The 60948-nt window shown below is 45.3% G+C and overlaps 2 protein-coding genes across 5 annotated transcripts; one reads left to right on the forward strand and one right to left on the reverse strand.

Moving 5' to 3' along the window:
- Positions 1 to 22589: 22589 nt before the first annotated feature.
- CETN2 (centrin 2) lies at positions 22590 to 25644 on the reverse strand. The gene is made up of 6 exons (XM_008160927.3): positions 25605 to 25644; positions 25333 to 25479; positions 24574 to 24741; positions 24186 to 24314; positions 23539 to 23676; positions 22590 to 23141 (listed from the first exon to the last, which is right to left on the reverse strand). Exons 1-6 carry the CDS (start codon positions 25605 to 25607, stop codon positions 23052 to 23054), a joined length of 675 nt encoding a protein of 224 aa, XP_008159149.3. The 5' UTR covers positions 25608 to 25644; the 3' UTR covers positions 22590 to 23051.
- Positions 25645 to 25862: 218 nt separating this feature from the next.
- NSDHL (NAD(P) dependent steroid dehydrogenase-like) lies at positions 25863 to 49476 on the forward strand. Of its 4 annotated transcripts, none has more exons than XM_028138208.2 (10): positions 25863 to 26016; positions 27420 to 27534; positions 29313 to 29450; positions 31219 to 31333; positions 35640 to 35798; positions 38740 to 38886; positions 41726 to 41854; positions 44377 to 44519; positions 46261 to 46363; positions 48105 to 49476. In XM_028138208.2, exons 4-10 carry the CDS (start codon positions 31262 to 31264, stop codon positions 48435 to 48437), a joined length of 1086 nt encoding a protein of 361 aa, XP_027994009.2. In that variant the 5' UTR covers positions 25863 to 26016; positions 27420 to 27534; positions 29313 to 29450; positions 31219 to 31261; the 3' UTR covers positions 48438 to 49476. The 4 variants fall into 4 exon arrangements, with proteins under 4 accessions (XP_027994009.2, XP_054566923.1, XP_054566953.1 ...); XM_054710948.1 differs by having other exon boundaries at positions 27423 to 27534; XM_054710978.1 differs by having other exon boundaries at positions 27467 to 27534.
- The last annotated feature ends 11472 nt before the right edge of the window (positions 49477 to 60948 follow it).

Consider the following 60948-nt stretch of genomic DNA (forward strand, 5'->3'; position numbering starts at 1 on the left):
CATTCAGTTGATTTGCATATTAGGCTTTTATTATATAGGATAAAAATTATTATATTTATTTTTATTTATATATATAAAACAGTAAGAACAATGATGATGATGATGATCATGATGAAGAAAATGCTTAATTTTAGGAGAATAGAAACAAAGCAAAATAATTGGAGAACAAAAACACATAAGGGGGGAAAAAACAGAAAGAATGTCTTTAAGAATGTTCTAAGATCCTGTGCAGTGTAAGAGGAGTATAGAGATGATGATTCATTTTATATTTTGTTTAGTCAATTGTAAATGTTGAATACTCAAGGGTAAACCACTTTAAAAATAGAATGTATAAACGTCCAAACCATTAGAAGGAATTAGAATGTTTGAAAAACTTGTTTTATCTAATAGATAGCAGGAAAGGAGAAAAAAGAAGCATAGAAACAGAAAATACAAAAGAAGATGGTAGAAACAAATCCAAATATATGATTCCTACCTTATAATAGAGAAACATGCAAATTGACTGCACCTCCGCTATGCCCATGATTGGGCCTGCGAGAGGCTGGGGGGCGGGACTCCGGGTGGCCTATCCAGCCTTTGAGAAGATCAAGATGGTGGTGCCCAATCCTCTTAGTTCCGGGGGTCCCCGGGGAGATCGCCAACCTGGGGGGGGGTGGCCGGGCCCAGCCAGCCGCTCCCTGGGGTCCCCGGGGAGATCGGCACCCCGGGGAGGTGAGGCAGGACTCACCCAGCTGCTCCCAGGGTCCCTGGGAACATTGCAGGCATGTGGTTGCTGAGACCCAGACCAGGCCTCTGGCCACAGATTCATAGCTTTGCAGAGACCTAGGGCAGGGATCTGCCTCATCTGCAGAGAGACAGAGGTTCTGCAGTGCCCCCAAGACGTGGGTGGGCCCAGCCAGGGATCAAGGGGCATGGAAGGACTCCTGGCAGAGGGGCAAGGACCCTCACCCCTGAGGCGGGGGTTGAGGGGTGGTGTCACCTCAGTGGAGGGGTGCTGCACTGCAGGGTACTGGACTGACTGATGTGATTCAGAGAAGCTCCCAGTGCTAATGGGTCTCGCTCAGGCGGCCTTCACACTTCAGAGGCAGTGACTCCTGCTCCTGCCTTGACCCAAAAGCAAGCTCGCAACACCCTGCCCCATGGCAGAGCATGCCTAGGCAGTGAGTGGGAAGCCTTCCACCTGCTTTGGAGAAGGGGGGGCAGTAAAGAATGGGGGGAGAGGAAAGAATGTGGAGCATCCGCAATGAAGAGGTGCTTGAGAAAGAGGCTCGGAAGCCTGACTGGAAGGTTTGTTCTGTTTGCTGGGCTGCTGCCCCTTAGGAAGCGCAAAGAGCATGGCTCTGAGGGCTTCCTGTGTGCTGAGTCAAGTTCCACAGCCAACTGGAATTGGCCTCAGTTTCCTGGTCTGTAAAATGGATGAAGTGTGTCCCAGTGCCTTCACTGAGCTTTGATGGCCAATTGAGATACTATATAAAGAAAATGAGGGAAGAAGTGAGAAAGAAAAAGAAGGACGAGCAACACAAAAGAAAGACTGAAAGGAACCTGTAAACCCATTGTCACTTAAATAGGGAATATAGTCAATAGTGTTGTAATGATGGTATGATGCCAGGTGGGTACTAGAAATATCGGGGAACACTTTGTAAAGTACATGATTGTCTAACCACTATTCTGTAACTAATATAAAACCTGAAACCAATACAAAATAATGTTGAATGTAAAGAAATGAAAATTGGAGTGAAATTTTTATAAATTTCAAAGTTTAAATAAAAGCTGTAAAGGAAGGAAGGGGAGAATAAAAAGTGTTTTTCATTTTGCCACTTCGTTAAAAAGACAGTTGTCTTTATATGGTGCTTTTGTACTTTTCTAAGTCATTATCTCATTTTAATTTCCAGGCAACTTAAAGACAAGATAAGTATTCCCTCCACTATTCAAAGAAAGGAAATCTTGGTGTCTGGTCCTAATGATTCAATTATCAAGCCCTTATTGTACAGCAGGGTTAGTAAAATTTTCTGTGCAGGGTCATATCTATACTAATAAAAGCCTTGGGGTGATCAGGCCAGCAGAGGAGGGTATTTGGGGGCAATCAGGCCCGCAGAGGAGCAGTTAGGGGGCAATCAGGCCAGCAAGGGAGCAGTAGGGGGCAATCAGGCAGGTAGGTGAGCGGTTAGGAGCCAGTGGTTTCGGATTGTGAGAGGGATGTCCAACTGCAGGTTTAGGCCCGATTCCACAGGGATCGGGCCTAAACCTGCAGTTGGACATCCCCTGAGGGGTCCCATATTAGAGAGGGTGCAAGCTGGACTGAGGGACACCCTCCCCAGTGCACGAATTTCATGCACCGGGCCTCTAGTAATTATAATAAATGGAAATATAAGGCAGAGAACAGTGGGTTCTCCCTGGGCAAAGCCCATGCCACTCCCACCAGCAGGAGGCCATAGGAGAATAGTTCTCTCCCCATCTCTGTGTTCAGCCTGCTTGGGCCTATGCTCTTGAAGGATTCTGCCACCTTGCCAGCCATACCTGTGAAAAGGAGAGTAGCTTGGGTCATAAGGACCCATTGGTAGAGCTCATAGCTGCCAAAATCTCTCAGGAATTGAAGGAACAGAGGGACAAAAGTTTGGCACTGGACTTCTTCCTTTCTTTGAAGCCTGGCTCTCTCCTTGTTCTTATTGTTCTTTATTTTCTGTTTTCTTTAACACTGTGCCTGTCACATAGAAGATGTTCAATACATTTTAGTTAAACAGATGAATGTAATCTTATCTCTGCTGTCTCTGTTGCTAAATACAATGGATAGTTTTCAGTCCTTTCATTATTGGATAACTGCAGAATGTGACAATGATGATGGCAGATGGTGTCCCTAGAAATGCATGATTTGCACAGTATTTGAGCCCACAGTGCTGGAGGTACGAAGCAGAGTTTCTGGTAGTGGAGCCTGAGAAGATACATGAAACAAAGGTCCTAGGAACAGTGTGCATATTCTTGAGTATGAGACCAGTTTAGCAGATAGAAGTGGCAACATGTGTATCTGTCCCTGCAGCCTCTCTACTTTTAGTTGCCTGGTTGCCTCTCTGCAGAGAGCCTGACCTCACTCACACTGCCCACCAGCACCCTGCCCTAGGGCAGTCAGGCCATGGAGGGAATCCTAAGTAGGAGCTCCTATCCACTGCTTTCCCCACCAACCCTCTCGGCTGCCCCTGCTTTCCTAAGCCCACTGGGGGGGCCCTTGCCTTCACTAACTTGAATAGTTTGCAGCTGATGCCTGGACCCAGAGCCCCAACTTACAAGTCCAGGAGCTCTAGCCAACATGGGAAGGGGACAGCAGGCCCCAGACTCTGACCACTGTGCCTCAGCAGGTTCCATGAAAGTCCACTTGTGGGGAGCACTGTGTGAGAACCCCACACCTGCAGCCTGCATCTTTTGACTATCTATATAGTCATCAGATGTATCTTATCTTAAAAAAAATTAGATCATATTTCTCCCCTGATTAAACCTTCCAGTGGCTCCCTACTTTTCCTCAAGTAAAATCCAAACCTCTCTCCATGGCCCACAAGGTCCTGTACAACAAGGACATTGGTCCCCCTATCCAGCTTTGCCTCCTGCCTCACTTGACTACAATCTGAGGCTCAAGGCTTCCCCATCCTTCAAGTGAAACTCTTACCCCATCTTACTGGGGGCTCCTATGCACACTGCCTTTGTGCCCTTGAACTTCTGTGGCCTGTGAGTGCCAGCCTGTGCAAGGGTTCAGGCTTACCAAGGCCCCCAATTCTCTGATGACCCAATCATGGGATTGTGGGTTAACACCTCCTCTGGCTTCACTTCCCCAGGTGCTTGGCTAAGAAGCCACCTCAGCCCAACCTGCAGGACTTGAGAAGCTAGAAAGTGAGAAGTCTGGAGGCCTGGGAGCTGAGAGCTGTTGTCAGATCCCTCAGGGCCCTCCAAAGAGTTCCTTGTAGCAAGATTCCTTGTCGTGGGCATTCTTCTATGATATGCGATGAGGCAATTGGGTTATGCAGTTCATTGGTCCCAAATACTGGCTCACTCACCCTCAGGTGGTGTGACCATACAGTAAGGTTCTTGATTCCTGGCTGGTCCTCTGCCAGGATTCATGGGCAGCTTTTTCCCTGACAAAGCATTTTCAAGCAAAGAGTCTGCCTCTTCCTTTCTCTCAGATATTTTTAATTGCTGTAAAACACACATAAAAACTTTGCTATCTAAATCATATTAAGGGTACAGTTCAGTGGTATTAAGCACATTCGCATTGTTTTGAGACCATCACCAATACTTATCTCCAGAACTCTTTTCAACTTGCAAAACTGAAACTCTGTTCCCATTAAATACTAACTTACCATCCCCCCATCCTCCAGCCCATTGCAAAAAACATTCTACTTCCTTTTCCTATGAATCTGACTCCTCGAGGGACCTCATACAAGTGGCATCATACAGTAGTTGTCCTGTGTTTGGGTTCTTTCAATTAGCATAATGTCCTTAAAGGTCCATATAGCATGGGTCAGAATTTCCTTCCTTTTTAAGGCTGACTTATCTATAATAATAAAAGCATAATATGCTAATTAGACTGGACGACCTTCCTGAGGAAGTCGGGGCTGCAAGGGGAGCCCGGTGGCACAGCTGGAGGGAAGCCCAGGTCCCAGGTGTCAGAGGAAAGCGGGTGCAGGCAGCCGAGGGAAGGAAGGCCTACTCTTGCACGAATTTCGTCCATTGGACCTCTAGTATTCCATAATATGTAGATACTGCGTTTTGTTTATCCACTCATCCATTGATGGGCATTTGGGTGTTACCACCTTTTAGTTATTGTGAACAATGCTGCTATGAGCATTGGTGAACAGATATCTGTTCAAGACCCTTTCAATTCCTTTGGGTATATACCCAGAAGTGGAATTTTCTGGGTCAATACTATAGTTCTGAGCATTCTTGCCAACAGTTGTAATTTTCTGCTTCATTCTTTCTATCTTTTTTTAATAGTAGCTATCCTACTGGGTGTGATGTGGTATCTCATTGTGGTTTTGATTTGCATTTCCCTAAGAATTTGTGATGTTGAGTATTTTTTCATGTGTTTATTGGGCATTTCTATATCTTCTTTGGAGAAATGTCTATTCAAACTCCTACCCATTTTTTTAAATCAGGTTGCTTGTTTTGTTGGTGCTCAGATATAAAAGTTCTTTCTTTAAAAAAAAATTTATTGTTGAAAGCATTACATATGTCCCCTTCTCTTCCCATTGACCTCTTCGAGCCCACCCCACACCCCCTACCCCAGGCCTTTATCACCCTATTATCCATGTCCATGGCTTATGCATATATGCATAAAAGTTCATGATTTGATATCTTCCTGCCCACCCAACCTCCCCTGCCTTCCCTCTGAGGTTTGACAGTCTGTTTGATGCTTCTATGTCTCTGAATCTATTTTTGTTCATCAGTTTATGTTGTCCATTAGATTCCACAAATGAGTGAGATCATGTGTTATTTATCTTTCTCTAGCTGGCTTATTTCACTTAGCATAGTGCTCTCCAGGTCCATCCATGCTGTGGCAAATGGTAAGAGGCCTTTCTTTTTTTACAGCTGTGTAGTATTCCATTGTGTAGATGTACCACAGGTTTTTTTATATATTCTGGATATTAGCCCATTTTGAGATACAATGTTTGCAAATATTTTCTCCCATTCTATAGGTTGGCTTTTTAGTCTATTGGTTGTTTCCTTTGATGCATAGATGTTTTTAATTTTGATATCGCCCAATTTATCTATTGGTCATTTTATTGCCTGTGCTTTTGGTGTCTTTTAATAAATTATTGCTATGTCCAATGTTATGAAGTTTCTCCCTTATGTTTTCCTCTAAGAATTTTATACTTATAACACTTACATTTAGGTCTTTGATCCATTTTAAGTTAATTTTTGTACATGGTATAAGATGAGGGTCCAACTTCACTCTTTTGCATACAGGTAGATAGCCAGTTATTCCAAGACCATTTATTGAAATTCCTCAGTTCTTAAAGGAATAAATGACAAGGAACACTTGACTGAAGGTAACTGGATGACTGTGAACAAGGCCCTTACCCTTCCTGAGCCACTCACTTTCTTAACACAATCTGAATAGGTGACTCAGCTCTTACTCTTTCATCATTTTTTATTCTTCATTTGCCATTCATTCATTCATACAGCATGCAATGTCCAAACTCAGAACTCACAACCTACATAGAATTTAGAGAGTCTTTGGAATTATATGGGGAAAGAATATACTTTATATTCACTAACCTCTAACTGAAATTTAGCATAATGAATGCAAGCAAGCAACTACAGGAAGATTAGCAGTAACTGACTTTTTCACCAAGAGAAAAACCCTGACATTTTCATATCGTGTTACCATGGCAGCAGCTCCCTCAAAATATCCTTTACACTTGTTACTACTTACAAATTACAGTAGTCATTAGACCTGCCATTCTTATTTAATGCATCAATGAAAACACACACAGTTTTGATCACTGTATTTCAGTAAAATGTTTTCCTTTGTAATCCTACCTATTTTCTTTCACACCTTGAAAAATATTATTCTGAGAAGGACTCCACAGACTTTCCCAGATTATCAAGGAAAGGTTAAGAAGCCATGCCCTATGTTGGTTGCTGTGGACACAGCCTTGGTAAGATCCCAGCTGCAGGGAGTGAGAAGGAATACAGATGCATTGAGACAATATAGTATGGTGATTTCTGTGCCAGGGTACCAGGTACTATGGGAGCCCAGCAGACTATGCAACTCCAAGTTGACCAGTCATTTCTTGGAGATCTATGTATGAGGAGAGACCATTCACTCATAAGCCTTGAGGAGTGGTCCTGCTCCCAGTGACCTGCCTCTCTTTGTGCAGGTAATGAGATTCAGAGGATATAGACCTCTCCCCTTGGCAGCCAAACATCAGCTTCCATTTCCTCTCTATTACTGACACCAGATATATTCAGCTGCAGTTGGGAGATACTCACTGTACTCTGGTAGCTATGGAAATCCCAGAGTTTCCCCAGCAACAGCTCTGGTTCAGCCTTGTTGCTAGGGAACTGAGATTTCTGAGGCTGCTGCATGAGCAAGACTGCTCTAGCCCTTGGGCAGAGGCTTGAGCACAGTTGTAGGCCTGAGCCTCCAAGAAATGGATGGTCTCCTTTGGACCCTGATCCTTTCAGGGCACCCTAGCTCATAGCCAAGTGAAAGTGGGATGCACAATGTATGAGAAGTCTTGAGAGGGGGATGAAGAGGGGGTGCTGTGGAGTAAGAAAACTAATTAGAAAAGTCCAAATGAACCCAGCAGATGTCAGGAAGTGGAAGTCACTGGGTTTCAGGAAGCTTTTCAATCTTCAAGCCTGTTTTCACAAGAATTTCACATAGCACACACCTGATTGGTTTCAAGAGAAGGCCCAAGGTTATAACTAAGGCCAGCTTCATGGCTGGGAAAACTAGGCAGTCCCACAGGGCCTCCTGTTTAGTATGGCTCTGCATGTTTGATATAATGCTCTGCTATCACCATCTTGAAATTCAATTTTTAAACAAGAAGCCCTGCATTTTTATATTGTATTGGGCTCTGCAAATCATGTAGCCAGTCTTAGCTACAACCCTCATTTCACAAAGGAGAAAACTGACCCAGAGGGAGCAGATATAATTAGCCCAAGTTCACATGTCAGAAAACATACTTTAGGGGTCACTGTATTTGCCCTTAGCTTCTTTCAGACACCAGCAGCTGGAGGAGCTTGACCCAAACATGCCTTCAGCATGGGAAGGCACTCCTTGGATCCCCATGGCAGGAAGATAGGGATGGCCAGAGTCATGGTCCTCTCATTTGTTCTAGGGGTTGAACAAAGAACTAAAGAAAGTAAGGCTTTGGGGAACTCCAAGTCTAGTAGAGGAAACTGCCAACATTAAGTATATACAATTGGAATTAGGGCTGAGGCAGCAGTGAGTCCATGACAGGTGGTAGCAGCTCTGGTTCTACTCATGTCTTAGAAAACCCTGAAGAGGATGCCTGCTTCCTATTTCCCTGGAGCCTTTAGAAAGTAGATATTTCCCATTTCTTTGTGCCCTGGGTACTAATTCTATGGAAACAGAAAAAGCTCCATGCCATATTATATTTATTGAGATTTCCTGCATGCCAGAACCTGGCATGGGCTGGATTGTGCTCCCCTCACTCCCCAAAAAACTCATATGCTTAAGTACCAAACACCAGTACATTAGCACGTGACTGTATTTGGAGATAGGGTCTTTAAGAAGGTAATTAAAGTTAAATGGGGTCCTTAGGGTAGCCTCAAATCCAATATGACTGGTGTCCTTATAAGAAGTAAAGATTAACCATGTTCATGGATTGGTAGAATCAACATCATTAAAATGTCCATACTACCCAAAGCAATCTACAGATTCAATGCAATCCCCATTAAAATATTGTGCCAAGCCAGCACAGCCAAGGGTTCGGCGAGCCTGAGGGAGGGCCAGTGAAGGATGAAGAAAAGACAGACAGAGAATAAGCTGAGTCTAGGTGGATCTTCTGTGCCTTGCTGAGGCCACAGAACAGATCTAGACTGCAAAGCTGATGCTTTATTTATAGTCAGGGCTAAACAAGGTAATTTACAATGTTCTTGTGAGTTTCACTTGTTTTGGCAGCACTTGCTTCACCTCCCACAGCCCATTAGCTACCCAGGAAAGATATCTAATTATGATCAAGCTTAATTATGCTTAGAGGGCTGTGCCCTCTAAGCTGGGACTTGTTTGCAACTTTGCCAGCAGGTCAGTCTGAGGCTTAACCCTATAACCGCTCCCTACAAAATATCAACGGCATATTTCAAAGATCTAGAACAAACTCTCCAAAAATTCATCTGGAATAAAAAAAAATACCCTGAATAAGTTGGAGGGATCACAATACCAGATATCAAGCTATATTACTAAGTCATGGTTCTCAAAACTGCCTGGTACTGGCACAAGAACAGACATATAGACCAATGGAACAGAACAGAGAACCCAGAAATAAACCCAAGCTATTCTGCTCAATTAATATTTGCCAAAGAGGCAAGAGCATACAATGGAGTCAAGAGAGTCTCTTCAATAAATGGTGCTGGGAAATTTGGTCAGATACATGCAAAAAATAAATAAATAAATGAAACTAGATCACCACTTACATCACACACAAAACAAACTCAAAATGGCTAAAGGACTTAAATGTAAGATGGGAAACCATAAAAATTCTACAAGACTCCATAGGCAGCAAAATTGCAGACATAAGTCATAGCAATATCTTTACCAACACAGCTCTTAGGGCAATGGAGACTAAGGAGAAAATAAACAAATGGACTACATTAAAATAAAAAGCTTCTGCACAGCAAAAGAAACTATCAACAAAACAACAAGAAAGCCCACTGCATGGGAGAACATATTTGCCAATAATATTTCAGATAAGGGTTCAATCTCCAAAATTTACAGAGAACTCACACAACTTAACAAAAGAAGATAAACAATCCAATCAAAAAATGGGCAAAGGACCTAAATATACACTTTTCAAAATAGGACATAAAGAAGGCTAAGAGACATATGAAAACATGCTCCAAGTCACTAATCATCTGAGAGATGCAAATCACAACAACGATTCACCTGTCAGAATGGCTATCTTCAATAAAGCAAACGACAAGTGCTGGTGAGGATGCGGAGAAAGAGGAACCCTCCTTTACTGCTGGTGGGAATGCAGACTGGTGCAGCCACTGTGGAGAACAGCATGGAGTTTCCTCAAAAAGTTAAAAATCGAACTCCCATTTAAGCCAGTAATCCCACTTCTAGGAATACATCCCAAGAAACCAGAAACACCACTCAGAAAGGATATATGCACCCCTATGTTCATAGCAGCACAATTCACTATAGCTAAGATTTGGAAACAGCCTAAGTGCCCGTCAGCAGATGACTGGATCAGAAAACTGAGGTACATCTACACAAGGGAACACTACACCACTATATAAAAGAAGGAACTTTTACCATTTGCAGCAGCATGGATGGAACTGGAGAGCATTATGCTGAGTGAAATAAGCCAGTCAGAGAAAGATAAATATCACATGATCTCACTCATATGTGGGATATAATGATCAACATAATTTGATGAACAAGAATAGATCCAGAGACAAATGGTAGGGGAGGGGGGGGTTAGAGAGCAACCAAAGGACTTATATGCATGCATATTAGCATAACCAATGGACACAGACACTGGGAAGGAGGGAGCTTGCCCAGGGTGGGAATGGCTGGGTCAAATTGGGGGGAAAGGAGACATATAAAACTTTAGACAATAATAATAAAAAAAGAAGTAAAGATTAGAGCACACCAACACACATAGAGGGAAAACTCTGTGAGGACACAGGGAGAAGACAGCCATCTGCAAGCCACAGAGGGAGGCCTCAGGAGAAACCAACCCTGCCAACACCTTTGTTAGGTAGAGGCAGGGAGGAAGTCCAGAGCCCATGCATGCATCTGCAAGGTAGATGGTGACAGAGATAACTGGCATCTTCCTAGACCCCTGGCCTGAGGCAGAAATTCCACACCTCTCATGCCCTCCGCCCTCCCCCCCACTAAACAGCTGTATAAAAGAAGTACCTATGCCCCCTTTTGGCGCAAACTTCCCTGGCCCACCCTCGGACCAGCAAATTTCGCCTGCCCGGGAGCACAAGATTAAAACCTCCCCCCCTTTTAATTGCCTGGACTCTGTGTTTTCTCTCCTGCATCGCAAACCTCTCAACCTTGATCTCAGATTCCGCAGCATTCCGATATATTTCTGTTGTTTAAGCCCCTACCCCAGTGTGTGTCATATAACCGCTTGGTATGTGTTATGGCAGCTCCAGTTGTGTTATGGAAGCTCCAGCAGACTAGTATAATATCCTTTTCTGCTCTCACTCCTATGGAATAGACTATGACTATCTCACAGAGGAAAGACCTGAGACTATGAGGGTTAGGTATCCTGCTTAGAGCCACACACGCTACCACATAGCGAAGCCAGGACACAGACTCAGCTTAGTTTGACCCCCAGGCCTGTGTTTACAACTCAGCCATCCTGGGTGGGTTGCACCCCAGCTCACCCGACTTAGAACAACCAGAGGCCTTTCCCGGGGTAAGCCTGTACCTCTGCTGTCCTGTGGGCTCAGGTACTTCTGGCACAGCTCACTTGCCCCCAAGGCCCATGACCAGCACATTTCTTCTGGGATTCCAGGCCTCAAAGCCTTCTGGTGTTTGGCACCTGTGCCCCAGGCTGAGATCATGGCCCTGGCTGTATTCTTTCACTGAAGGACTCAGGCCATGTTGACATGTTTTGTCCCAAAGACAGAACAAAAGAGTAGATATGAAAAGAACTTTGAAAAATGTCACACAGCAAAATGGCAGCTGCATGGGGTCCCTAAACCTTTTAGCACTAGGGGGACACTGTCTTTTAAGGTTAAAATGGCTGCCCCAGGAAATACCAGATTCTGCTCTCTTCATGTGAAGGAGTAATTTAGCACTCTCTCTAACCCTTGTTTTATCCCTGAGGCAGCCAACTATCTCCCTAAGCTTACTTTGACAAGAGCTATTTAGCCAAAGAAAACCATGTCACTCCCCCCTGGAAAGCAAAAGAAACTACAGGTACTTAAGGGGGAACTTGCTTCTTTTTTTTTTTTTTCAAATTTAAGTTAACAGTTGTTGTTGTTTTGAGGTATAATACACATATAATAAGCTGCACAGATCCTAAATGTAAAGCTTGATGTGAAATTTAACAAATGTATACTTCCATGTAATCATCCAGGTCAAAATAGTAGTTGTAGTTTTAAATAGAAACCCCCACAACTCTGCTGGAAGGTTTCCGCAGAATTAAGGCAGAAGGTCAGTGGAGTAGATGGCCTTGCTAACCCAGCAGCACCAGAGCTGTGATGGAAAGGACAGGGACTGAGGCATAAGAATGAATATGGTAGGGAGAGAGGAAACATAAGGGGACATTGTGGACATAAGGATGTGCAAAGGTTCAGGGGTATCATATAGCATAGGAAAAAGATTTCAGAGTAAATACAGCATAAGATGGCTCACAGGGTGTCATTGGGGTCAGGGACAAGATATGATTACAGAGAAATGAAATTGAACTTCCTCTCTGACTTAGAAGCTGTCTCTGAGGCCAGGACAGTCTGTGCCTATCTAATGAGCATGTCAGGCTTTATTGCTTGTGGTCAAAGGCTACTGTTGCACAATACATGGGACAAAGGGCAGGGATAGCATGATTCTCATAGCAACATCAGGAGTTAATGCAAGTCTCTGCCTGAAAAGTGACATTGCAGAGCAAGTTACATAGACAGATTTATCTTCTATTTCCTTGGGTTTCCTGCTGTCGCTTTCCTTATTTTCATTTTCCATGCTTTGCCTCTTCTCCTTTCCCATTTCTTAAACACTGAGGCTCCTGGGACTTCAGTCCTGGATGGCCTTCTTTTAGCAAGCCCATAGTTACCCTAGGAATTCTCCCCACACATTTGACAGATCCCAGTACAAATTGATCCAAGTACCTATGACCAGCATAGCACTGATGTTTAAACTACTGAATATCAAGGAGATGAAATATTTGTTTTATTTTGTCACCAGATTGTATCTTTTTAAGCTGCCTTAAATCCTTTGGGGAATAAAAGCAAAATATACACATAGATTACTACGTACAAATATGCATGTGAAACAGTCCATCATTTTACACCATCCCCGAAATAATCCAAATTGCTATATATACCTAAGTCTGTTTCAAGATAATTTCTTCAGTTCCAATAGTCATTTGTTTCTGATCTATTCCACATTGTTTTTATTTGCTCTGGTTTCTTCCCTTTAAACATTCATTCTGAAGTCCCTCCTATTTAAAAAATTCTCCCCCATGCCACTTTCACATGACCACTAGCTACTATCTTTCTCTTCTTACACTTCTACAGTCAAATTTCTCAAAATGTTTTACATATAATCCTCTACTTCCTCACCCACATTTTACCCCTAAGTACCACACAATCTGATTTCCACAGAAATTGCTCTTGCTAGGGTCTGTCTCTTGACACATTCTCCCCTTGCTTCTGTGACGTTCTATTTCCTTGGGTTTCCTGCTGTCGCTTTCCTTATTTTCATTTTCCATGCTTTGCCTCTTCTCCTTTCCCATTTCTTAAACACTGAGGCTCCTGGGACTTCAGTCCTGGATGGCCTTCGTTTAGCAAGCCCATAGTTACCCTAGGAATTCTCCCCACACATATCATATTTATAACATAAGCAACAGTACATATTCATCAAACACCATTTCCCTTTCCCCTTTTACTTGAAGCTATACCACATTTCCCAGAATCCCTTGTGATTCAGTGTAGTCATGTGACTGGGTTCTGGTCAATGGGGGGTGGGGTGGGGGACAATGACACTTGCAGGTCTGGCCACTCAAATTTCACTGATGGTTCTTCAAGATATCTCTCTTCACTCATCTGCCAGCCAGTGGAGAGAGAGATACAAAGAAGACAGTGCAGACCTCTGAGTGCTTAGAGGCCTCTGGAAAGAAAGAAGCTGGGTCCCTAATAAACTGTGTGGAGCAGAGATCAACCCCCACTCCAACCTATCCCCACTGACTTTGAACTGTAACATAAGTGAAAAATAACTTTATTAAGTCAACTCACTAAGATACAGAGATTGGAGGAGAAACCAAGATGGCGGCATAGGTAAACACCTAAACTGCTGCCTCACACAACAATTTCAAAACTACAACTAAAAGACAGAATGGACATCATCCAGAACCACAGGAAAGCTGGCTGAGAGGAAATTCTACAACTAGAAGGAAAGAGGAAAGCACACGGAGAATCAGAGGAGCTGCAAAGGACTGAGGTACAGAGACACACATGCAGAGAGGAAGGGAAGCTGAGTGCCTGGCTGGCTTTCTCTGGCAAGAGAGGGAAGGAAGCCCCCGACTGCACTGAACCCCAGTTCTGTGCGAAACCCCGTGGACCCAGGCTCATACGGGGGGAGTCTGGACTGTCAGGTAGAGAGAAAGGCACACAGAGGCTCGGAGACTCCGGAGACTCGGGGAAGCTGTGGCAGGCAGGGGTCTGGAGGCGCGCACACACGAGTGCGTGCAGAAAAGACTGACTGCGGAGGTTGCTGCTAGCTCTCCCGAGCAGAAGGGAGTCGGAAGCTCCTGACTGCACTGAACCCCAGTTCCGGGCGAGCCTGGGGCTAATCTGGACTGTCAGGTGGAAACTCAGGGGAGCCGCCGAGGCAGAGATATGGAGACGCAAGTGCAAGGGCAGGGCAGACGGGAAGCCAAGACTGTCTGCTCAGCCCTGAGACTCTGCCCCATCCAAGCTCAGCACAGAGGCTTTTGCAATTTTGCAAGTCTGGTCCTATAAAGCTGCCTCTAGCACAGGTCTCCCGGCATAGACACAGCTGATACACATAGCCTATTGGCCTGGAGGTCAATTCCTCCCAGTGATACCAACAACAATCAAGACTTAACTACAACAAGGCTGTACACACAGACCACAAAGGGGTGCACCAAGAGAGTCCACCTCAGATAACTGGGGAGGCCGACCCACTGGGCCATATAGACATCTAGCACACAAAGCTACCCTACCAGCTCAGGGAAGCAGTGAAAATGTGGAGATGAAGTAACAGATCACAAAAGAAAGAAATGGAGGAAAACACACGACTGGATATAGAATTCAAAACCACAGTTATAAGGTTTTTCAAGAATTTCCTAGAAAAGGCCAATAAATTCAGCCAGACGCTTGAGGATATGAAAAAGGACCAATTTGAAATTAAACATACACTGATTGAAATAAAAAATATACAGAGACCCAACAGCAGGCTAGAGGAACGCAAGAATCAAGTCAAAGATTTGAAATACAAAGAAACAAAAAACACTCAACCGGAAAAGCAGAAAGCAAAAAGAATCCAAAAGTTGAAGATAGTGTAAGGAGCCTCTGGGACAACTTCAAGTGTACCAACATCAGAATTATGGGGGTGCCAGAAGAAGAGAGAGAGCAAGATGCTGAAAACCTATTTGAAGAAATAATGACAGAAAACTTCCCCCACCTGATGAAAGAAATAGACTTACAAGTCCAGGAAGCACACAGAACCCCAAACAAAAGGAATCCAAAGAGGACCACACCAAGACACATCATAATTAAAATGCCAAGAGCAAAAGACAAAGAGAGAATATTAAAAGCAGCAAGACAAAAACAGTTAGTTACCTACAAGGGAGCACCCATACGATTGTCAGCTGATTTCTCAACAGAAACTATGCAGGCCAGATGGGAGTGGCAAGAAATATTCAAAGTGATGAATAGCAAGAACCTACAACCAAGATTACTCTACCCAGCAAAGTTATCATTCAGAATGAAAGGTCAGATAAAGAGCTTCACAGATAAGAAAAAGCTAAAGGAGTTCATCACCACCAAACCAGTATTATATGAAATGGTGAAAGGTATTCTTTAAGAAGAGGAAGAAGAAAAAAGTAAAGATAAAAATTATGAACAACAAATACATATTTATTAACAAGTGAATCTAAAAATCAAGTGAGTTAAAAATCTGAGGGACAGAATAAACTGGTGAATATAATAGAATCAGGGGCATAGAAAGGGAGTGGACTGATAATTCTCATGGGGAAAGGGGTATGGGGGGTGCAGGAAGAGACTAGACAAAATCGTACACCTATGGATGAGGACAGTGGGGGGGGTAAGGGCAGAGGATGGGGTGAGAACTGGGTGGAGGGGAGCTATGGAGGGAAAAAGGAGAAACTATTGTAATAATCTGAACAATAAAGATTTATTAAATTTTAAAAAAAGATAGAGATTGTTTGATATAGCAGTTAGCCCATTCCAACTAATACACTATCTCTATGCTAATGATAATAAAATATATGAATTCTAGGCCTTTATTTATTGTGTATTAAATCATTGATAATAGTTCCCAAAATGATAAACTAGGGAATGTTTTTTACCTGCAAGTAACAAACATTCATCAATTCATTCAATAAATATTTGAGTGCCTACTGTGCACCAGACTCTGTTCTAGGCTCTAAGGTTGCAATGATGAGCAAAGATAGATCCAGTTCTCATTCTGACAGAGTTTAGTGTGAACCTGGATGACAGCAGATCCTCAAATCTCCTTATGATATTCCAACTGTCAGAAACTTTCTCAGCACTTGCTTACTTCACACAAACACACTATGCATAAAATTGAAGCTGCACCTCTATAGTCCTTAGAAGCCACTCTTTAGCCCTTTATAAAAGGGTACAACTGGATCTAATACTACAACAGCTCTTTCTGAAGAATTCTTCAAGTATTTTTTACTTTTGATAAAATATACATAATATTTATTATTTTAATGATTCATACCTGTAAAATTCAGTGGCATTAAATATATTCACAATGTTGAATAACCATCACCATTATCTAGGCTCAAAACTTTTTTATTATACTTAGCAAAAGTTCTGTACAAATTAAATAATAGCACCCCTTTCCCCCTTCCACCAACCTCTGGTAAACTCTATTCTACTTTCTGTCTATATGTATTTGCCTATTCTAGGTACATCATATAAGTAGACTCATACAATACTTGTCATTTGATTTAGCATATATTAAAATTTAAAAATTTAATTCCTTTTTATAGCTGAATAATATGCCATTATATATATATGTCACATTTTGTTCATTCATCTGTCAATAGACACTTGAGTTTTCACCTTTTGGCTATCATGGATAATGTTACAAACATGGTTACATAAATATCCTTTCAAGTCCTTACTTTCAATTTTTGGTTAAAATATACCTAAAAGTGGAATTGTTGGGTCATATGGCAGTTCAATGCTTAACCTTCTGAGAAACCATCAAACTGTTTCCCAAAGTGGCTGTGCACCATTTTATATTCCTACCAGCAATGTATCAATATTCCTATGTCTTCACATCCTTGCCAATATTTGTTATTTTCTGGGGTTTTAAAAATTATAACCATTCTACTTTGTGTGAAATGTTATTTAATAATTATATATATCCTATATAATAGAGCTAATATGCAAATGGTCCTCATGCTCTCACACTCTCATGCCATCATGCTGTAACAGCTCAGACACTCAACAATGGGGAGAGAGGAATGGGGACCAGCCAGGCTGCGGCCTAGTAGAGAGATAAGCCATCTGCCTGTGGTCTTGGGAGCCAGCGGCTATGCCTGTGCCTGCAGCCTGGCCTGGGAGAGGGACAAGCCGCATACCCCATTGTCCTGGGCACTAGTAGCTGCGCCTGTGGCCTGGGAGAAGGACAAGCTGCCTGCCCTGCGGTCCTGGGTGCCAGCGGCTGAGGCTGTGGCCCGGGAGAGGAACATGCAACCCGCCCCGCAGTCCCAGGCACCAGCAGCTGGGGTTGTGGCCCAGGAGAGGAACAAGCTGCCCGCCCTGCAGTCCCAGGCACCTGCGGCTGTGGTCCCGGCAAAGCCGCCCACCCATGGTCCCCTGTGGCTGTGGCCAGCATGGGCAAAGCTGGCCCGGGTCCTCTATAACCAAAGTCTTTTTCTGGAAGGAGGGAGCTCAGGGGTGGGGGAGAGTTTTATAAGAAGAGAAGAATACAGATTTGGGGAAAATATGGGCATAATATTTCATTAGGGACAATAGCAGAGGCATAAGTATATGTATGAACTCTGTACCAAGGGTAACACACATAGGCACTTTTTAAGGACAGAACAGTCTAAGTTAAGTATTAGGGTTTGTCAGGTGATGCAGGCTGTGAAAGAATTCACAACTAAAAGAAGAGATGCAGAGAGGAAGTTTATTTTGCTTTCCACCAAGGAAAAGGACCAAATGCTGCTAGTCAATACAGGGCAGACAATAAAGAGTGGCCTGGTCTTTTAAGCAAACATTGTTGCTAGGCAACAGGAAGGGAGTGGAATTACGTTGAGGCTGAGCAGAGATATCTGGAGTTGTCTTGAAAAGTTATAGTTTCTTTGCTTCCCAGGAGACAGACTGGCAGAGGTCCTAAGGAGGTGTCTTATCAGTATTTTTCCCAAGCCTGTCAAACAGACTGGAGCAAAAGTTATGAAAAGTTCAAAGAGGCTTGCTTGAAGGATAGGGGAGAGAGGAACTTTCTACTAACTAGAAACACCTTGGTTCAAATTATCCCTAAGTTGTCAAAATAGCAGGGAGGAGGGGGATGCAAGAATGTAGCCTTAAAGGTAACTTATTTTATTCCACAGTTCAAACAGAGGAGCCAACAAACTTGGGGTTTAATTATCAGGCACTTCTCATAGATTGTGGAAGACCACATCAAAGAAAAAGACTTTTTCCCTGTCCTTACATTAAGGAAAAAAGAAAAGCAGGCAAACGGACAGTGATAACTGGTAACAAAGAAGGGTGGATGGCCTCTACATGAGGCTGTGGTGGGAGCATCACCCATTGCATGTCCACCAGGTATCTGGCACTACCCTACGCACCCGACATTTGTTAGCTCCTATGCACAACACCCTTGTTTTCTAGATGAGGAAACTGAGGCTCAAGGCAGTTAAGTCATGTCCCCCAAGCCCACAGCTGCTGAACAGAAGAGTGGAATTTGAACCAGGTATGACTTAATCTGAAGGCCAGGCTCCTTCCCGAGCATGAGGAAGATAGTACCACAGATCATCTTGGGAAAAGACAGGACAGAGAAAGCAGATTAAGAAAACTGTAGCAACCAGAAAGAACAGAGGGAGGCTCAGAAGAGAAGTCTGGGGGGTCATCATGTAAAAGCTAGAGAAGAGGTGGCTTGGCTTCCAGATACATCAAGTTCCCATGGCGATGTTTTAAGAAATTGGCCCTGAGCCCCTGTGAGAGAGTCAGGCACTGCTGATACCATCACTAGGATACTGTCACTGCTTCACAATTGCAATCAATGCAGACTGCTTACTTTTGCTACAATTGAAGATGCACAATATTCCAGCAGCTTCTAGAATATAGGGTGGTGAGCTGAGCTGGTCATGAGACATGGAATGGAGGGAGTTACTTGCTATAAGATACTTATCACAATGATCCTAAAGGGCTCAAAGAAAAGGTAGTTCCTGGACTTTGGGGAAACTTGGCATCATGAGGGAGGGCCATTTGGAAGCAAGCGTTCTAATCAAACCAAAGAGCGACTGTGTAGAGGGATGACTAATGGCTGTTTTCTATGGAGGTCTGACAGAGTTGTAACCATCAGTAAAGTGTTGTTTGGAGTGTCTTACTCCTTTTCAGTGTGCTGCCAAAAATCCTAGTATTTAAAACTGTAACAAAACCAAGAATTTAATATCTGATAGAGGGTGAAAGAACCTCAAGAGGGCCCCCTAGGTCAGTCAATGTGCATTTCCACCCTTTAGTGTCCAGTCAATGGTCTGGGTCCAGCAGCAATTCCATGCCTGTAAGGACAGGATCTGAGCTATCCCCCTTTTTTAAACAACTTCCTTAGATAGAATCTACTTAACTCAAAGCCTGAATATGACTACCAAGGAATCCAGCTGTTCCTAGCAATTGAAACATTTTAGAACAAAGAAAAGGCTAATCCAGCAGAGTTCATTCAAGGAAGCTTGATATGTGCCTGAGTTACTAGGGAGGACCAAAAGGCCCCACACAACTGACTTCTTCTCCATTTATTGCACCTTCCCCCCCCTAAAAAGCTCCCATTCCCTCCATCTCCCAGTATCTCTCTACATCCTCATAGGAACTGACTCCATCTCCCTCTCCATCCCCACCCCTACACCCCCTACACCTCTATACTCCAGCTTTATATGAAGGAACGTCTCCATCCACATTCCTGCCATTTCACTATGACTCTTTCTGGTTCATCTTATATCAACTAACTTTGGCTTCCTTTCCTTCCCAATACCCAGCCTAATATGAAATGCCCTCCTCTTGCTCTCCATATCTCCCATGTGCATATACTTCTCTATCCCACTCACAGGAACTAACTACTCTCATTCTCCTCAATTACACCTGCATATCTCTCTCTGGTCAAGCCCCATATGAAGGCACCTTTCCTCCCTCCTCTCCCCCTACCCACAACTCCCATAGAGCTATCTGGTTCATCCTCCCATAAACAGATGTCTGTGCTCTCTGTGTCAGAATCCCACTTACACTACCCTAAAGCTCTCTAGTACAGTCCAACATGAACTGACCTCTGTACCCTTTCCCTCACATCACCCCCATCCTACAGCAGCTCTCTGCTCAGGCTGAGTGAACTAAAAACTGCTCTCTCCTCCTCCCCATCACCCCCAAAGTCCCTAAAGCTCTGGTTCATCTGCACATGAACTAATTTTTGCCCTCTTTTCCTCCCTCTCCCCCAATCACTCTTTTTTGTTCACATAGATGACTTCAGTCCCTCCCCTTCTCAGTCCCATTTCACTCCCCAATATCTTGCTGATCCATCCCTAATTGAACTGAACTCTGCTACCTTCCCACCCCATTCCACCTTACAACCCCTACAACTCTCTAGTCCACCCACAAGTGCTGACCCCTATTCCCTCTCTCTCTCTGTGCTCATCACACCCGCCTCCTCCAGCTCTATAAACAATCCCCATGAGTTGTTCTACCCTGCCTTTCCCTCCCTACCCACCCTTCCACACATATACAGATTTTACCCAACCACTCCCCTTACAACTCCCAGCCTCACAGAAACTAACCTCTTCTATTTTTCTGCCCCCCATCTCCCTGACATCTCTTGTCCAGACGCACATGAAATGACCTCTGCTCCCTTCCCTCACCATCACCCTCAACTCATGCTACAATAGTGGTTCCCAACCTTTCTTTGGCCATGCCCCACCTAAGCATCTCTAAAATCCTGATGCTCCCTTGTGACATATAATTCTTATTATTCAAAAAGTGAACCCCTATTCACGTGAGGAAGCCTAAAAGGCCATTCACTTTGTCTAAACAAGCTTCTAAAAAACATGGCATCCATGAAAGAGAAAAATAAAGGAACAAAAGGACAGTTGAAGTACTGAGGAAGAAATCACTAAGAAATTGTTAAATATTAATATGAAGTGATATGAAAAAATAGCAAATAAAGTTTCAAAACATATAATAAAGTGAAATGCATAAATTTCACAGTATATATTTATATAGTATATATGAGGCCCCTAGAACCATAAGAAATGCAAAAATTTCACTGTTAATCACTCATTCTCAAATTGCCCCCCTTAAAAATCAAATTGCCCTCCTGTGGGGTGTGTACCCCACATTGGGAACCACTGCACTACAACTTTCTGCATCATCTGCTCCTGCACTGACCTCTCCATCCATTTCCTCCCCATCCTTCTCACTTCCTCCATCCATTTGGTCCTCTCCCACACAAACTGACCCAAGCCTTCTCTCCATCCACATCCTCCTACCCCCTTGCAGCTTTATTTTATGCCTCCACATGCACTGGTCCAAGCTCCCTATCTCCATCTTCCTGAATCCCCTGCAACTCTGCTGTAGTCCCTCATCCACTTATTTTGTCCCTATTCCCTCCACTGAGCAACTGTCAACCTATCTTACAATGGCTGCTTGGCACAGGAGACTCATGGGGGTTGGAGGTCAAGTCCTCCAGGATGCCAATGTCCAGGGAATGAGGCCCACAGCCATGCTTCTTAACATGCTCCCAACCTAGGGTTGCAAGTTGAAATACAGGACACCCAAGTAAAATGGAATTTCAGATCAACAATGAATAAAGAAACAACAGCAAAGTCCAAATGGGACATACCTGTACTAAAAACAATTTTGTTGATTTGAAATTCAAATTGACCTAGATGTTTCTTTATTAGCTAAATCAGGCAACCCTATCTTAGAACTAGGATGCCCTTAGCAGTCTGAAATCCATTCTCTACCCACCCTGTGTGGATAAAGGAACATTCCATCCTTGTCCATTTTCCATTCCAGCCTTCATGCTCCCCACCCTCAGCCTAGAGCAGAGACCTTAATGCCATCTGCCAGGGATTCTCTTACAGGTCATCCCTTGTGGGACCAGAAGGAAGCTGAACAAGGTCACCCAGTGCAACCTGATGCCAATATTCTAAGAAACCATCCAGCAAATAACTGACCAGAGGTTGGCTGAATTAAACCTACTGTCATAAGAACCTGGATTTCCATGATTTGTCCAAGAATAACTTGCCAATAACTTTTTTTGGCCTAACACTTTGTCAAAACCATTTTTAGGGCATCATTTAGGCTTACATGAAATGGATTCTTCTAGTTTTGACCAACAGGTTCCCAATGCAAAGAAACAACTCATGCCAATAGCAAAGGATTATTTCATTTTCTGCCCACAGGCTGGTAAGGAGTTTGAGATCTACCAGACTGCCTTCAACACAATGGTTTAGAAGATTAACTTAGTCAAGACCAGTGGTCGGCAAACTCATTAGTCAACAGAGCCAAATATCAACAGTACAACGATTGAAATTTCTTTTGAGAGCCAAGTTTTTTAAACTTAAACTTCTTCTAATGCCACTTCTTCAAAATAGACTCGCCCAGGCCGTGGTATTTTGTGGAAGAGCCACACTCAAGGGGCCAAAGAGCCGCATGTGGCTCGCGAGCCGCAGTTTGCCGACCACTGGTCAAGACCAAAGAACTCACGCTTAGAGAACAAAAGCTCAAAGTAACAAATGCTTTATTTTAAGACAAAACAACTAGAAAAAACACATCCAAATGCAAGTGAGAGAGCTCACTGGATTTTTTAAAAGAGAAAGGTAGAACCATAGTAGAGATATGCCTGCTGTTTGTGGTGACAAAGTTACAACATGTATTTTCCTGAGGTCTTTCTGTGGTGGTGTAAATGTGGGACTGCGAGAGCAATATAAGATAGAATGGCAAAGTAAGTGAAAGCTCTAATGTGCTCTTGTTCTTTTTTGGAGAATTAAAGGAAGCAGCAGGTCACTTCACAAAGAACTTATTGTCAAAGAACACTTGCAAAAGTTGAAAACGGATGTGAGGTTATTACTAAACTATAACAGGGAGGTTAGTGGGGGAAAACATTTGTGTTCTCAAAAACCAGGTTTCACACAATAACAGGCACTAAAACTAGCTGTGTGTGCTTAGAGTAGGAGAGAATACTCTCAATAAAGGCTGGTCTTTTTCATGATGTGCAAGAATTCTTGTTCATTGACTTCCCCGTCTCCATCTCGATCAGCTTCGTCAATCATTTCCTGTATGACAGTAAGGATTCAGGTTAGATTAATTCATAATGAAGCTAAAATGTGACCAAGCAATAGACTTTTCTAATACTACACGAATAGACAATTGTTCCTGAAAAGTTATCTGGAATCTAAGTCATAATTTGTTATATATATCACCTAGAAGGGAGCTCGACTGGATTCCTAAAGCCTAACATTGAAAGTAAAACTGTCCATGTGTGTATTTTTCTGGGAGCAGGATGCATAGGTTTGTCACACTACAAAAGGGAAATTAAGTGGTCAGCAGAGGGGCAAGAAAAAACACTAGTTTTCCTTCAAAGTGGAGCTCACATCAGACAAAATGTAACTCAGAAGAGTCACCCAGAGCTCCAAGCAGGAATTCTGTGTTCCAGACTGGTGTATTACAAACCTGAAGCTCCTCATCAGTGATGTTCTCACCCAACTCCGTGGCTACACGTTTGAGATTGCCGAATGATATGGTCCCAGTTTCATCATCATCAAAAAGCTTGAAAGCTTTCAGGATTTCCTCTTTGCTGTCTTTCTCACACTTAAGAAGTAGAACATAAAATACATGAGTAGGGAAACACTGCAGTTATTCACTACTGTATAATCCCTCTGCCCTCCCCTACATCGTTGCTTGGTCTTGGTGACAGCCTTTGTGACATAGGTCCTAGGAGATCAAACATCATTCAGGGTAGAAAAAGAGGACAAAGTCAATGACATTACAAACCCCAGAGGCTAAAAAGGAACTTGATAAAGTATTGCACTTAAAACATTCTTTCTATAGAAACCAAAGAGAAACTGGACTTGTTTTTAAAATATAGTAGGAGAGGGGTGCAGTTAAAATTAGAGGAAATACAGGAACTGCATCTTGTCAAAATGTGAGATACTGTAATATTGTTGGTGTTTATAGGTTTTATTGCTTGTGATTATCGTATTGACATACCAGTTAAAGAAAGACAATAGCAAAAGAGTGATAGCAGTAGTACCTTCACTACTTTACAGAGGGTAACATGACTTTTCCTGTGACTTTGTGGTCTTGATGAGCTAACTTACCATTTTCTGAGTTATAATAGTCAAGAAGTCATTGAAATTCATTTTTCCTGTCCCCTCCTTGTCGATTTCACTTATCATCTTCGCAATCTCTTCTTTCTTGGGTTCAAAACCCAGTGCTCTCATCACCACCTACAATGAAAACAGGAATATCTCAATATGCACATGTAAATATAGCAAGGGCAAAAATGACAGTGTTGGGAGCATTAAGCCAGCATCTGCACGCATTTTATTGAATCACACTTGAAGATAGGAAAACAGCACAGTGTTATTCTTCCCTTGTTACTTTTTTCAGGGAGAAAAGGACAACGGGAGTAGAGTGGTGACAAGGAAAGAAGACAAAGAGACACAGGAAAGGAAAGGCAGCAGAGGAGGAATGTACAGGTCTTGCCTTAATTTCTTTAACATCAATGGTCCCAGTTGCTTCAGTATCGAAGAGATCAAAAGCTTGACGGATCTCCTGTATCTGCTCCTTGGAAAGCTCCAGCTTAACACTCACCCTTTTTCTCTGGGAAGATGATGAAGATGCCATGTCTGCCTCCTTAACACTGCTAGAGGCCTTTAGATGGTTTACAAACACATAAGCACAATATTATGTAATGTAGCCCATATATTACATAAAATACAACCATATATGCTTTTAAAATACTTCATACCAACCAATCCCAAAGCTTTGCTTAACTGGAGGGATAATAGGGTTTACTGGGAATAACAATCTTTCCATGCACCTCTAACCCTCCCTCTTTTTTACTATTGCTTCTAGAAGCAAAGACCAGAAGCTAGCTAAGAACCAGAGTGTGGATAATGACAGATGACAAACATTCCCTGAATTCTAATTCTAGAATGTCCTTACAATGGCCACTCGCGGTACTCCGCTTCCCTCTAAGTATTCGTTCTGATTACTTCTAGATTTGGCTAAATATTAGTAAGTTAAGATGTACATTCTGTCAATATCGAATAATAAAACTCAATCCATTAGGCACATCTCTCTCTGCCTTCCCCCAAAAGGTCAGAGCGTCTCCTGAATAGCCCTATATTTAAATTTCAATTAATGCCGGAGCATTAATATCATAAACCTCCCCCCAAACACTGTGCGGAAACTTTGGTACTGCGAAGCGGCCGAGAGGCCAGGGTCTAAGAGGGATCAGACCTGTGGGGAAGCCGTGTCTTCTTTGCCTTGGAACAACTTTCGGAGAGGAGCAGGGACGCCCGGTGGGCGGGTGGGGGGCGGGTGTGGGTTAAGGGGAGGCAGGAACGGGGCACTGGCCCGGCTAGGAGGCTGGCGTTTCTTCAGGCCCTAAGGAGAAAGATAACACAAGAAGGAGGGGCGTGCCCGAAGCCAAGAACCGCGAGGGAAAGACAGAAGGGATCTGGGAAGGGCTCAGCCAGTGGGAAAGGAGCGCGATAGAGGGCAGCACTCACCATCTCCGACCAACTCCGCACCCGGTTGTTAGGGTAACCAATGTACACACAGTTAATGGGCGCAGTTCCCGTCACACCACGCGCGCAGCCCCGCTCCCCATTGGTGACGCGCTCGCCGCCGCCACTTGCCATTGGCGTAAGGCCTGGGTGGGCGGGACTAACCGACAAAGGCCCCGCCCAGGTTTGGGAGCGGCGGGTTCCTGGCGGTTACCTGACCTCATTGGGCAGGGCCACGCCTCGTGCGTAGATTGGGTGAGCCCGTTCCTAGCCGAGCGGCTCCCGGTCTTAAAGGAGCCTCCACCGGTCCTTGGCTCACGCGGGCCGCGAGAAAAGGGTGGTGGCCAGCGACCACAGCTCTGTAGATGCTGGCTGCAGCCCTGCTGAAACTTTCAAGGGGAACGTCTACGGACGGGTAAGGGTCGCCACCTCTCCCTTGAGGCTGCCTTGTGTTGGCGACTGGGCGGGAAGGCTAGGGGCTGGTTGGGGCGGACCTGGTCCGGGCTTTCTAGTCTGGCCTAAGACTGAATTAGGGTCAGAGGGCCTCACACGGATGAGAGAACCTTTTGTGTTGGAGTGCAGGGTACTCACAAGGAGACCCAGAAAGGGAAGGGACGTGCCGAGCCTTGTCGCACAGGTTCTAACGACTGGGGCTTAGAAGCCGAATCCAGCTGAGGCTTTCTTTGAAGGTGTCCCTTTGAGAGTATCACCCCCCCCCCCCCGAACACACACACACACACACACACACACACACACACACACACACACACACACACCAGGTTCCAAGTGAGAATCACTTGAGTTCTTCCCTGCCTAAAGCAGCCCAGGAAGGTGGTTGGGGGCCTGAGAACGGACCTGGGAGGGAAGGAGATGTGAGCGAGCTTGAGAGGGACAGGGCGTCACAGTACACTCTTTTTGACACCCAGACAATAGATGGCAGATCGGGAGGAGCATTCCGGGCGAGACACTCTCCTGAGTAAAGTCACAGAGGAGTTTTGGAAGTGTGAGGCATGCTTGGAGGAGTATAAGGGGGCGGGTAGTATGCAAAGGGAAGCTAGCTGAGGAGTTGAAAGTGCGGGTCCGCCCTCCCCAACCAGCCCTGTGTTAAGAGCTCTAGGGCTCCACGTAGCTTTGAGCCCTTACCTGCTTCCCCTCTGGACATTGGGGCAGTATTTAGGGAGGCAGGACCCAGAGCAAAAGTTTCTCAGACTGAGAAAGGCCTGAGGTTTATTAGCATTCCTTAAATGAAAGTATTTACACACCTTCTGTCCTTTGCCCTCTTCCGCTTTGAACATGAACCGGGTCCAGGCATTTTGGTCAGGTCATATATGATTTTTTTTTTCTGTCCCCTTCACATTGACCAGCCTCTGAGTTCTACCCTTAAGTGCCATTTATTTCTTTTCTTCTTTTCCACCTCTGCTGCTCCACTCCCAACGTGGGCCTTCAGCATCAGCCTCCCAACTAGTCCAAGTCCAAGTTCTCACCTTGGTCTGCAAGGCCTGGCATGACACCCCCCCCCTCCTTTCCCCAGCCCCGGGACACTGGCTTCCTTATTGGGCTGCAAAAGCACAGTTACACTCCTACCTTAGAACTTTTGCTACGGCTGTCCCTTCTGCCTGCCTGATCCACTTCTCCCCCCACCCTCCAGTCTTTGCTTCACTATTACCTTCTCAGTGAGCCACCCTAAGCTCCTTTAGCCCTGCAGCCCGCAGCACACCCAAGCCCCACATCTTGCTCTACTTTTTTCCCCACAGTGCTTATCACCTTCTAACCTACGGTACCTTTTACTTACTTATTTTGTCTTTATTGCCCATCCAGCAGGTTAGCTCTTTGAAGGCAGGAACCTTTGTTTTGTTCACTACCAGCACACCAGTACCTGCAACAGTGAGGGGGACGCATATCAGGTGCTCAATAAATCTTGGTTGAAAAACTGGTGAGTAATCCCCGTTTCCTGCTTCTTACCTATTTAGTCTACCCGGTTCTATCAGGTTAATCTGCCCAGTGAACAGCTCTGGTCAAGTCACCCCCATACTTTTAAACCTTCAGTGGTTCCCCTGGGTACAGAGTCAAGTCCAGACTCAGCCTAGCATCTGAGCCTCCTGCCCAGTGTTACTCCTGCTAATCTTTCTTACTTTGTGTCCCTCCACATCCTACTTCCCAGTCAGTCTGTAGGTGGCAGACAAGGAACAACTACAGGTTCTGCCTTGACTGTGCACCAGCTGTGTGACTTTAGGCAAGTCGCTTGACCTCTCTGAGCCTCAGTTTGTCCTCTGCTGAATGATACCAGGACTGTCTCCCTAACTGGATACAGGTTTTCAGGCAATATTAGTTCTTTTCTCTGATTTGCTCCTGTCATTCCATCTACCTAGCATGCCTGGAGCCTTAGACTTGGCTAAAATCCCTTATCCATACTGCAGCCAGAGTGATCTTTTTGATCTTAACATTCACCCCGGCTTAAAACTTCCAAGGACCCCCCCATTTCCTCACGTAACCCCTTAATCTTGCATGCTCTCAGTTTTGCTCCCAATCTTTTTATTATTTTTTACAATCCTCAGTCAAGGATGTGTTTTGTTTTGTTTTGTTATTTTTTGTTTGTTTGTTTGTTTGTTTTTAAGAGAGAGGAAGGGAAGGAGGGAGGGGGGGAGAGAGAGAGATAGAGAGAGAGATTGTGCAGTTGCCTCCCATATGCTCCCTGACTGGAGATCGAACCCACAACCTTTTTGGTGTACAGGATGATGCTCCAACCAGCTGAGTCACCCAGCTAGGACTTTGCTCCCAATCTTGCTTCATACCATGACACTTGTCATAATTGCCAGAGCATGCTGGCTCTGTGCCATTACCTCATCATTCTCACCATGGGCCATGGAATGTCTTTTAGGACACCTACCCCGTCCACTTGACTCACTCCTTCCGGGCCTTGAGACCTCAGCTCGGAGATTGCCTTCTGGACAAGGCTTCTTGCTCTGGGGTTACCCTCAGCAGAGCTCAAAGGCACTTCTGCATTGCTCTCCTAGGTCTGTTTCTCACACTAGGTGGTGGGCTCCTTTTGCAGGTTCTGCTTGGTAGTGGCCAGCATTCGGTGCCTTGTGAGCGAGGGAATGTAGGAACAAGTGAGCTGACACACCTGGGTCCTCTTTTACAAGCTGCAGCTCCCTTTTACCCCTGGGGCTTGTTTGGGCTCCACCGCAGCAGCTCCAAGGTCAGCAGGAGAGATTGCTGCCCTCCAGGTGAAGTCTCTTAGACCAGCCACAGCAGCGCAGTTCAACCCAGACTCCCTTCCAGGCTCTTTGCTGGCCCTCCAGGGGCTCACAGCCTTGTGGGCCAAGACAGACGAGGGAGGAAAGGTATTAACCAGTGTGCAAAGTGATAGAATGGGGCTAAGGAAGCTGCTAACCTTTCTTAGGAACGGAGAAGGGGTTTCACAGCGGTGACAGTTGAGCTAGGCCTTGAAGGATGAGGAGGAGCTCACCATGGAGCAGAGAGGGAACAGCATATGCTAAAGCTCACAGGCATGCTGTTGGCTTTCCCAGTGGCCACCATATATTCAAAGCCAGGGCTTTTCTGTGTCCTAAAAGTAAACAGATAAGCAGAGAGATGGATGACTGACAGACACATACAGATACCTCAGGTCTGTGAAAGGACAAGGAGGGAATATTCATCTTTCCCTGTCTGGTTTGAAATGGACAGACTATCCCTTCCTTTTCTCTCCAGGACTCAGCCGTGTGGAACTTGTCCCAGCAGAAAGGAGAAAATCGGCTTCACTCACTCCTCTCTTCATTGGATCCCGTCAGCAGCCCTCATCCTCTTGCCCAGAAGTTGAGTGAAGCACTTGGATTTCACCAATAGAAGGTAGCTCTCTTTTCCTAGATTCTTTGCAGCCTAACACTTTGTCCCAGTGTGTAGAAGTGCACACATATGCTGGTTTTTAATGGATTCAGAGATCTGCCATGTTAAAGGAGAAAGACTTCAGGCTTCTGATTTGTGAACTTGAACAATCAGCCTCTCACAAATTGCTCTTTGGGGGCTTATTTTCCCATTCAGAACTGTTCTGAGTGAATGTGCGGTAAAGTAGAACTGAAAATTTACCATTTTTACCATTTTCAAGTGTACAGTTCAGTGGCATTTAGTAGATTCACATTGTTGTGCAGCCATCACCACATTCCATCTCCAGGAATTCTTTTCATCTTGTAGAACTGAAACTCTATTATATCTACTAAGCCAGTGGTTCTCAACCTTTCTAATGCCGCGATCCTTTAATACAGTTCCTCATGTTGTGGTGACCCCCAACCACAAAATTATTTTCGTTGCTACTTCATAACTGTAATTTTGCTACTGTTATGAATCGTAATGTAAATATCTGTGTTTTCCGATGGTCTAAGGCGACCCTGCTAGCGGTTGAGAACCGCTAGCAGGATGGCCTTTTTATGTATATGCCTTTTTATGTATATAGCACATTTTCTTCATTTATCTGTCGATGATATTTAGGTTATTTTTCATCTTGGCTATTGTGACTAACGCTGCAATAAAGCTTAGGAGGGCTCATCTCTTTGAGATCCTGATTTCAATTCTTTTGGGTATATGCACAGAGGTGGAATTGCTGGATAATATGAAAATTCCATTTTTAACTTTTCGAGGAACTTCCATACTGTTTCCCATAGCAGCGGCACCATTTTATATTCCCACCAATAGTACACAAGGATTCCTTTTTTCACATTCTCATCAGCATGTTATTTTCTGTTTTGGGTTAGCTTTGTTTTTTCATAATAGCCATCCCACTGGGTGTGAGGTAGTATCTCACTGTGGTTTTGATTGGCATTTGCCTAATGATTAGTGATGTTGAGCATCTTTTCATGTGCTCGTTGGCCATCTGCAATGCCTTTTTCGGAAAAATGTCTATTCAGTCAGACCTATTCTTGGTGTTCATTTTAACCTGAGCATATTATCAATTAGGGGATTAAGGTGGGTGGGTTGTCAGTGGGATCTGGTTCATTCCCCAGGATAGTCTTGGGTACCCCAGCCCCTAGAGACAACTACAGTATAACCAAAGTTCTTACCTGGCTCATAGTATTTATACACTTTAAAATAATTTGTATATAATTTGATACAACATAGATTTTATGTCGTTTTTGTTTTCACAAGAGGCTGGTTTGCTGAGGATCGCATGAGACTTGTTTGAATGGTATGGATCCATGTGGGCAGGACAGGTTTCTTCTTTTCCCTCCTAAATCCCCGCCTAGAGATGGACGGGAGACAGACTTTAAAACTTCTTGCTTTTCTAGTAGGGCAGGTGGGCTATGTAATTGGCAACTGTGCTATTTGAATTGCAGGATGTGAAGAATACTTGTGTGGATTTCCTGGGGCTGCTGCAACAAATGACCATACACTGTGGGGCTTAAAACAACAGACATTTCTGCCCAGCAGGCATGGCTCGGTGGTTGCGTGTCAACCTAAGAACCAGGAAGGAGGTCACGGTTCCATTCCTGGTCGGCACATGCCCGGGTTGTGGGCTCGATCCCCAGTAGGGAGCGTGCAGGAGGCAGCCAATCATTGATGTTTCTATCTCTCTTTCCCTCTCCCTTCCTCTCTGAAATCAATAAAAGCATTTTTTTTTTTAAAGAAAAGAAGGTTTCATCACAAACAGGACCATATTTGGAGCTGAAATGGAACAAGCAGTTGGCGAACCAAAGAGAGACCAGGTCACAGGGACACATTTGACAGAAGACATTCCAAAAGTGAGTACTGACACAAGAAAGGTTAGCCCAAACCAGATAAGGGCAAAGTCAAGCACATACATACCAGTAAGCCATTGATAATTAGCTGTGGGTTAAACATTATATTTGGTACATTTATTAAATCAATTAATGTTGAATATTATTTTTCTAGATAAGATAGACATCTTTATTTAAGGTACCAGCTCCTGCTATGTACCAATGTGAGAACCTAGTGGTTTAAAACAACACCCATTTCTTTATTCACGATTCTATGGTTTGGGCTGGGCCTATTGGGGAGTCCATGGCTGGTCTCCCCTGGGCTCACTCCCAAAGCTGCAGTCATGTGAACTTCCTGAGGTGTATGTTCCAGATGGCCTCACATGCCTGGCAGGAACTGCTATCAGCCGGGTACCTCAGTTTGCCTTCATTTGGGCCCAGCAGGCTAGACTAGGCTTCTGAGTGGAATGGCAGAGGCCTTCCTCTGGGGTGACAGGGTCAATAGCAAGGCCTCCCAAGAGATTTTTCCATTCACTTTTAATGAATGCTGATGCTTCAGAAATGTAATCATGCCAAGCTAAAATGTGTTTATATCAAATGCTAATAAAAGGAGAACTCCCGTGAGCCACTGCATCCCCCTGGTTGGGGGGGTCGAGCTCAGAGTGAAGCCTCCTCTGCGCCCCTGGAGTTGAAGGTTCATCTTAGATTCTGTGTTCAGACAAACTAGCAGAGTCACGTGCCAGCTGGACTTCCTCATTTGAATAAATTAGGATTTTACTGATACTCAGCAATAAAAAAAAAAAAAAGCCTAGATTCCAATGGTTCTATCAAAGGTTGTTCTTGCTCATTGATTAGCACTATAGAAAGTAAAAGTAATACATGTAAACTACTAAAATCAAAAGAACACTTTCATCTGAACTTATTTATACATTCTGTGTGAGACATCTCTGAAAAACAGGGGGAAAAAAGGTTGAAAGAAACCCTGTGGCCTAGACATTCTCTTATCTCAAGGTCATACTGCAATTAAAATAGGATGTCTAGATGGATTTCTTTCCTATTAACACTCTCTCTAGAGCAAGAGTTTTGTTTTTGAAATACAAATTGGAAATCTTTAAATCACCTGTGATCCCGAACCTGATAACTTTGGGTTAGGAATATCTTTTGAAATGTGAAAGAAATTCATACTAAAGTAGTTAGGAGCCGTAGATAGATAGATATAGATATACAGATGGACAGATAAAGTAAAGATTGGTCACTTTTTTATATTTTTGTCAATTACAAGTGACATACACTATTCTGTTGGTTGCGGGTCTACAGCATGGTTATTGGACATTTATATGACTTGTGGGGGGATCACCCTGATAAGTGCCCATCTGGCACCATGCACAAGTATTGCAATGTTGTTGACTGTATTCCCTGTGCTGTAGCCAGCATTACCTATAATAGCCGAGATGTGGAAGCAAACTAAATGTCCATCAATAGACGAATGAGTAAAGAAAATGTGGTAAATGTATAAAATGGGTCCCTTCTTGGTTTGCCTTACTATATTTAGCCTTTCTTTTTGTAAATTTAAAAGATCTATACCTGGATTTGCTTACGTTTTTTAAGAATGTTTGAGAATATATATCACAGTGAATCAGAAAAAAAAAAAAAAAAAAACTTGTTGGTTGGGCGTCATCCCCTGAACCAAGGGGATGCTGGTTCAATTCCTGGTCAGGGCATGTGTCTGGTTGCAGACTCTGTCCCCAGTGGGGGGCTTGCAGGAGACAGCCAATTGATGTTCCACTCTCACATTGATGTTTTTCTTTCTGTCTCCCTCTCCCTTCTTCTCTCTCTAAAAATCAATAAAAAATATTTTTAAAAAAAGAAAAGAAAAAAATACTCTCTAAGATACTGATTTTATAACTCCCCTCAGTAACCCATTCTTGAGTTTCATTACCTGTTTCCAGTCTGGAGTTTTATTCTTCCTTCTAATACATGTTCCTTGTCCATTATACCCACTTCCCCTGCATTGTTTCTCATGGCCATGAAGAGTGGTTATTTCACCTGATCTCTAACTGTGTGGCATTAGAGGTGTGATGAAAGACATCGGCCCCGCTTTAGACCCAGGCGGACTTTACGGAAACCTAGAGCCGTGGTTGGCAAACTGCGGCTCGCGAGCCACATGCAGTTCTTTGGCCCCTTGAGTGTGGCTCTTCCACAAAATACCACGGCCTGGGCGAGTTTATTTTGAAGAAGTGGCGTTAGAAGAAGTTTAAGTTTAAAAAACTTGGCTCTCAAAAGAAATTTCAATCGTTGTATTGTTGATATTTGGCTCTGTTGACTAATGAGTTTGCCGACCACTGACCTAGAGAAATCAATTAGAGAAGCAGGGAGGATCAGAGTTATTTGAGAAAAAAAAAACAAAAAAACTGAACTTGGGAGGAGGGGACAAGAGAGGATTGCCAAAAACAGGACTGGATGGGATTAGTGTTTAATTTGCCTACACCCTGGAAATATCTTAGAAATTTCAGTCAAGGTGCAAGTTATTGAGCATGATATGATTACATGTAGGTGGGAGTAATCAAAACAGTGTAGGCGAGACTGAGTTGAAAAGATCATTTGGTGGGATTTGGTGGGAGTGGCATAGGGAGGCCTGGACAAATGATGCCAAAGCTCCAGAGCCTTCTGCAGATGCCCAGTGGATCCCAGTAAAAATGTCATTCCTAATGGGACACCAGGGTGGCAGCAGTGGGTCTATAGAAGGGGCCCTGGCACCCCTAGAGTCTCCGGCATCTCCGTTGTTTAGGTATGTAAGGAATAAGTAGGGGTGTTTGCTTGTTTGTGCTTAATCAAGAACAGAATTTCTTTAAGATTTTTTACTTCCTAGACCCCAGCCTTTGATTTACTGTACACGAGCTTAGGAAAAATGGGGGTTTGTCATCTTAAGGAAGTCCAGATTTGGTTTTGGAAAGACCCGAAAGAGAGGAAGTGGGCACACTTGTAGCCGGTGTAATAAACATGCAGCAGCCACAATTTTGCATTGACTCCATAGAGTGAGAATATTGAAGTGCCCTGTCCTTCCACTATTTACCAGAGTTGGAATTTAACTAAGAAAGTGTCCATGTTGCAGGAGCTGAGATATAAAGATTAGAGCTCTTTTGCCCGACCATGGTGGCTCCGTGATTGAGCATTGGCCTCTGAACCAAGAGGTCACAGTTCAGTTCCAGGTCAGGGCACATGCCCGCGTTGTGGGCTTGATCCCCAGTGCAGGGCATATGGGAGGCAGCTGATCAATGATTCTCTCTCATCATTTATGTTTCTATCTCTCTCCCTCTCCCTTCCTCTCTGAAATCAATAAAAATATATTTAAAAAATACTAGAGCTAGCCCAGATTCATTGACCTCCTCAGAGCTCAGAGAAGGGAAAGCAAAGCCCTGGGCCTGGCTAACAGATCACCCATCTTCATGGAAGCCCCACCAGCAGATGCCATTGGATTGTAACAGTCTTGAACATACCTAAGGCAAGAAGGGGTTAGGCAGTGAGCCCAATGCCACCCAGCTCAGCCCCATAGGGTCAGGGAGAAAAAGGGCCTGACTTTCTCTTACACGTATGAAGACTGGGCTCTGCTCTTTCTCATGTTTTAAGTGCACTCTGATGTTGAGTGGGAGCATGTTTTGTTTGTGTTGTTTGTTTGTTTTGCCTTATAAGTGCCCAGAAATCAGCTACCAGAAGCAAGAAGATACCACTTTTGTTTTTTTTTATATTGTCCAGTGTTTTATGTGTGTGTGTGTTTTTTAAATATATTTTTTATTGATTTCAGAGAGGAAGAGGGAAGGAGAGAAGGATAGAAACATCAATGATGAGAGAGAATCATTGATCGGCTGCCTCCTGCAGGACCCCCACTGGAGATTAAGCCCGGAACCCGGGCATGTGCCCTGACCAGGAATCGAACTGCGACTTCCTGGTTCATAAGTCTATGCTCAACCGCCGAGCCATACCACCTGGGCCATATTGTCCAGTTTTGATCATAAGGGGTGTAAGTTCTTTCAGAGCTGACTCCTTTTCCTTTCACTGAACACACAGCAGATATTGGGTCATCAGTACAGCCAAAGTCTTTCTCAGTCTCATTTGCTCTCGCTCTTCCCTCCTCACTGATCCTGGAAGAGGAGGTTGCCACTGGGGATAGAATACCAGAATTCTATAAAGCTTTTAACTTGGTTCAAGAAGGATTTCAAACAAAGAGATGGACCTGCCATCTCAGTGGCTCATGACGTGTGAGTTCAGGCTCTTTGTAGGTTCCAGTTCTCACCGCATCTGTGCCCCCTGCTGTCTCTCTCTCTCTCCACAGGCCAAGAAGTGCACAGTGATCGGAGGCTCTGGGTTCCTGGGGCAGCACATGGTGGAGCAGTTGCTGGCAAGAGGCTACACCGTCAATGTGTTTGATATGCGGCAGGGTTTCGACAACCCACAGGTGCAATTCTTTCTGGGGGATCTCTGCAGCCAACAGGTAATGGGCCACCCAGCCTTACCGATTTCCCATCGGCCCCAAATGGAAAGCGGTGGGCTTCCCCTGCTCAGAGGCTAGGCACATTGTTGTTCCAAAAAATGTTTATTTTGAAAAATACTAAAGTTAGAGGAAAGAATTTGACACCCACCCACATTCTTACTCCTCAGAATGAATAACTGTCATTTCTGTCCCTACTACTTCACTCTGCCGTGGTAGTGCAAAAGCAGCCTGGGCAATACATGAATGAATGGGCATGGCCATGTGCCAATTAAACTTTATTTACAAACAAAGTTGACCATGGACTGTAGTGTAGCTGGTAAGCTGCTACTCCAGAGTGTGTACCCAAAAGTACAATTCTGGGGTTTTTAAATTTATTTATTTATTATTTTTAAAAAATGTTTGTATTGATTTCAGAGAGGAAGGGAGAGAGAGAGAAACATCAGTGATGAGAGAATCATTGATTGGATACCTCCTGCATGTCCCACACTAGGGATTGAGCCTGCAACCCGGGCATGTGCCCTGACCAGAATTGAACCGTGACCTCTTGGTTCATAGGTCGACGCTCAACCACTGAGCCATACCAGCAGGCTGCCAGGGATTTTTTAATTTTTTATTCAGATATAAGTCACATTCCATAAATTTTCCATTTTTTAAGTATACAATTCAGTGGTTGTTAGTATATTTATAAAGTTCGGCAGCCGTCATCACTAATTCCAGAACGTTTTCATCACCCCAAAATAAAACCCCAGGTGCACTAGCTTCCCATTTCCTCTCCTCCTCACTCAGCCACTCATCTTCTGTCTCTGTGGATGTGCCTATTCTGGACATTTCATACACATGTAATTCAGTGCTTGTCCTTTTATGACTAGCTTCTTTCACTGAACATAATGTTTTTAAGCTTTACCCAGGTCAACAAGAGTATTAATATTTTGAATTTTGTTAGATTTTGCCAAACTGCTTGACAAAGCTGCTACGTTAATTTTTCATCCCCCACCAGCAATGTGGGAATACTCCCATTGCTGCACATCCTTACCAACACTTGGTACAGTTAGTCTTTTTGGTGTCACTGTTAGGCAATGCTTAGTCACATGTCCTCCCTGTTTGGGAGTGAGAATGAGATCATCACTGAATGCTGAAATCAGTTGGTAGAAGGTTGCTGGGGAGGAAGCTATTCACATAGTCTCAAATGATCAACCCACTGAATCTTTAACATTTTTAATCTTCACATGAGGATATTTTTTCAGTTGATTTTCAGAGAGAGTGGAAAGGAAGGGGGAGGGAGATAGAGAAAGAGAAACTTCAATTGCCTCCCACACATGCCCTGACCTAGGATGGGGATCAAACCTGCAATCCAGGTATGTGCCCTTGACTGGGATTGAACCCTTGACCCTTCGGTGTGCAGGCCGACACTAACCACTGAGGCACGCCAGCCAGCACCCACAAATTACTTGTTAATTACACAAAGAATACCTTTTTTATGGCCAGAATCTGACAGCCATCACCTTAGCCAAGTGATCAAAGCCAACATGCCAAAAGTATTAGGCCTGAATCTAATCACGAGGAAACAGATTAATCCAAATTGAGGGGCACTCTGAAATAACTGGCTTGAAAAGTGAGTGTTCCAAAAGACAAAATAAATAAATAAATAAGATAGGGAGATTATTCCAGATTCAAAGACATGGAAGAGGTACGAGGACTAAATACAATGTGTGATCGATCCACGATTGGATCCTAGATCCAAATATGAAAATGGCTATAAAGGACATTATTGGGACCATTGGGGAAATTTAGATATAGACTAATTATTGGACAAGAGTGTCCTATCTGTTACATTTCTGTGTGTGATCATTGTTTTGTGGTTATTTAGGAAGATGACATTGTTCTTAGGAGATGCTAGGTGAATAGTTTAGAGGCAAAGTAGCCTAATGTCTGTAACTTACTCTCTAATGGTTTCAGGGGAAAAAAAAAACAAAAACATATGTCTATGCGTATCTACATAGACGGAATTGCGACACAATATTAATAATCAGTGAATCTAGGCACATAATTCATGGGCGCCTTTGTCTTGGTGATGTTAGCATCTATTGATGGTCATTCTTAGATCTTATTACTTAATTAAGGCTTTGCCAAATGGTGACGTGCTATCATTCTCTCTTTGTTTCTTACCTCAGATCTTTGTAACTTATGCAGATTAAATGCGTGACTCTTTCCCTTTATTTACCAGTTTGCAGAAGGAAGTTGTATTATACTGGTGATCAAATTGTCCCTTCTTTGGCCAGTGAGAGACTTTATATACTGGCTTTTAGTCCTTTTAGCAGGACCTCAGGAGTCTTGGCGAGCTTTCTTGCTTTCCAGTATGACAAGGTGTTGCTGTCTCATCTCATCTATTTCCTGCCCCAGATCTGCAATCAGGCATTGCTCTGGGGACCTCTGGTTCCTCTTAGCAGTAAATTAAACATACCTGTTTTCAACTCCTTTTAAGGTTGTTGTTTTATGTCTAGTTTCACAGAAAAGAATACTCCTGTGTATTGGCCATTTACACTGTCTTTCATGGTGTGGGACTTTTTCCTATGATTTATAATTTGTGTCTATAAGTTCATCTTCCCCAGAAGTTTTACCCTCAGGTGTCCTGAATCATGCCCTTACCCCATGGCACAGATGTTGCCTCTGGCCAGCTCCCACAGGCTTCTGATGCCCCAAACCGGTTTTTATTAGGGACCAGTTAATGGGGAGGGGGCAATTAAAGGGACAGCATTGTTTCTTTCGCATGTACTGCTGCATTGTTTGAATCTTTTACAATGAGAATGCATTTCTTTGTTAACTGTAGAATTCTAAAAGGGCAAGACACCTATGCGCCACAGATTGGAGAGTGGGAATGTGAGGAGGCTGTTTACTTGTGCAAGGCAGGAGTGATTTGTTTTGTCTTTGTTTGCTTTTCCAGGACTTGTACCCAGCTCTGAAAGGTGTAAGCACAGTTTTCCACTGCGCATCACCCCCACCATCCAGTAACAACAAGGAACTCTTTTATAGAGTGAATTACATTGGCACCAGGAACGTCATTGAAACTTGCAAAAAGGCTGGGGTTCAGGTAAGGGGAAGGCTGGAGTGAGTGCTGTCACACATTTCTGTGCATGGGTCTGTGCCTGGCCCTCTCTTCCACTTCGTTGGCCTTTGTCTGTGCTCAGGCCACTGTGCTCTGCCTTAATTCAGTGAGTCTAAAGATGCATCTCAGTGTGGGGTAGGACAAGTCACCCCTAACCATGTTCTACAGAATTTGCTTGGTCAACCTTAGCTCTTTCCTCATTCATATACTTTTTTTTAAATGTTTTTAAAGTTGATTTTAGAGAGGAAGGGAGAGAGAGAAAAACATTGATGTGAGAGAGAAACTTCCATCAGTTGCCTCCCATACATGCCCCAACCGAGAATCAAACCCGCAAACTGGGTATGTGCCCTGACTGGGAATCAAACCTGCCCCCTTTCGGTGTATGGGACGATGCTCCAACCAACTGAGCCACACGGGCCAGGGTTCATCCATATACTTTTTAGGATCAGTTTGTTGAGTTAATAAAGCCTACTGGAATTGTTATTATAATTGTATCAAACTTAAAGGTCATTTGGGAGAGAATTGACATGCTTCCAATATTGAGTCTTCCTATACATAAATACATGTGATCTCTCTTTATCTCTCTCTTTAATGCCTTTTCGGTAGAGTTTTATACTTCACTAGGGGCTCGGGGCACAAAAGTCGTGCACTGAGGGGGTGTCCCTCAGCCCAGCCTGTCCCCTCTCACATACTGGGAGTCCTCAGGGGATGTCCTATTGACGGCTTAGTCCCGATCCCCGTGGGGAGCGGGCCTAAGTCGCAGTCTGGCCTCCCTTTGTGGGAGGCAACCAGGCTGATCAGGGGAAGGCACCAGCCCCATCACCCCACTACTGCAGCCACTGCCAGTCACCGCAGCCACCAAGGTGTTTTCATCAACACGGACTCCAGTCCCTTCACCATGAAAAAATGACAACTTTCTTTAGGCATTTTCAAGATGTGTCTTTCATAGGATATGACATTTCTTTATTTTTTTTTTTTATCCTTACCTGAGGATACGTTTCCATTGATTTTTAGAGAATGTGGAAGAGAAAGGGAAAGACAGAGAGAAACATCAAAGTGAGAGGAACACTTTGATTGGTTGCCTCCTGCATGAGCCCTGACCTGGGCCCCAGCTAGTGGGGAGCCTGCAACCTAGGTACATGCCCTTGAGAATCGGACCCGGACCCTGTGGTCAGTAGGCTGAGGCATTATCCACTGAGCCAAACCTTGTAGGGCAGGATATGACATTTCTTAGCCCTCCAGCAGCGGACCTTCGTTTTTTTCTCCAGGAGTGTGGTGGAAAAACCCTAGATCACCTTTTTGGATTCTTATTACCCAAGTTACTAAGAATATTACCAGTGACATACAGGAAGCTTAGCCAATGAGCGGTCAGAAAAGGAGTTTCCTCTGTAGTTCACACCGATCGCCGGCTCGGCCCCTGCCCAGGCCCTAAAACCTCTGGCCGAGGCTTTAGGCCTGGGCAGGGGCCCCACCTCGGCTCCGATCGCAGGCTCGGCCCTGCCCAGGAGCCCACACGGGGCCTACCTCCAAGTGACCTGGCTGCCAAGGATGGTCCTGGGACCCAGGCCGCTGGCACCTACATATGCAAATTAACCGCCATCTTTGTTGGGTTAATTTGCATACTCACTCTGATTGGCTGTGGGCATAGCGGAGGTATGGTCAATTTACATGTTTATCTATTATTAGGTAAGATAGTGGTTTTTTACATCTTTTGAAAAATTTATCCCTATGTGCTCATTATAGTTATTGAAATATCTTTTACATCACATTTTCAATTGCTAGTGTATAGGAACACAGTTGATTTTTGTGTATAGATTTTGTACTCAGCAACTTTGCTGAACCCTTAACTTTAATATTCTCTGTACATTCATCATGTTTTCTGTGTCCACATTTCCCATATCTGTGAATGGTGATAGTTTTGTTTCTTCTTTTCAAATTACAATACTTTTTTGTTTGTCTTATCCTAGGACTCCAGGACAGTGTTGAATAAAAGTGGTTAAGATATTATTCAAGCCCGGCCAGTGTGGCTCAGTGGTTGAGCGTCAACCTATGAACCAGGAGGTCACATTCCATTAGCAGTCAGGGCACATGCCTGGGTTGCGGGCTCGATCCCCAGTAGGGGGCATGCCAGAGGCAGCAGATCAATGATTCTCTCTCAAAATTGATTTTTCTGTCTCTCCCTCTCCCTCTCTCTGAAATCAATACACACACACACACACACACACACACACACACACACATACACATATATATGTAAAGAAAAAAAAGATATGATTCAAGTTAATGAAGTTCAGTGTTGGATGAGGTTTCTTTAACCAGATGGCCTGGGAGCTGGAGACCCTCATAAGAGAGCATCTTCCTTTTGAATAGTATTTCTCAAGTGGGCATGGGTGCATGTGCTGATATGACAAGGTTGGTGTCAGAATCAGCAGGGGTATTTTTCAGACAGATCTCCCTCAGAGTTTGTGGGCTATCCTTCTGCCATGGAGAATCACTCCCATAGTGAGACACCATGAATAATGGACGTCTGTTCTATCCCTCAGTTGTGATAGAAGATTTTAAAAAAATGTGAAATCTATATTAGAATGTAATGCCATAATGTGCCTAGGATCCTCATAGGTGCAAAAGATGGTGACCTTTGGATTATTTTAAGAAAGCTTGAAAAAGTGAAGGCACTACAGTCATTAGTTTGTATAGTGCCTTGCATGCAAGGGTCATGAACAGGTACCATTTGATTCTCTTTTATCCACAACCATTGGAATGTTTAGTTAGGGATCATTCCTGACTCGTATATTTTTTTTCATCTTCCTTTCTCCTCTGCCAGAAACTCATTTTAACCAGCAGTGCTAGTGTCATTTTTGAGGGCGTTGACATCAAGAATGGAACTGAGGACCTCCCTTATGCCATGAAACCCATTGACTACTACACGGAGACGAAGATCTTGCAGGAGAGAGTACGTACCTGAGAGCTGGTTGAGTGACAGGCGAGTGCCAGGAACATCTGAGGGGCTTAGATTCCTAAGAGAAATGTTTGTAAACATATGAAGTTAGTATTCTGAGGCCTAAGTACCTAACTTGGGAAGTAAAATTTGTGGGTGAAATTCAGTTTAAAAAATCATAACAAAATAGCTTCATGTGGCCAGACACTGTTCCTTTTACAGGAACTGCCTCATTTCAACGCCACGATGACGCCCTAAGGTAGGTACTATTATCATCATCAGATTACAGATGAGGACAGTTGATGCCCAGAGATTCAGAAGCTCCCTGAGGCCATGCAGCTAGTAGGTGGTGGAACCAAGGCAGTTTAGCTCCAGAGCCTGCACTTGAGCTCACGCTATGCAGGGTTAGTTACTCAGTTGCTGTAGAAATCAGAAATCAGGCAATTTATGGCAATCCAAAGAATGCAGGCAGAACTTGGGCTTCACACACAAGGAGTGTGTTTGCATTTGAAACACCTTCCTAGTAGCACTCCTGCTCCCCTCCCTTTTTAAAATTAAATGGCGGAAGGATCTTGCTTTATTTTAAAACCCTTTGCACTCGCTTGCTTTTTTCTCGATTCCTTTATTCTAATGCTAACCGTGTCGAGTCACACTCGACATCCGAGTGCAAAAGGTTAAGGAAAAGTACTTTTCTACTTGGCAGCCTGGCTTCTGCGAGAACCTGGATTTAGCAGCAATCTGAGTTGAGTAACAGGCACCAAGCCTTCAGACTCCTGAGCTCCGGGGACCCTGACAACAGCTAGTTCCAAGGTTAATGTCCAGGGAGGACACTGCCATGAGGACAGCCTCAGCTGAAGGCCACGAATGCTCATCAGCCACAGACAGCTTGCCTTAGATGGGGTCCTGGGGGTTTACCTCTCCCAGGAGTTTGTAGCACACCACAGCCACTAAACCAGAGTTTAGTGTCCAATTGGCATGAGTCCCCCCATACTACCTGAGGGCCTGCTACCGGTTTGCTATTACTCCAGCTCAGAAAGTCCCAGGAGAACTCACCTTCAGAGAGACACAAGGTCCTCCCCTATCCAGGGAGTGGAGGCCTGGCCTTTTGCAAGCTGGAGTCCTGTCCCTGCCCCTTGGAGCATAGAGAGCCTCACAGAACTCCCACCTTCTTGGACTTGACCGAGAGAGCACCGAAGCATCCAATGGGCCCTGTGCACTCACTCAAGGCGCCTGGGACTTCCACCCTTTGTGCTTAGGAGCTGCAAGTGGCAGCTATGGCCCAGACCTTTGGTGTGTCACTTGCGCTGACTTTCGGTGCTCAATGGGAAAAAGCAAAGCCTGTGAACACCCAGAAGTAACCCACTAAAGCATCCTGTCAGCCGTTGTTGGCACACAGTAACTCACTGTCGGTGTTCAGACCTCCCAACATAGACAATGAATGTGGTATTGACTTAGGACCCCTTCACCTCTCTTCTTTTTAGTAACAGAGATGAGCCTTGGTAGAGGGCATTGGAAGGCTTATTTAGTCATTTCCCCCATTGCCATGGGGACCAGGGGCCTGGCGGGAAGAGGAGAGACAGCTCTGGGAATCTCATGCGAGGCTAATTCTTTACTGTTGGGCAGCTACAATGGTTCTAAACCCAATAAATCACTTCAACTCTGGGACCCAAATATACACAAAAATTTTGCCACTGTAGAGTAGAGATCCTAGGGTGAGGTGATCAACGATACTCACCAAGTGTATCACAGAAACAATTGGCAGGGCCATCTCATTTCATTAGCACACAGTCCTGTCAAGGTAGATACTGGCCCGTTCCCCATTTTTACCAATAACAACAAATCCTTTAGCAAGTTGTGTAACTTTTGAGGCGAAACCCGTTTCTCTGTACTTTATGCCCTTAAGTTCGAGTTTGTCCGTTAAGCCACAAAGAAGGTAGATTTCCTGTCCTGCTGACAATGGATGACAGGAATAGTTGCTGCCTCCTCCGGAGTGCTTACTAGGTACTAGGCACTGCTCTGAGGGCTTGACCTGTATTGACTGTCCTGTTTCTCCCTTACCTTTCACCTTGTCGGGCCCTTCTTTGTGACCCACGTGGATTCATCAGAGCCCATTGCTGGGAGGTGGTGCTCAGCACTAGCCAGAGCAGCCCAAGACTGGCAGAAACGTGCCGTCAGCATAATAGAGCTTAAAGCCAGAGCCCCTTAGGTGGCAGCAGCCTCGTGGGAGGTTCAGGGCCGACTGGCTCACCGGAACCCCCAGATCTTTTCCACAAAATGCTGCTAAGGCTCATCCTCCCCATTTTAGTCTTGTACCCAAACCCAGGCCTTTCTGTTTGATTTCACTGGTTTTGACCCAGCTGTCTCTCCTGCATTTTCTAATTTGGATGGTGGGGGTGGAGGGGTAGAGAAGTAGCCAGAATTATACCACTCATTGATGCAGATCTTCAGCCCCGGGCAGTGGGCAGCACCCGTGTCCCCTGTGGGAGGTACTGCTTAGCTGGTACGGCACATCCACTGCTCCTTCTGCTCTCCTTCAGGAAGTCCTGGGCGCCAATGATCCTGAGAGGAACTTCTTAACCACAGCCATCCGCCCCCATGGCATTTTTGGCCCAAGGGACCCCCAGCTGGTCCCCATCCTCATTGAGGCAGCCAGAAAAGGCAAGATGAAGTTCATGATCGGGTAAGTCGGCCCATTGTTGCTTTTCTGCAAGATCCCCTGAACGCACTGTAACAAAGATCAGTTACATTCAGCTCTCTTTTTGTTGTTGTTATTCCTCACCCAATGATATTTTTGGAGAGAGTGAAAGGGAGAGGGAGAGACAGAAAGAGAAACATCGATGTGAGAGAGAGACATTGATTGGTTGCCTCCCACACGTGCCCAGACCAGGGCCGGGGATTGAGCCTGCAACTGCCAGGATCGAACCCAGGACCCTTCAGTCCATAGGCTGGATGCTCTATCCAGTGAGCCAGACTGACTAGGGCTAATTCTCTTCTTACGTGGCCTTCTCTACTGCCCTCTATGTTCATAGCAAATGACCCAGACTGGGGGCGGGGGAGAGGAGGGTTGGAGGCTTACAACAACAGAAAGGAATCCTCTCCCAGTTCTGGAGGCCAGAAGTCTGAAATCCAGCCATGGGCAGGATTGGTTCCTTCAGAAGATTCTGAGGGACAGTCTCGTCCAGGCCTCTCTCCCAGCTGGTGGTGGTGGCTGGCAGTCCTTGGAATTTCTTGGCTTAGATACATGCATCACTCCAGTCTCTGCCTGCATCTTTGCATGATCTTCTTTTTCTGTGTGTCTTTGTCCAAATTTCCCTTGGTTTGTCCAAATTTCCCTTGGGACATGGCAGTGTCCTCCATTGGATTTAGGGCCCATTCTACTCCAGTATGACCTCACCTAACCTTGATTACATCTGCAAAATCCCAAATAAGTTCCAAGGGGACATGAATTTGGGAAGGACACTATTCAACCTGGTACACTCTCTCTGGCAGGCTGGGAAATTATTGGTGTCCATGTTTGGAAATTGAGGGAACAGGCTCAGAGGGGAAAGCCTGGTCCCCACGGTCAGGGGCCAGGCCCTCAGCTCTTGTTGCATTTATGAAGGTAGGAGGAGGCATTAACATTCCTTTCTGAGCAAGGTGCAGGTGGTGGGGCCTAGCAGGTAGTGGCAGTGTGGCTGGCTGCCTTCCCCAATACATTTACTTTACCTTCCTTCCTTTTTCCCCTTTTCTTCCTGTCTTTTTCTTGCTACCTTGCCTCCCTGCCTTTCATTTGGCTACCCTGTCCTATTGCTTTGAGGGATTACACAGAGATGGTAGAAACACATGAGGCCAGAGCAAAGCATTAGCCCAGTGTGTCCCAGAAGGAGTTAAGGGCTGCTGCCCAAAGTGGAGCTCAGAGCAGACGACACCAATGTTGGCCACGCCGGGATGGGGCAGGCAGGGCACCAGGCTTTCCGATACATTAGTTGGCCCTTAAGTATCCCACTGCCTCTGAGGGCCCCAGGAGTCCTGGCCCCTTGCACATCTTTAACTGTTACAGATCTCAAGGTGAGTCTTTTAAAATGCTGAGACTCAGGCCCTAGCTGGTTTGGCTCAGTGAAAGAGCGTTGGCCCGTGCACTGATGGGTCCAGAGTTTGATTCTGGTCAAGGGCATGTACCTCAATTACAGGCTCAATCCCCGGCCCTGGTCAGGAGGCAACCAATCGATGTGTCTCTCATACCATCCATGTTTCTTTCTCTCTGTCTCGCCCCCTCCCAGTCGCTAAAAAAAAAAAAATCAATGGAGAAATATCCTGGGGCGAGGATTAATAAAAATAAAATAAAGTGCTGGGACTTGGGAGCAACCACAGGTCCATGTGCAGGGTCTCAGCATGCAGCTGAGTGCTCCCAGCCCAGTGTAACCACATCTGTATACCCACAGAAACGGGGAGAACTTGGTGGACTTCACCTTCGTGGAGAATGTGGTTCACGGACACATTCTGGCTGCAGAGCACCTCTCCCAAGACACGGCCTTGGGTGGGAAGGTAAGGCACCTGCTTCTCTCAGCTCGGCAATGGCTGGCCCACCACATGCTCCCCCTGCACGTTTGCCCATCTTCAGATTTCTTCTCTGTGTGATTGGATGCACTGGTACATTCCCTCTGCGATTCTGGATCCTGGTAGACCTGCTTTAAGATCCCGTTGGCTTGAGGTTATGCCCCTGTGGTCAGGAGTATGGCATCATAGCAGTACCATATTGCACAGGGCAGCCCAAGTCCAGAGGTATGAGCTGCGGTTGAGAGATCCAGGACCTGGTTCTCTGGTTTTCGGGCCTGGTTCTTTGTGAATGTAACCTGACTGCCTACATTGGACGTGGCTACTCCAGGCAGGGTCCCGTGAACATTGGTCAGAGTGTGTGCTATTCACCCTTCCTCCCATTCATTCCAAGTGTCTCCATTTTCCTCTCATCGTCCAGCCATGCTCATGCCTCTCACCCCACCTGAGGTGCAGATGTATCTGAATCTCCTGGCGTTTGGCATCCAGTGGGCAGGCTGGGCATGTGGGGAGGTGAGCTCACCCAGAGATGAGAGCTCACCCACATTTGGCCCCTCATCCTTTCCTCTCATTCCTGCCTTGGAATCCCTCCTATTTGGGCCTCACTTGTTTCTCCGGGACTTGTTCCATTTTTCCACTCATATAACTCTTGGGGTGGCTTTTGGTTTAGACCAAGCATGTCAAATTCAAAGGCTAACATGGGCCACATAAACAAGGTTTAAGTTTATGTGGACCACAAAAATACAAAAGCTCCAATTTTCATAGAAACGTAGGTTTATTTCAATAGAGACATACCGAATACAAGGGCTGAAATAAATGAGTCATCGTTAACATAAAATAATAAAATATTTTAATAAAAAGTAATATTTTTCTTGAACATGAACTTACCAGACACTGAATAACCGCACAATAAGCGTAACGCAAATCTATTTTTCTTGTTCTCCAAAAGCGAAATATTTCCTGTTGCGCACAGCAAACAAGTCAGTACAAAACTAATGATGTGGCCATCGGCTGCTAAAATATTCGCTGCTAGTGTGAGTGGAGAGAAATGGTGCGCCTGCGCCTAAGGCGCGTAAGGGAAATGAATGCAACACGATTATAGTCACCAGTCATTAGCGAACGTTGTAGTTCGTTATTAATAATTATGTATAACAGGATATTGTAAAAATTAAGTTGTGAAATTTTTATTAAAACGTTTCTTACATACTGTTATATTGGCTGGGCCACAAAAATATTGTGGGCCACATGCGGCCCGTGGGCTGCGAATTTGACATGCTTGGTTTAGACCAAACAGCACATTTGAGAAACTTAATATGACCCATTCATTGTGCCTGAAGATAAGAAGATTAATGTCACCATGCTTAACACAGTTACCAAATGAAATTAACAAACGTGCCTTCCCGAGTGCAATCTATCACTGTAAAGCTTGACTTACAGGGGAAATTTACACTGCCTTCCCTCTCTGCTCCTAAAGGGGCCCATAGCTGCAAATCCAAAGGTTGTCTGCCAGTAGCTGACACTTGTGGATTAGAGGACCACAGAAATGCTTGATCTGCGTGTGCTTAATATCCACCTCACTTTTGAGCTGCCCTGCAAAGGAGCTGTGGCGGGCAGGCAGACGGGGAGTGGCCACTGGTCTTAGGCTGAGCCAACAGCTGTGGCTGAACTCTGAGCATGGCCTGCTCACCCCTCCTGCTGCGGAGCAGTCTCTAACTTCTTGTTCTGTCTTCAGGCATTCCACATCACCAATGACGAGCCCATCCCCTTCTGGACATTCCTGTCCCGCATCCTGACAGGCCTCAATTATGAAGCCCCCAAGTACCACATCCCCTACTGGGTGGCCTACTACCTGGCCCTCCTGCTGTCCCTCCTGGTGATGGTGATCAGTCCTGTCATCCAACTCCAGCCCACATTCACCCCGATGCGGGTCGCGCTGGCTGGCACATTCCACTACTACAGTTGTGAGAGAGCCAAAAAGGCCTTGGGCTACCAGCCGCTGGTCACCATGGATGACGCTGTGGAACGAACTGTGCAGAGCTTCCACCACCTGCGGAGGGTCAAGTGAGGCCCCCGAGACTGGGCCCTCTCACCACATTCTGCCTCCAAAACCTCTCCTCGTGGATCAATAAACTAACCTCCTTCAAGGGACTTTCTTCTGAGCTCAGGTACCTCCTGCCAGTTAGATAGGAGCACACCCGGCCTTTCCATGACCACAAGCGAAGCCTTAGTGGAAGCACAGGCTCAGACTTGGACTTTTGGCGGGCAGCTTTGTATTCTTCTGTTTTGTGTTCTCTCTCTCCCATCCCCCCTTTCTCCTGGGTCCTTATCATCCCACTATCCTTGTACATAATCAAGGAAGCCGTAGCAAAGAACCGACCCCGTTGCTAATTGAGGATGGAGAACTAGATTCATTTCCATGCAAACCAATATAAGAGTAGAAGCCACAGACTGTTTTAAGGAGCCACATATTACAAACATCCTAGAGGAGAAACAGAAACACATGGTGAGACTGCAAGTGTACATTTTAAATAGAGTTTAGAGCAAACACTTCTAAAAAGCTTAAGCAACTGTAACCCTCCCCCTCAATCCCTCTTGGTTCCCCTCCTTATCCTTACATGCTTCCAAGTTCTCCAAGGCCCAGCTGCAGTGCCTGTCTGCATTGTGTTTTGTTTGTTTATTTTCTTCATAAAACATTCTGTCATGGTCACATTTCACTTTATCAACAGCATCCCGTTGTCCTTAGTGGCACAGCGGTGATCTGTCCCAGTGGCATGCTCTTTCAGCTGTTTAGTGACTCTCCTGACATCAGACTGCTTGATGGTGTGGTATGAGAAAGGTCAGACAGAAAAGAGTCTCCTTTATCTGCTTGGAGTTTGGGCAGAAAGGGCACTTCGCTCATAGAACCCCTCACACAGAACCCTTCCAGCCAATTTCCAGAAGGCCTAGCGCATATAATGACTCCGCATTCTCTCTTTCCTGGGGATGTTCTGCTTACAGAACCTGGTTTCTTCTAAGACTAATTGACATGTAATCTTCAAGACCTGTTTTCTTCTCTGCTTTTGTCCAAAGTTGGGGAGGCTGGAATAAAGACATTGTACACGCCATTTGGTTTGTGTAATATGGGCATGATGCCCACCTGTGGAGAGACTGCTAAACTGATAGGGTAGGGGGAGTATAAACAGAAATAAGGCAATCTTTGCCCAAAGGCACTTAAAAATAGATGAGTTAAGATACATTCACAATCCTGTGAAATACCAGGCAGGAAATGATACACTGGAGACAAGGTGGTATAAGTTCAGAGGAAGGAGACATGGCTTCTAGCCAAGACCATCAAAAACAACCTTTGTGAACGAGGTAAGTTTTGAGTTGGACCTTGAAGGATGGATAAGAGTCAGTAGGTAGAAGCTGTTAAGTGGCATTTCAGGCTTAAAGGTCAGGTTCACAGTCAGTGGCTTGTCATAGTTTCATTAGTAGTGCGTGGTCTTTTCTCAGATTCAGTGAAGTACAGAAGTGACCAGTCTGGCTTGGGGTGGGAAGTGTGGAGCAGTGGGAGGTCGGTCAGGCTGGAGAGGTGAGTAGAGCCTCAGAGGCAAAGCCAAGGGGACTGAACTTTGCCCTGTAGGCAGGGGAAACCATTGCCAGTTTAACCATGGCGGACTAAAATCAAGAAACTCATTTTGGCCACTCTGTGTGGAGCCTGGGAGACCAGATTAGGAAGTGATGCAGCCCTGGAAATAGAAATGAAGCCTTCATGGAAGCACCTAGAAAGGAGTCAGAGCTCCCTACCTGATTTCCTCAGGGACATGAGAGGGAGTGAGGAAACTGAGGCATGGAATGGGAGGACTCCACTGTCAGAGATGCCGGGAGGAGGGTCTCTGCTTGGAAGACAGGCTGGCAGGCCTCACCGAGAAGCATCTAGGGCCAAAGTGTCCTCAGCTTTGTCCTCTCTGCTTCCCTGGGGAAATGCTAGCAGCCGCCTTGACCAAAGATGTCCCTCGTAAAACTCTGAACTGTACATGTTTCCACATGTTTGTTGGGCGCTGTCCAGGCTTCAGTGGTGAATAAACAGACACAGCCCGCAGCTGACATTCTAGTGGGCTCGTGCAAATCAATACATAATTGAAAACTTGAAAGTTCCAAGAAGGAAAGGTGTGGGAGCGACCGAAAGTGAACCTGGCCCAGTTGGAAATGGGGCAGAACAGCCATCAAAGGCTTCCCAAGGAAGCATCGTTCGTGCAGATCAGAAAGGTGAGACTGAGATCATTAAGTGGCTAGGGGAGCCCTCCAGACAGACTCTGAGCCCCAAGTGAGCAAAGGGCCGCCCTCCCCGCCTGGTGAGGGCTTTTGCTGCCCTTCCTTGCTCTGCCCTGCAGTCCTGACCCAGACCCAAGTAACCTGCCCGCCAACCTGTTTGTAGAAAGTCTGACTGCCAGGAAACCACAGCCTCCAGCCCCTCCCCCTGAGAGCTTGTTAGAAACTCTGGAGCCCCACCCCACACCTACTGAACGGAGACTCTGGGGGTGGGCCTGGCACATTGTTCCCAAGCCCTGCCAATAGTCTGGACCGCTGAAGTGGCCTCCCACCAGTTCGTTGTCTTAACTAGAACCTTGCCTCAGCCACTGCAAGACTGAACTTGCCCCCTCACAGGCCCAAGTCCCTGGGCCACCCGACCTGTTCCTTTCCTGAAGGCCGATAGCCTTGCAGCACACCTCCCTAAAATGACTTCCTGGAGAACCTACCAGGGCCTGTGGCACATCCATCTGTAGAATCAGGGCCGAGGGAAAGGGGACAGCTGAAAGTCCATGCCCAGTTCTGCGTGTTCATTGGGGAGAGCTCTCATTTCAGTCATCTCTCCACCCCATTGATGTCGACCTAGTTCATTCAGCACCTGGCTCTGTCCGCACCTGGGTCAGGTGTACTGGCACAGCCCAGCTGATCTGTCTCCTCTGATCCAGCCTCTATGCACATCCAGGGAGTCCTTCCCAAAACAGACCTAGATCCTCCCTCTCCACTGAAAAAGCTTCAGTGGGTCCTGATTTTCTCCTAACACATTTCATGGCCAGTCCATCATGGCCTGTGCTCAGCCCACCTTTCCAGCCTCTTCTATTGGGCTTCACACCTGCTGTGCTCTACCCAAACTGCTCGTGCCCTGTCATACATCCCTTTGCTCAGGTTGTCCTGGATTCCTGCAATGTCCTCTTCATATGTCCCCAGGTCCAGAATGGCCAGCTCCCTTTCATCCAAAAAGCCTATCCGGATCCTCCCAATTGAAAACCTTGCCTCTAGGCTCTCAGCTTGGGGATCTCAGTCTTTGCCTCATTTCGTGTATTCCCTCTGTGTACTTTTCTCCCACCCCCACCAGTCCAGGAGCTCTTATGGCAGAGCCAACCAATGTCCCCACAGCACAGAATGGGCATTCAGGAAGCACATTCAACCACCTGCCTGGCCTGGAATCCTAGAGTAACAGCAGCCAACGGAAGGAAACAACCCAAGGCCTGGGGAATGGAGCAGCCAGTGGGACTGGTTGGAACAGAGGTTCTGAGCCCGGCGTTCATGTGTGATTTGGGAGGTCTGTGAACCACATACTAGTAAATTGGATGCAGCCTTTGAGTCACCTGTGAGTGTGTCTTTTGTCAGGAAAAGAAAGGCACATAGCTATAATCTGCTTTTCCAACATGACTGTGGCCCAATCAAAACTTGAGCCAGTGGAATGGGGGCCAGTAGCTGTGGAGAAGCCCACTTTGTAGAGAGGGTCCAGGAGAGACAAACTGAGGGACAGAATGGGCCTCCAGGCCTTATCAGGACTCCCATCTGCGTGTGTTCCTGGACCAGAAGTGCTTGTGGCTCGCTGTTCCATCTGTAGAGTCTGTGACTCTAAAACAGGGAAGGACTGGAACCAAGGCGGAGGATGGCTCAGCAGACAGGAATGGTTGAGGCCTCTGGCCACAGCACCCCAAGCTCTGGTGTGCATTTCTATGCACTGACAAGTAGCTCTAAGCTTTTTCTCTCTTTGGTGTGTAATAGCCCTTGTGGTGGAAAGTTCTCCCTTATGCTAAACTGAAATACCTCTTGATGTAACTTCCCTTGCCTTCCCTCCCTCTATCCAATCCCAGAAAGCTAGTTTATAAGCTTCTCCTGTTGTCCTGCTAGGCCCACAGCCTCCTGTTCATTCTAAACCTTACCTCCAACAGCATTTCATCCAGCTTTCTCTCAAAAGGGTCTCTCTCTTCTGGCTTCCTACAAAGCCTGGAAGCCATCAAAGCACTTCCTCAGTTATAAGGTAATTACCAGTTTAGCTGCCCAGTTCTCCTATGTCCACTTGTCAAGGGCCAGGGGCTTTTGATTTATTTCTATCTCCCTAAATTCATGTACAATGCCTGCTCCTGGGAAGGTGCCCAGTAAATGTAACCAGACTGGAAGGGTATTTAGAGGGGAAAGCTACCAATACCCACATTGACCAGCTGGGGGAGCTTCAGAGAGAAGAAGCCACAGCCAAGGGCACTCAGGCAGTTAACAGAGCCCTGGCTAGACCCTGGTCTCTGACCCCTGAGGCCAGTGCACTGCAGGTTACCCATTTGATTCAGGCAGCCTAATGCAGCAAAGGTGCCCAGGTGGGGAGGGAGGGACATAGGCTCTGATCTGAGGCTCTCCAACATGAAGGGCTTAAAGAGCACAAATAGTTGGGAATGGAGAGAAAGAAAAGAGGCTTTGCCCTAGCTGGTTTGGCTCAGTGGATAGAGCATTAGCCTGAGGACTAAAGTACCCCAGGTTCGATTTCAGTCAAGGGGCACATGCCCAGGTTGTGGGCTTGATCTCCAAAAGTGGGCATGCAGGAAGCAGCCTGATCAATGATTCTCTTTCATCATTGATGTTTTTTCTCTCTCTCTCTCTCTTTCTCTCTGAAATAAATAAATATATATTTTTAAAAAAAAAAAAGAAGAAAGAAAGAAATGAGGCTTTGGGAGATACTACAATCTTCCCTCACCAGCACTGCCTAGTTATTGATCATGGAAAACCCAAAATGATGATGGAGCCAAATTAGAGCCTTCCTTTAGTCAGATCTGCCTCTCACCCACTCAATCCCAGGAGGTTTGCTCACATTTGCTCCTTCAGCCCAGAGAACTTTCTAGAGTTACGTGAATAGGGGATAAAAGGAGAGAGAAGACGGTGAAGTCCTATTAGCCTTTTTTCTGTACTGCAACCTGTCTCCCAGCAACTCTTACAAGATGCCTTTTCTAGCAACTTCTGGGAGACACACACACTATTGGCTTTGTTCTCCATTGGGGGGGGGGGGGGGTGGAGACCATCAATTCGGGAAATAATAACTGAGCACCTACTAAGTCCAAAAGGATGCAGAAGTGACCAAGATAGAGGAGCCCTTATCCTCTGAGTCCCACAGAGAAAGTAATAATCCAAGTGCTCTTTGACTTAAGAGTAAGAACAGAGGTCTTAGCATGATACATGGCCTTCATCAAATCCTGGTTTGACCAGAGGTACTTTGAGAGATGTTTGGAAGAAAATAGGGAAATTTGAATGTGACTTGATATTAGATAATATTAGGAAATTATTATTAATCATTAGGTAAATTAATGGTATTGGGGTTATGTAAAAAAAATCCCTATTTTGTAAAGATGCATATTAAACTGGAAAAATGTCAGGAGATATATACACTGAGTGGCCAGATTATTATGATCTCTGAACGCATAATCTGGCCACTCAGTGTATATCCTATATAATAAAAGGCTAATATGCAAATTGTCCCCTTGACCATGAGTTCGACCAGCAGGCAGGCTGATCAACCGCCCATGTTCCCTCCCCCTGGCCAGGCTGGCTGGACCCCACCCATGCACGAATTCATGCACTGGGCCTCTAATATATATATACTGAGTGGCCAGATTATTTTTTTAAATTTAATAAATCTTTATTCAGATTATTACAGTTGTTACTCTTTTTACCCCCCATAGCTCCCCTCCACCTGGTTCCCATCCCACCTCTTCCCTTACCTCCCCCGCACTGTCCTCATCCATAGGTGTACGATTTTTGTCCAGTCTCTTCCCGCATCCCCCACACCCCTTTACTCCTGAGAGTTGTCAGTCCACTTCCTTTCTATGCCCCTGATTCTATTATATTCACCAGTTTATTCTGTACATCAGATTTTTAATTCACTTGATTTTCAGATTCATTTGTTGATAGATATGTATTTGTTGTTCATAATTTTTATATTTACCATTTTCTTCTTCCTCTTCTTAGAGAATACCTTACAGCATTTCATATAATACTGGTTTGGTGGTGATGAACTCCTTTAGCTTTTTCTTATCTGTGAAGCTCTTTAGCTGACCTTCAATTCTGAATGTCAGCCTGGCTGGGTAGAGTAATCTTGGTTGTAGGTTCTTGCTATTCATCACTTTGAATATTTCTTGCCACTCCCGTCTGGCCTGCATAGTTTCTGTCAAGAAATCAGCTGACAATCATATGGGTGCTCCCTTGTAGGTAATTAACTGTTTTTCTCTTGCTGCTTTTAATATTCTCTCTTTGTCTTTTGCTCTTGGCATTTTAATTATGATGTGTCTTGGTGTGGTCCTCTTTGGATTCCTTTTGTTTGGGGTTCTGTGCGCTTCCTGGATTTGTAAGTCTATTTCTTTCACCAGGTGGGGGAAGTTTTCAGTCATTATTTCTTCAAATAGGTTTTCAGTATCTTGCTCTCTCTCTTCTTCTGGCACCCCCACAATTCTAATGTTGGTACGCTTGAAGTTGTCCCAGAGGCTTCTTACACTATCTTCAAATTTTTGGATTATTTTTTCTTTTAGCTTTTCCAGTTGAGTGATTTTTGCTTCTTTGTATTTCAAATCTTTGACTTGATTCTTGCATTCCTCTAGTTTGCTGTTGGGTTTCTGTATAATATTTTTTATTTCAGTCAGTGTATGTTTAATTTCTAGTTGGTCCTTTTCCATATCCTCGAGGGTCTCTCTCATATCCTCAAGGGTCTTGTTAAATTTATTGGCCTTTTCTAGGAAATTCTTGAAAAACCTTATAACCATGGTTTTGAACTCTATCTCCAGTTGTTTGTTTTCCTCCATTTCTTTGGTTTTTGATCTGTTTCTTTGTCTCCACATTTTCGCTGCTTCCCTGAGTTGGTAGGGTAGCTTTGTGTGCTAGGTGTCCTATATGGGCCAGTGGCTTGGCCTCCCCAGTTACCTGAGGTGGACACTTTTGGTGAACCCCTTTGTGGACTGTGTATACAGCCTTGTTGTAGTTAAGTCTTGATTGTTGTTAGTATCAGTGGGAGGAGTTGACCTCCAGGCCGATTGGCTGTGAGGATCAGCTATGTCTATGCTGGGAGACAGCCTTATCTGACTAGACTTGCAAAATTATAAAAGCCTCTGTGCTCAGCTTGGATGGGGCGGAGTTTCAGGGTGGAGCCTACAGCCTTGGCTTCCCGTCAGCCCCGCCTTATGAGGTTCCTGGGTCTCAGTGTCCCTCAGTGTCCCTTAGTACTAGCTGCAAGCACCTCTGAGAGAAAGGCACCCTGGAGTTTTGCCCGCTGCCAAACAGTCTAGTCTCTTCCCCAATGAATCTGGATTCCCAGATTCTCGCCCGGAACTGGGGTTCAGTGCAGTCGGAACTGGGGTTCAGCGCAGTCTGGAGCTTTTGTCTCCTTCCCGCTAGGGCAATTCAGTGGCACAGTCAACAGTCCGTCCTCTTCGCGCATTCACATGCGTGCCTCCGGAGCTCTGCCTTTCGCCGCTCCCCTGAGTTTCCACCTTACAGCCCAGATTCCCCCAGTATGAGCCTGGGTCCCCAGGGTCTCACCCGGAACTGGGGTTCAGTGCAGTCAGAGCTGGGGTTCAGTGCAGTCTGGAGCTTTTATCTCCTTCCCTCTAGAGAATGCCAGCCAGGCACTCAGCCACCCTGTCCTCTCCTGCTCCATCCTCTCCGCATGTGCACGCCCGTGTCTCTGTACCTCAGGCTTTTACGGCTCCTCTGATTTTCCTTGTGGTTTTCTCTTTCCTTCTAGTTGTAGGATTCCAGTCAGCCAGCTTTCCTGTGTTCTGGATGATGTCCGTTTTGTCTTTTAGTTGTATTTTTGAAATTGTTGTGCGAGGCTGCAGTTTAGGTGTTTAACTATGCCGCCATCTTGGTTTCTCGGCCAGTGGCCAGATTATTATGCATTCAGTGTATAATTCAGTGTATAATTTCATTTTAAATATTTAAACTATTTCAGAAAACTAAGGATGGCAAATTAACAATTGTTAAACCTAAGTAATGAGTATACAAATGCTTATTATATACTACTAGAGGCTCGGTGCATGAAATTCATGCATGGGGGGTGTCCCTCAGCCCAGCATGCACCCTCTCCTATCTGGGACCCCTCAAGGGATGTCCAACTGCCCATTCAGGCCCTGTGGGATTGGGCCTAAATGGGCAGTTGGACATCCCTCTCACAATCCAGGACTGCTGGCTCCCAACTACTTGCCTGCCTGCCTGTCTGATTGCCCTTAACCACTTCTGCCTGCCAGCCTGATCACCCCCTAACCACTCCCCTGCCAGCCTGATTGACACCTAACTGCTCCCCTGCTGGCCTGCTCACCTTTAACTGTCCTCCCCTGCAGGCCTGGTCACCCCCAACTGCCCTCCTCTGCTGCCCTGGTCACCCCTTACTGCCCTCCCTTGCCAGCCTGGTCACCCCTAACTGCCCTTCCCTGCAGGCCTGGTACCCCCCAGCTGCCCTCCCTGCTGGCCTGATCGCCCACAACTGCCCTCCCTGCTGGCCATCTTGTGGCAGCCATCTTGTGTCCACATGTGGGCGGCCATCTTTGACCACATGGGGGCAGCCATCTTGTGTTTTGGAGTGATGTTCAATTTGCATATTACTCTTTTATTAGATAGGATTTCCTCTACTTTTCTGTACATTTGAAATTTTTCATAATACACAATTCCAATAAAGCAGTTTTCTAACATTTAAAAAAAAGCAGAGTTCTGCAAATGTTGAACTCAGAGTCAACTCCCACTTGCTGTCCACTTCGCTCAGTAAAGTTTTATTGGCACCCAGCCACATTCATTCATTTGCACATTGTCTATGGTTGCATTCATGCTACAATGGCAGAGTTGACCAGTTATTGTGTGACCCACAAAGCCTAAAATGTTTACTATCTTCCCCTTTACAGATAAAGTTTCACAATCTGCTTAAGAGTGACTGATAAACCAAAATGCAAATGAAAAGATGCTCAACACCATTAGTCATTAGGAAAATGCAAATCAAAACCATAGTGAGATACCACCTCACACTCACTAGAATGCCTACTAACAACAACAACAACAACAAAATTAACCAAAAGAAGAAGAAGAAGAAGAAGAAGAAGAAGAAGAAGAAGAAGAAGAAGAAGAAGAAGAAGAAGAAAAAACAAGATGAGACCAATTTGGTCAACCTGAGAAGAGAAGGAATGGCATTCTAGCCTTTGGCTGAGGCAACCACTGTGGGCTATGGCTAGAAATGGTAGGAGATGAAGTTGCAGGGGTCAAGAAGCTTGGACTTGATCACCCCCTAGAGAGTGACATGGCGACATTTGTGTTTGAATGGTGAGGGGAGAGTGCAAAGTGAGGAACTGGAGGCAGGCACCAATGGCAAGCTACTTCTGCAGTCCAGGAGAGAGGGTGAGAGTGTGTATGTCTCAGAAAACTGGTTATGAGGTTACAGAGAAGAAATAGTCTGGAGATGGTTCTGGGCTAGAATAGACAATACTCGATGATTGGATGTGGAGCTAATGGACAGGGAGGGATAAAAGAACTAGAAAGCTTGCATTCTGGCCACAGTGAGTCTGAGGAACCTTGGGGTTATAGAAAGCAAGAGATCAATATTTGAAGGGTCTTGGCATACTGCTGCTACTTGAAGTCATGGGAACACAGGAGGATGAAGGATGGGACCTGGAGGATTAAAAGGTGAACTCAAAACTAAGGCATCGAGGAAAGCTAGGGAGGAGAGTGGTCAGTGGTGTCAGCCAGTTCAGAGAAGTTGAGGAGGCTGAGGGCTAAGAGTAGATGCCCAGACAGTGAATAGGGAAGTGTCCCTAAGGTCTAACAGTTACAAATATGTTCTGAGCACCTCCTGTGTAACTGGCCTTGTGCTAGGGGCAAGGGCACCATAGTGAACAGTCGAGATAAGAGCCCTTGTGGAGCTAATGATCCAGCAAGGGAAGGGGAGGTAGTCATTAATGGAAGAATCACAATTTATTCAACTGGGCTATGTGGTCACAGGAAAGCTGCAGCATGAGGCAGCAAGTGTCATCCCAGTTGTGGTACACTGGTGCTCAAGGCAGATTTCCATGAACTCTTTATGAAACTTGTATCTTTTCTTCATCTTCCCCTACATATTCTTCTGCCTTCTCAAGGGCAGATTTTCTTAGACTCTGAGGACCCCTCCAGCTCCCGCCCCAGACAATACTAGTCATGCTGTGGACACTCCAGATTTGTTGAATGGTTTTGGTAGGAGGGGATTAGAGAAAAGACCAAAGATGAATGCTGAGCGAGATGACAGGAACAGAGTTATGGAAAGGCTGGCAGACAGCTGGGTTTTGTTCAGCACCTCCTCAGCCAGCACATTCCCAAATATACAGATGGACAGACATATGGACCAGTGTTCTCTCCTTTGATTGTCACAACAAGCCTGTTTATTATGATCTTCACTTTGTACAGGGAAGCCCAAAGCCTTTAGCAGTAGGGCTTTCAAAAGACATACAGCTGGTTGGGGCAGAACTGGGCCTCAACCCCAGGCTTGCATCCCTCTGGCCCAACATTATTTTTCCCAATGGCCTTTCAATTTCCAAGGGTAATCCTAAGTGGCCTAAGCCCCTTCCTTACCTCTCCACTGGGTAGGAACACTGGATGTATGAGAGTCCTGTGGTGACTATAAAAAATTACCACAAACTTAATAGCTTCAAACAATGCAAATTTATTCTCTTATAGTTCTGGAGGTCAGAAGTCCAAAATCAGTTTCACTGAGATAAAGTCCAAGTGTTAGTAGGTCTGATTGCTTCTGGAAATTCTGAGGGGAAAACCCATTTTCTTGACTTTTTCAGCTTTGAGTGGCTTGGCTATGGCATCACTCTAATCTGCTTTCATTGTCACATCTCCTCAAAATGTGGACACCTCTGGAGGCCATTATTCAACATACCACAATAGCTAGATGTACATATCTAGAAAGGGACCCCTCTGGGCCAATAGTCAGCAGGGCGGGAGTGTCCTGGCAAAACCAGTCAGGCATGAGGTTATATCTGAACCTCAGTACAAGGTAGTGAGGCAACTAGCTGAGTAGGTAGCCTGGTAGAGTCATGCCTGAAGCCTGGTCAATACAGGCAGATGCACCATAAGAGGGTGCTAAGCAAGCTGCTGAGGCATGGAAGAAAGGTACTGGGCACAGATATAAGGCAGGCCTCCTGCTAGAAGGGGGACCAAAGACCAGACAAGTCCCAACAAGTTCCAAAGCTATGAATCCAGGGTGTGGCAGCCCCTGCGAAGCTTACTGGGGGAGGCAAGCCCCTGGGTAGAGTGCCAAAGGACTGCCTACCCAATGCTCCAACTCACCTCTGACAGGCCAAATGCTTTATGCAAACTGGGCTGGATCCCTGCAGTCATCTGCCAAATACTATTCTAATCATTCCATGGCTAGTTTGGCACCTACTGATGATTGCAAAACTTGTACAGAGGTCACTAATAGACTGGTGCTGGCTTAGAAGGTGCTGAGAAATGTGGGTGCGTCTGTGGGGCTGGTTCAGAAAGGCCTGAGAAGCCTGTGGCCCAGGTGAACCAGTGTTTGTCTGAACATTGCCTCCAGGCCCAGGGCGGTGACCTCTGATCCTGGGACTGGGACTTTCATCTTGGGAGGGGAGGCACTAGGAATTGGACACGCCTCTTTGTGCCTTGTTTGGGGCTGGGATTAGCTTTTGGAAGAGTGAAGCTCAGAGACTAAGTGAAAGCTGCCCAGAATAAGGCCCTCAACTCATAGCCGACCAAAGGGGCTCCCAACATGGGTCCAAGTGGAACCAAGACCAAGCCTGAAGAGACTGGGCCCTGCAAGAGAGGCAAGGATAAGACCCAAGGCTCTGAGGCTCTGCTGGTAGTTCAGCAGAGGTCACCCCATGCCACTGCAGACCTAAGGGCTCCAGAGGTTTCCAAAGCTAGTTCTTGCTCAGACCACTGGGTGCTGATGGGCTGATTTCATTGTGAAGGGGCACAAGATAACCTTTGACATCTATAGCCTCTCTAGACTTGGGGTTCCATGGGCAGTCTGCTCAGAACCTTTACAGGAAAACCTACTAGCCTAGGAGGCCCATTTCTAATGGCAGCATGTTGGGGGCTCTCCTTGGAATGCCTCCTGCCCTCTGCCTAGCAATTCTCGACTGGATTGGCAACAAGGCCAGGTGAAATTCGCACTGTGCCCTCCTCTAGCCTCCCACTGTGCCTGCTCAGAGCTTCCTTCACTGATGACACCAGATCAACATGCCTGGCTCTTGCATCTGCCTCCCTCCAGAGTGAGGAGTCCTCCAAAGCAGGGCCTGCTCAGAACCTCCCTATGACCCCTG

Source organism: Eptesicus fuscus, chromosome 1, assembly GCF_027574615.1.
Source record: "Eptesicus fuscus isolate TK198812 chromosome 1, DD_ASM_mEF_20220401, whole genome shotgun sequence".
Taxonomy (NCBI): Eukaryota; Metazoa; Chordata; class Mammalia; order Chiroptera; family Vespertilionidae; genus Eptesicus; species Eptesicus fuscus.

Excerpts from the sequence above, each read along its gene's own strand:
- CETN2 (XM_008160927.3), bottom strand. Across the intron at positions 24,742-25,332 it reads AAGACACGGCTTCCCCACAG|GCCTCTAGCAGTGTTAAGGA; the intron begins GTCTGATCCCTC and ends AACCATCTAAAG. Across the intron at positions 23,142-23,538 it reads TCACTGATGAGGAGCTTCAG|GAAATGATTGACGAAGCTGA; the intron begins GTTTGTAATACA and ends ACTGTCATACAG.
- NSDHL (XM_028138208.2), top strand. The coding sequence starts at position 31,262 with ATGGAACAAGCAGTTGGCGAACCAAAGAGAGACCAGGTCACAGGGACA. Across the intron at positions 38,887-41,725 it reads GCAAAAAGGCTGGGGTTCAG|AAACTCATTTTAACCAGCAG; the intron begins GTAAGGGGAAGG and ends CTCCTCTGCCAG. Across the intron at positions 41,855-44,376 it reads CGAAGATCTTGCAGGAGAGA|GAAGTCCTGGGCGCCAATGA; the intron begins GTACGTACCTGA and ends GCTCTCCTTCAG.